This window comes from Grammomys surdaster, unplaced genomic scaffold (genome assembly GCF_004785775.1).
Source record: "Grammomys surdaster isolate TR1022 unplaced genomic scaffold, NIH_TR_1.0 126051, whole genome shotgun sequence".
In the NCBI taxonomy this organism is placed as follows: Eukaryota; Metazoa; Chordata; class Mammalia; order Rodentia; family Muridae; genus Grammomys; species Grammomys surdaster.
In genome coordinates, this window is record NW_021620862.1 from 57,333 (window position 1) to 129,421 (window position 72,089).

General features: G+C 37.4%; 4 protein-coding genes and 1 pseudogene across 4 annotated transcripts; 4 read left to right on the forward strand and 1 right to left on the reverse strand.

The window, feature by feature from the left end:
- Positions 1-5,958: 5,958 nt before the first annotated feature.
- On the reverse strand, positions 5,959-6,924 carry LOC114610666 (olfactory receptor 6K6). The gene has a single exon (XM_028755277.1). It carries the CDS (start codon positions 6,913-6,915, stop codon positions 5,959-5,961), a length of 957 nt encoding a protein of 318 aa, XP_028611110.1. The 5' UTR covers positions 6,916-6,924.
- Positions 6,925-22,710: 15,786 nt separating this feature from the next.
- On the forward strand, positions 22,711-26,614 carry LOC114610668 (olfactory receptor 6K3). The gene is made up of 2 exons (XM_028755279.1): positions 22,711-22,735; positions 25,692-26,614. Exons 1-2 carry the CDS (start codon positions 22,711-22,713, stop codon positions 26,612-26,614), a joined length of 948 nt encoding a protein of 315 aa, XP_028611112.1.
- Positions 26,615-38,124: 11,510 nt separating this feature from the next.
- On the forward strand, positions 38,125-39,062 carry LOC114610688 (annotated as a pseudogene).
- A 7,901-nt stretch (positions 39,063-46,963) lies between these two features.
- Positions 46,964-47,997, forward strand: LOC114610665 (olfactory receptor 6K3-like). Its single transcript, XM_028755276.1, has one exon. The coding sequence runs from the start codon at positions 46,991-46,993 to the stop codon at positions 47,936-47,938; it is 948 nt and encodes a 315-aa protein (XP_028611109.1). The 5' UTR covers positions 46,964-46,990; the 3' UTR covers positions 47,939-47,997.
- Positions 47,998-57,088: 9,091 nt separating this feature from the next.
- Positions 57,089-58,124, forward strand: LOC114610670 (olfactory receptor 6K2). Its single transcript, XM_028755280.1, has one exon. The coding sequence runs from the start codon at positions 57,134-57,136 to the stop codon at positions 58,097-58,099; it is 966 nt and encodes a 321-aa protein (XP_028611113.1). The 5' UTR covers positions 57,089-57,133; the 3' UTR covers positions 58,100-58,124.
- Positions 58,125-72,089: the final 13,965 nt, after the last annotated feature.

The following is a 72,089-nucleotide window of genomic DNA, read 5'->3' on the forward strand; positions in this document are numbered from 1 at the left end:
ATACTCAAAGAACAAGCAAGGCAATCAACAAAGTTACATGAACACTGCTGTGATAACTGTTTCTAAGGGCTTATTAGGATGATCAAAATATCTGAGCCTACTTCTCTGTCCTAGCCCAAAGTCATTTCATCTTTTCTTCTCATTCTATCTAACAGGAGGTATTTTTAAGTTTTTTGAATACTGGATATCAAATCCTTAGATGTGCAAGAAAACTGCTCTGTAATCAAACAATGTCCCAAGTCTCAAAACCCATCGTTAAGTTAATTTTACCATTAAGTAATTCATCTTTACCCTGAATTTGTAAACAAAATTAAATTTGGTTTCTAATTCTGATTATTTTTGCCCTAAAATGTGTTTCTATTTTTTTTAGATTTACTTATTTATTTATTTTATGTTTGTGAGTACACTGTCACTGTTCAGACATACCAGAAGAGAGTATCAGACCCCATAACAGGTGGTTGTGAACCACCATATGCTTGCTGGGAATTGAACCCAGGACCTCTGGGAGGATAGTCAGTGCTCTTAACTGCTGAGCCTTCTCTCCAACCCATGTGTTTCGAATTTTAAATTTTGAAAAATCTATGGTTTTCAACCTTTTATCTTAAAGTATTTCCATTTTATTCTGTAGGGTAATTTAAACGCAATGAAGGTGACACTGCTTGACAATGCTACTATGATTCTCACATGGTACACTCATTTCTGGAACATTTTTATAATAAGATTCACAACAATTAACAGAGGTATGAGAAAATGAAGAGTTGTCTGATGAAATGGAGTGAAAACTGAAGACTTAGGAGGAATGAGCCAGGAAAATGTAGTAAGAGGCATCATTCTTCGTTTGTTCTTTTTTTTTTTTATTAGAACATAACTTTTATTATTTTGTATTTTCTTTTTCTTTTTTTTTATTGGATGATTTATTTACATTTCCTATGTTGTCCCCTTACCCCATCCCCCCCCACCCCCTCGGAACCCCCAATCCCCTCGCCCCTCCTCCTTCTTCTCTGTGGATGTAACCTCTATCTACCCCCCCCACTCCCACCTCCCCACCCTCAAAATTCCCACCCCCTGGGGCATCCAGCCTTCATGAGGTCAAGGTTCTCTTCTTCCACTATGCCCAGCAGGGCCCTCCACTTTTACATATTCAGCTGAAGCCCTGGATCCCCCCCTAAGTGCTTCCAGGCTGGTGGTTTAGACCCTGGGAGCTGTGGTTGGTTGGTATTGTTGCTCTCCTCATGGTGCCATAAATCCTTTCAGCTCCTTCAGTCTTCACTCTAACTCCTCTATTGAGAACCCCATGATCAGTTCAATGGCTAGTTGTGAGCATCTGCCTCTGAATATGTCTGACTCTTGAAGGCCTCTGAGGAGATATCCATATCAGGCTCTTATCAGCATGCACTTCCTGTCTTCCACATCAGCATCTACCTTTGGCGATTGCACATGGGATAGATACTCAGGTGGAGTGGTCTTGAGACGGCCCCTCCTTCAGTTTCTGTCCCTCACTTTGTCTCCATATTTGCTCCCTTGAGTATTTTGTTGCTCCTTCTAAGAAGGACCGAATCACCCTCACTTGGTCTTCCTTCTTTATGGGCTTCATGTGGCCTGTGAGTTGCATCTTGGGCATTTCAAGGTTCTAGGCTAATATCCAATAATCAGTGAGTGAATACCATGTGTCTTCTTTTGTGATTGGCTTACCTCACTCAGGATGATAATTTCTAGTTCCATCCATTTACCTAGGAACCTCTCGAATTCATTGTTTTTAATAGCTGAGTAATACTCCATTGTGTAAATATACCACATTTTTTGAATCCATTCCTCAGTTGAAGGACATCTGGGTTCTTTCCAGCTCCTGGCTATTATAAATAAGGCTGCTATGAACATAGTTGAGCATATGTCCTTGTTATATGTTCGAGCATCTTCTGGGTATATGCCTAGGAGTGGTATAGCTGGATCCTCGGGTAATGCTATGTCCAATTTTCTGAGGAACCGCCAGACTGATTTCCAAAGTGGTTGCACCATCTTGCAATCCCACCAACAATGGAGGAGTGTTCCTCTTTCTCCACACCCTCGCCAGCATCTACTATCACCTGAGTTTTTAATCTTCGCCATTCTGACTGGTGTGAGATGGAATCTCAGGGTTGTTTTGATTTGCATTTCCCTGACGACTAAGGATGCTGAACATTTCTTTAGATGCTTCTCGGCCATTCGAGTTTCTTCCGTTGAAAATTCTTTGTTAAGCTCTATACCCCATTTTTTAATAGGGTAATTTGGTTGTCTGGAGTCTAATTTCTTGAGTTCTTTGTATATATTGGATATTAGCCCTCTATCAGATGAAGGATTGGTAAAGATCTTTTCCCAATTTGTTGGTTGTCGTTTTGTCCTATTGACAGTGTCCTTTGCCTTACAGAAACTTTGCAATTTTATGAAGTCCCATTTGTCAATTCTCGATCTTAGAGCATATGCCATTGGAGTTCTGTTCAGGAACTTTTCCCCTGTGCCCAAGTATTCGAGGCTTTTCCCCACCTTCTCTTCTATTAGTTTCAGTGTATCTGGTTTTATGTGGAGGTCCTTTATCCACTAATGAGCCACATGAACCAGGTATAGGCAAGTGCAAAAGGGACAAAGGAAGAGTCATGAGGTAGAAGGCAGGTAGAAACTATGGAACTTCTTATGTTAGGCTACAAAATACTGAATTCAACCCAATATGCACATGAAAGCATTGAATAGATTGAAGCATGTAAATAAATTCTCAGAATATTGCTTATGATGGACAGGTGATTTCTAAACACACCCCTTACAAAGAAATATTGCCAGTTGGTACCTGCTGATATGGGATGTCCTTCTTTTTGAGAGTGTGGCCACTGGTAGGCTTTCCATACTCCAGAGGATGACTCCACACCCATCAACGTATACACAGCACTAACTGGATTTACTTATTGTACTGGCTGGTTTTGTGTCAACTTGACACAAGCTGGAGTTATCACAGAGAAAGGAGTTTTAGTTGAGAAAATGCCTCCATGAGATCCAGCTGTTTTGGGTGGTAGCATCACTGGGCTGGTAGTCTTGGGTTCTATAAGAAAGCAAGCTGAGCAAGCAAGGGGAAGCAAGCCAGTAAGTAATATCCCTCCATGGCCTCTGCATCAGCTCATGCTTCCTGACCTGCTTGAGTTCCAGTCCTGACTTCCTTTGGTGATGAACAGCAATGTGGAAGTGTAAGCTGAATAAACCCTTTCCTCCCCAACTTGTTTCTTGGTCATGATGTTTGTACAGGAATAGAAACCCTGATTAAGACACTTATCAAGAATAAAAGGAGAAGATACAAAGTCATGGGGAGATATGTAAGGAGAAGAAGGTTCAGGATAGATATGTTATTTGTCAGTACACACATATATAAAATTCTGAAAGAATAAAAATACTAAAATAAAAAATACATAAAATTAAAAATCACATGTCACATGTGATGTGGAAATAAAAAGGATGTTTTAATACACGTAATCAGACATATTTGCATATGAGCAAATTACTCTGAAATACGTGACTGAAAATAGAAAATTTCTCATAATTTCATACATTAGACATTCAGTATAGAATGGAATATATAATTTTTCCAGTCTTTTATTATTGTCCCTATGTGTTTTTTTATTAACCAGTTTTTTGCTTGCAATTGGATAAACTACAATCCAACTTATAACTTTGATGTATAAATGTACAAGGTCATCTGGGATTCAGTGAAGAAAGTCAGCATATAGAGGTTCTTATGAAGATGCTTCAGATACATGAGCTTGATTACTAGTTTTCAGAAGATGGTAGAAGAGAACTGAGTCCCTAGAGTTGTTTTCTGAACTCCACAGGTAGTATGCTCATATCTCAAACAATACTTGAACATGCACATGTGCACACATAGATGAGAGATGCATAAAAATAAATAACTTGATACAGCTCTTACTAGCTACTTAGATAATATTCAGAAAGTCATGAAACATGGTCAAACTTTACTTCCAAGTTTTATTTATTCATATTTAAATAGTGGTGATTTTTGACAAGTTTACTTAAGGGTACTTAAATTACAAGGCAATTTATACATAAGAAGATGTTTAAAAAAAATAACGTGAAATATAGTGGACTATCCACCTTACTCTTTTGAAGCCCTTTGTGTCAGGAACCATAATCATCCTGAAATAGCCTGCCTTGGATTATTATATAATCTGTGACAGGTACGTTCTTTTTCAACAAGGCTGTAAGGAACTCATTTTAGGAAAGATTCCTGCTATTAATATGCTTTTCCTGTTATTATTAAACATATATAACAATCACTAAGTAATAGCACACCTCTTTGGAGCAGATCTCTGCAGATCCACGAAGATGTACTGTCTTATAGTGATGCTATATAGACAAATAGATGACTTCCTAAGTCTTAATGGTGATCCTATAAGAATTCTTAAAATTTTATCTGTGATTATTAAGTTCTTTTATAGTGGGACTGCTATTAGATTTTTTTTCTGATTGTCAAAACTATGATGAGAGCTCTGCCAGTCTCCCAAGTGTCACCAGTTAGTTGCTCTTAGATAGTAACCAGACTTTCTCCTACTCAAAGCCCATTCCAAGGGGTTGTAAAACAATTAACCGAAGATCATAAAAAGGGAACTATTGATTTATTATAGGTTCTAGGACAGAAGACAAAGTACTGACTGGGATTATTTATACAAAGCTTCACTGATAACTTAGTTATTGTTTTAAACCCTCAATGAACCTGTGGAGCTGAGATAGGTGACGGATGTTCACCCATGTAATTACTCCTAATGGATATGCATGTAAACATTCTTTGTTGTAAACTTCTATTTCGATTTATGATTTGATTTTTTGTGTGAACTTGTTATGAACTTTGTGTCATGTGATCATGTCTTCTGAAAGATGTATAAGTACTGAGGACAAAGAGATGAGAGATAGATAAAATAGAGAGATAGAATAGAATTTTTTCCCTTTTCCCAGATAGAATAGAATTTTTCCCTTTCCCCAGATAGAATAGAATTTTTCCCTTTCTCCTGTTTAGGATCCTTCTGCTTTTCCCTTTAGATAGCTTTCATAGGAAACATTTTACGATTTGGGAATAAACCCTATGACCACTTTTTTCTAAATTTTTTTTCCCCTTTGACTTCAGACTAGAAGGTGAAAGTTAGAGCCCAGCAGTTCCTGCTAAGATAGAACAAAGGCTACATCCCTTAATCCTCAACTGTCAGGCTACAGGTGTTAATCACCTAAGAAAGCAGTCTTTTACCCTCAGAGAGAGCAAGAAAGCTTTTAGGACTTTTTAGAAGTTATCATCAGCACTCCAGTACAATTAGAGAACTAGAAAGCCCTGAGACTGTCAGACTTTAAAGCCATCATCAGAGTCCTACTCTGTGTCCCCACCACTACCTTCTCTTGGCAGGGAGGCTCCCTACTTTGAGCCTGAAATTCTATGACAACATAATGCAGTAGCCAGCATATTTTTACTAAACTGAATGTGTAGTTAATTCAATTAAATAAACCAAAAGGAGAGAAAATTTGTCTTCTGTGTCAGGAAACAGTACTTGAGAAATAATGGATGACAGAGGAAACTAGAAAGATAAAAGGGATGTGAACATTAGCAATTTTCAGAACTATTTTATGTGGCATGCATCTTAGGCCTCATCAACACATGGGATCACGAAAGCAAAGGGAAGGAACCATACTAGTATGTTATGAGGCATATGTCAATTTGTGCCTAAAGCATGAAAATCCACACTTACTGCTTCACCTGTCAAGAGTCTGGTAGTTGTTATGTGAACAAGTGGTCACTAGTGACCTAGAGATATAGTTCATCATTCCCTTTAAGAGCAGAAGAAAAAGCATCTGTGGCAATAGAAAAAGAATTATTAGGAGCACAAAAAACATCAGTGAGATTCTAAACTTCAATAATGCTTTAATATCAGGAAGTGAGATCTATTTCTGAGCCCGAGGATCTCTCTTCTGATGAAAAAGCCTCCCAATAGCATCTTTCATTTCCTTGTTTCTTAGACTATAAATAATGGGATTGAGAAATGGAGCAAGGATAACGAAAGTGACGGCAATTACTGTGTCCCAGAAGACTGAATAGGTAGCTGAGAATCTCAAATACATGACAGCCACGCTGCCAAAAAATAGCAAGAAAACAGCAAGGTGGGCTGCACAAGTGGAGAAGGCTTTGTGCCTCCCTTCTGCTGAAGGCATCCCCAAAATTACCATGATGATCCGGATATAGGACAGAGCAATTACAAGGAAGGAGGCCAGGATCTCTACTGCATGGATAGCATCCACAATGACCACCAAAGATGTATCTGTACAGGCCAAACTGAGCACAGGGGTGAAATCACAGAAGATCTGATGGATCTTGTTGGAGCCACAGAATGGCAAAGTGGCAATCCATGCAATCTCAGGGAGTACCAGAAGGAAGCCACAGAAGCAGGAGCCAGCTGTTAGTTGGATACAAAGTTTGGAAGTCATGATGGTTGGGTAACGGAGAGGATAGCAGATAGCTATGTACCTGTCAATGGACATTGCAGTCAGGACACAGCCTTCTGTGATACCCAACGAGTGGAAAAAGTACATCTGCATGAGGCAGCCACCTAGGGAGATGGTCTTCTTCTCACTGACTAGGCTGAAGAGCATCTTGGGAATGGTAGTCGTGGTATACCAGATCTCCAGGAAAGATAGCACACTAATGAAGAAATACATAGGTGTGTGAAGAGCCGTGTCCAGCTGGACAGCAACAAAGATTACTAGGTTCCCTGATATGATGAATGCATAGACAAGAATCAATAGAATAAAAAACAAGAGGCCACCTTCATACAGAGGTGGGAACACAGAGAAGAGGAACTCAACCACCATAGTTTGATTCCGGCTGTCTACCAAATGGGTCATCTGTGAAGGTAAGAAAAGACATAAGGAACTTCCTGAAATTTCAATATTGCTTGTACATGTTTTCCTTTTTATATTCAATTACTTATGATGAAAACTTGATCATAAAGAAGTCAGTTACTATTATTTCCAAACTTCATAATTCCATGCCAGAAGCAGTTGAAACATTTATAATGCAGTCTAATCTCTGAGTGATCTTTTTCTCACTGTCATACATTTATGTCAAGAAAAATAAATGACTCAGAAGTTTAGTCTCAGAATTTGGAAAATGGAAATTCAGCCATTTTCAGAGTTACCTTCAACCCCTATGTGGTTAGCCTCAAACCTTTCACTTTGACTTTTAAATATTTCCATTTCCTGTTCTTCAGGAGGGAAATAAAGGAAAACACAAAGTACCTGTCAATGGACATTGCTGTCAGAACATAGCCTGACAAAGGAAGGACAAAGTAAGCATCAGAGACACCTTTGACAATAATTCTCTTTAAGTTTTTAACTTTTTCGTCCACCAATACAGTGCCTGAGGCTGTCTGGCTGAGTATCAATTTCTAGATTTTTGATTTGTTTCCTTTGCACTGGAACATTTGTTTTTCATCAGGTCATAATTGTGTGAACTTCTTCACCTACTTTCACCTACTTCAGCTACTTTCTCTGTAGCTTTCCCTTTTCCCTGTTCAGGTTTCTATGAAAATTGCTCAAATTAAGAGTCTTTCCATATTTACTTTGTACCTAATTAGTAGCCATCTCTGGACAAACTTATAGCTACTCCTCAACCCTGCTCATACTTTCCCTACAAAGGCTATGTTAAGAGACAAAAAAAAAGAACCCAAAAACAAACAAGCAAACATCATTCTCAGTTTTAACAACCACACAGTTTTTAAGATGGCTATATTAGGGGATAGATAAGCTCCTAAAAATAACCTGCAGCACAGCTACACTAGCATCTACTTGTTGAGATAACAGACAATCCCATTACTTGTAAAGCTAAGTAGAATTAGTGAAGGCTGAATTCACACTCGCTCACCTTGACTATTTTAATATTTCATTCCTTGTTATCTAGACTTCTAAGGGATAATTCTCAAGATGAGTTTCCCTGACTGTGACATTTGCCTCTCCTTTTCTTTTAAAAACATTCAAGGCAAAACTCAGAACTCTCTGTTTCAAAATCACTGTCATCTCTAGTACAGTTCTAAACCAAATTGAAACCAACTATCCTGAAAATCAGTATTTCAGCCAAAGTAAGACCACACTCTCAGTTTAATTATTGACAATTTCATATCTTTTATTTCCTGGATCTACTTTTATTGAAATTTTAGGTGTCAATGTCTCCATGGTCATAGAAATCTCTGTGATTTCCACTGCCAGAGCAAATATTCTCTTTTCTGATGTACTTCCATTGACATTTTTTTGATACCCAATGCATATTTGTTGCATTTCCATATTCACATTTCAGCATTATCTCCCTCAAGTAGGATAAAACATCTTTAAGAGGATAGACAGAGGAAATAAAATGTCACTAATTAAGTTTTATGCAGTGATACCAACTCTAGTTATACATATTTGCTTCGTATGTATTATATGTGTTTCCACACATGATAAATTAATAGTTAATATTACACAAAAAACAAATTGAGAATAAATAAGAAATAACTGTTTCAAATTAAAATTGCAAGTCTATGCTTTCTTTTTACGAATCCTTATATTTTTATTTACATCTATCCCGGTTTTCTGTTGACAAATATGGTGTAGTTACTTCAGATGGTCAAAGTAGATGCAAGAAATACATTGCAGATTAGTAAAACTAGTTCACAGTAGATGTTTCTGATTTTCCATACCCAGTTTTGAGGGAGGAAGAGAGACAGGCTTTGAAATGAAATAAGCTGTGATGCTCAGAGTTGCAGAGAAGAGGGGGAGCATGCGAAGTGGAAACATAAAAGACTGGAGGTGCCCTCTGACTAAATTATTTATTTATCTGTCCTGCTGTGTGTGTAATTTCTCATCTGCAGCATGGTGAACTATCTATGCAGAGCAGGAGAGCACAGAGCTATGAGAATGGATAAAAGCCCAACAATATGATTCATTTGTTGCCATAAGCCTGGACTTTTTCTCATCAGAAATCTGTCCCATGATTAGTCGTTCATCAGTTGTTCAGCTAACACACAAGATTGTCTAATATGTAGCAACTTCTCCCAAAGTTCAAGAACTATATGAATGTAAACAAAAATCATTATTGCTTTTGAAGCAACAAAGAATGTAAAAATAATGTAATAATGTAAAAATAATTCATGGAATGACAGAAAACTAGCAGAATGTAAAAAGGCCAGCCTACAAATATGACTTGGACAGTAAAGAGATCTGATTTAGCATTTAGTGATTAAACAAAAATGTTGCCTTGATTGATGACTCCCTTGAAGGCTAGAATTGTTTGAACCAATAGAATTATAGTGCTCAAAAGAATTTAGATATCAACACCTTCATCAGTTAACTGACCTCTACTCCTCCTAGTGCCCACTTCCCATTTCATGTCTCACAACTGAAATTCTTTACTAATGTAATGAAATTCCAAAAGTAAGTAGCTAGATTCGAAAGTGTAGAGGGCCTGCAGAAAGGAGCAGGTGGAGATCAGAAGTTTCCCTGAGGGTTGAATTTCAGTAGTCTGTACAACTCACCCTGCCTGAGGCCACCAAGCACTCCTCAGTCTCTGCAGTCAGCCTCACTTCTATACATACTGGTGAGTATATAGATTCTCTGAAGACTCCTTTGTGGGATATTTAAAATGGAAATATACCCTTTCTTGGGTGTTTTTCTTTAGATGATTTATGTCTAAAGGAAGTATCCTTTGCTTCGCTGAGGGACAAATTAAGAGAAAAGTGTAATATAGTAATGAGTCATCCCCCAGGGTCATTCTCATGGATTCTCCCATGACTACAAAGCCTGACTATCATGCAGAAGCACTAGTAATCAGAGCAAAGAATTCACAGTAGACTTTAAGGAAGACCTATTAAGAAAACATAGCTTTCCTCTCAAGTTTCACATTCATTTCTATTTCCTTCACTGCCTATACATGTACATGTATTAAATATTTCAAACCATATATATAAGATGAATTGATACCAAGTTATAAGTTTGATTATTTTTGTTTGGTTGGTTGGTTTATTTATTTATTTTTTTAAACAATTTTATGATTTAAAAATATCCTGATAATGATTTTCCTCTTCAAGTTTTTCTAGATTCTCCCCTTCTCCTTACTCACAAAACTTTAAGTTCTTTCTCAAAAACTAAATCAGAAATCCAATACAACAACAAAACATCCAACATCTAAAAAACAAAATATGATGGTACCCCAAAACATCAAACCATTACCAAATAAAAGCACACACAAACAACTGTGAAGTGTGTTATTTATTGGTCAATTGTTCCTGAACATAAGATCCTCCTATAGTGGTGGGTACATCCAGTGTCATTCAACCAGGAAAAGTTGATTGTCCTTCTCACTGAAGGTGTAAATGTCAATTAAATCTGGTTATTCTTAAAGCTCAATTAATATCAACTGAGTGAATATTAACTGGTCACAGCAAGAAAAGTATAGGAAAGTGCAACCAGAGGACCATGAAAATGAGAGATTGTACCTTCTTGCTATGACATGAGGGCCACACCCATGAAATCTCAACATCATGGCTGATTAAACAAAAGATGGGCAATTCCAACAACAGCTGACATTCTAACAGAATTAGAAAAATATCTCAGGGCCCCATCCCTTGCTGAAGAGCAGTGAGCAATTAAAAACTGCAGAGAAAATTTAATCTTCCCCTAGAATGAGGTTTCTGGATGTTTAACCAATACCAAGTAGTCAAATCTAGAAATATAAGCAAAAATTAAGGTACTTAGTGGGTTGTTTTTATTTGTTCTTTCATTCGTATGTAACAGCAATGGTTAAAAAGAGAAAGCTACAAATTTGGGAGGGTGTGGATAGAAAAATAGGAGGAAATGAATGTAATTATATTTTAAGTAAAAGAAATATATGTTTCATATGAAAACAAAGTAATATACTGCATTAAGATACAAAGAGGAAAGAGCATTAAAGGTAATTCCGAACTTGATATAAACACTTACAGAACAAATTTTAAGATAATACTTAGCATGTAAATGCATACAGGCCAATGTATTTTAAAAATATGCTGTTATTTTCCAGTAAAAATTCAATACAAGGTATTATTATAGGGATTTTAAGAATTAATAGAAGTTAAGAGTTTAAAAATATGTGTCCCATATATATGTAGAATTTCATCATGCTGTGTTGGAAAATAACAAATCTCTGCATAAATCTATAGACAAGTAGTTTCAAGAGTAGAATGTTTTAGAGAAATAAATATGTCAATATCCCTCAATTCAATCTATTATTTCAATGTAGTTTTAACCAAAATCCACTTTGGGATATAAAGAGTGACACAGGCCAAGATGAAAACTTTAGAGCTGGACATTCTAAGGGAGAAGATTACAATGGTGAGATTTATTTTACATTTTACAAATATTATTACAAAATAATGAAATGTCAACAGCAACAATAAACCAAATGAAAAAGACTAAGGAAATATGACACATCATGGAGTAGACACAACTGTTATCAACTCAGGCAAATGATGAACAAAGCTGGGGCAATGTGTCTAATCTATACCATTCAAGTGTATGTTCAGTATAAGAGAAAAAAATACAGTAAAATCAAATTACTTACTGATTTCATTTAGTATACATTTTACTAAATGTATAGCTATAGATTGACTACTTACAGATTAATAATTTAAAGTACAATTAAGCTTTGATAGATTAATTTAACAAATTTACTATAAAGCAAAAGGAAAAAATACCCAGTCATGAATCAATTCACATCATACTTAGCTTAAAATAATTTTTATTCAGAATGTAAAGAGTAAATTTAAACTAGTTAGGAAAGTATAATCATTCCAGTTGAAGAAATTAAGAGATATATACAAACACATAAAGTATACATACATGTATAATGAATAGTAGTTTAAAATGTATTAACAAATATGACTTCTTAGAGTGATAGAAGTCACAATCAGATATCCTGCATGGGTAGCCTAGGTCCTCTGTATATATGTAATGGTTGTGTAGCTTGGTCTTCTTGTGGGACTCATAGCAGTGGGAGCAGGGCAGTTTCTGATTTGTTTGCCTGTTTTGGGACCCTTTTCCACCTACTAGGTTACCTGGCCCAGCCTTGAAATGAGGATTTGTACTTGAGCTTATTGTAGCTTGTAATGCTGGGTCCTGTTGATATCCCTGGGAGGCTTGCTCCTTTCTGAAGAGAAAAAAGAAAAAGGAGAAGTGGATCTCAGGAAAAGAAGAGGATGGCGGAAAGGACTGAGCAGAGATTAGGGAAGGGAAACTGGTGAGGATGTGATATATGAGAGAAGAATTAAAAATGGAAAAAATATGATGCACGTACTTTTTATAGCATATATGCCTTAAAACCCAATTTGACAATGTCTTATAAATTTTAATATACAAATATTCTACAACAAAAGTTTATAAGTGATTAAATGGTCACTTATGCAAAACAATGATGTTTTTCTTTCAAAGCTGCAGCTGAGTAAGTTGACATAAATCAATCACAGCAGTAACATTGAGTAAATAAAGAAACCCTAAACTAATGCCTAAATTATGATCTCATATAAAGCTAAACAGGCAAAACCAAACAACCTATTGTTTATAATTGTGCATACACATGCTTAATAGAATAATAAACACATTTCATTAACTCGGGTTAATGACAAAAGTATAACATGTTTTGTGATTTACTGAAATTATACAGGATTGTCTGTGTGACATGAGTTTGGAGCTATCCACTGGAGTCCAGTGAGCACATTTTGTGAATTTGATATAATCAATGATGTAAGAACTGTAGCTATCTGCACTGGGATTAAAGAAGAGGGAATCCAAATTTTTCTAATTTTTAATATGCTTCCAACTTTAATCCTTGTTAATACCCATTGTAGGACCATGAAAGGATGATTTGATCTCCCCAGTAGAGCACTGGTCTTGAGATAGCTGGAGATCAAACAGGTATCCATTGCCTGGGTAGGGACGGCGCATATCTTACTACACTCCCAGATTCCGGACTCCTGACACAGGGTCTAGATCTCCATTTGATCTGCGCCTTGCAGTCACATAGGGCTACAGGCAGAAGGTGTGACTACAGGCTTCAACCTCAAGAGATTTCCATATTAATTAGTTACCTAAAGGCCAGAGGGCATGGTTAATTAAGTTATTCCTTCCAAGTCCCTCCTCTCTTCCCCCTCCCTATTTAAGCCAGGCCCACTTTGGCTTAAGTAAGGGGGAGGGGGAACGGGAGGGAGAGGGGGGAGGGGGAGGGGGAGGGGAGGGGAGGGGGAGGGGTGTTGGGAGCTGTACATCTAGACCATCTAACACACACCATCAACAATAAAGCTTTGGAAACCCACGGACTTCTTCGTGTCATTGGGGCCTGCCATTGTGGAAAGCTTCCCTGGGTTTCTGCTGTGGGACCCACAACCCATGATAAATTTTCTAAGGTTTAACATTTCATTCCCGTTGAAAATATTTTTCTTCCTTGGAGAAGAGAAAACATGATGTGGTGGTCAATTGATTTTCCTCTGGCATTACATTCTTAGAAGTACATATTAGGTTCTAGGGTTTTTTTTTTTTTATTGGAAAGGAATAAATGAAGGAAAACATATTTCTCTCTCTGTATTCTCGACACATCCTATGAATGACTTTTCCAAACTCTCCATATGTGCTTATCAACACAGATTTTATGTAGAAGGAATGATTGTCCTTTAAGTGTTCCCTTCACAAGCTTTATGAAGAGATCTCTGGGGTTACTAAGCTGAAAATTTTCAAAGGAGACTCCCACTTCTTCCATGACTGCTAACAGTTCAGTGGTATTCTGGACCATTCTTACGAAGGTCCAGCTGAATCTATTTCAAGTACTCTCAAATCCTGTTGTATTCACAACTGTTACAATGACTTAAGAGAACTTGTACTTTGAACCACAGGTTGTGAACTTCAATCCTTTTGTTCCTAGTTCATCACCTGACTCAGTCTATCTGACATTGTGTAACAGAAACAATTCTTTCATATATTATACAGAAAAGAAAACAAAGTATCCATTTTCATCTATTATCTAGCCCGATTTAAAAATTCTAGCTTCCCAGTTTCTGACTATTACAAATAAAGCTTCTATGAACATATTTGAGCAAGTGTCCTTGTGGGATGGTGGAATCTGTTTGGGGTATATACCTAGTAGTTGCATAACTGAGTCTTGAGGATGCGCCTAGTGCTTTAGTGAATTGATGTGTGGGGGGGTGGGGGCTATAATACCACAGTGAGGGGGGGGCTCCCTCAAAAGAGGAAAGCAGAATAGCAGAAGGATTTTTGTGGAGCTACTGGAAGGAGATGGGGGCTAATAATATTGGGAAGTAAAGTGAATAAATAAATAAATAAATAAGAAAATACAATCAAATAGACACTTTCTTATAGGAAAAAATTCTAGCTTCCCTTATGTATGGAATCTTTATGCTAGAGAAGTTGTTGACAGGTGTGTAGCCCACATCCCCATTTTCCTGCTATTTATTTGTTTATTTATTTATTTATTTATCTATCTATCTATCTATCTATTTATTTTGGCAGCATGGCTCTCATGTGCCTGGACTTTTCTATTACCTTCCAACTACTGATAGTGAAACTTACTGCACCGATTTTTGCTGTTTTTCCCATTTATCCTGAGGAACAAAGATATAAAAAATGTCATTAAAACTGTGTTCTCAAAAGGATGTTCAGTGTTTCTGGGGGCTGAGATAGGTTGATCCATGTCTATTCAAAGACATCTCATTCTATGTATATTTTTAAAGGTACCAATTCACCTGTGCAATTATTATGTATGCTTTTATTGATATTCTTAGTTGGAATTCTTTCCAGGGTTTTGGGGTTTTTTTGTTACAGTGTTTCAAACAGAGTTTCTCTGTGTAGCCCTGACTCTTTTGGAACTCATTCTGTAGATTAAGAAGGCCTCAAACTCATAAGATCCTCCTCACCTCTGTCTCCCTAGGTGTGTGTTACCACTGCCTGGCTTCTCTGAAATTTTCTAACCTAATGAACAGTCTTGTTCTAACACAGTATCCTAAAACTCCCCTAAAAGAGTGCGGGTCAAAGTTTCTTAAATAACATAATTAAAACACTAAGTGTATTTAATTTTTTGTTATATGAAAATGACATTTATTATATTTAAAATTGTTTTATTTATTTGAATTCCAAATGCTGTCCTTTCTTTCTGGTCCCCTCTCCAAGAGTTCTTTACCTCATCCCCCCTCTCTTTTGCCTCTGAGAGGTTACTTCCACACCCAGTCACTCCACTCACCCCAGCCCCACTCCACCCTTATATAGTCTATTTCTATTAAATTAAAAGTATAAAACATGTTCGTGTTTCCTGTGGTGTATTTCATCTTTTCTCCTGTGTTCCATTCCATTTCACTAGAAATAATAGGTTTTTTGTGATCCTGGGATTCAAACCCTGAGTGTTACACACACAAAACAAGTGCTGTGTCATTGCAGTATCCCTGACCACTAAAATATTTTTAAACGTATGTGACTGTACAGTAATGGAGTTTTATTCTAAATTTGTGAATAATATTAAATTAGTTCTCTAATAAAGATCTGTGGCCTGAAACATAGCAGTTTCCATTTTTAACTTTTGAAAAATCAAAACTTATTGATGATAAAGTATATCCTTTTTACTTAATATAGTAACTTGAATGAAATAAAAATGATACAAACTCTTTGGCCATACCAGCATGATATTCAAATGGTATAATCCTTTCTGGAACAATTACTAATAAATTTAAAAGAATTAATAGATGTAGTCAACAATGACATGTTCTTTGATGAAATTAAATACCTGATGAGAAATGAACCATGAAAATGTGATATGCTCAATCATTTAGACAGTGCTCTTACTTTGGAAACAGCTGGATGAACCATAGAACCAAGGGCCAATGTTTGAAAATGAAGTACAGGAAGAGTCATGAAAGTGGGTAAGTAGAATAAGCACCAGATGTCAGATATTGTATTTAATCTGATATATTTAATCTGTGACAGCAATGAACGTATTTAAGCAATAAATTGCATTCACAGGCTAGCATCCCTGCCTTTTTGTGGAAGAGAAGTGAAAAGGTCAGAGAACAAGAAAGAGTGCTATGACATGTTCTCTTCCAACTATACCACTCATAAACTCAAAGAAGCTATGCTTGTCTGAATAAGACCCATGCAAGAACATGCTAGCCAAAGTCCTGCACAGATAAGGAAGGTGCTATTTGGTTCATGCCTTTCTGAGGAAATATTGAATATTGTTTGCTGATGAAGGAAAAAGAATCACTCTTCTTTATAAGTACAGCTACTGGTAGGCTTTAGTGGATAACCACACATTCATGCCCTGTGGTCAGCAGTAATTTGATTGAGGAAGTTATCAAAGAAGAACAAGAAGAGGGGGAAAATAAATAATTATGAGGAGGAGAAGCATAATAGGAAGAAGAAAAGGAACAAGAGGAGGAGGAAGAAGACAACAGCTGCATGAAGGCAGGGAAGGGATATTGGGTGGATATGGTTATATTATACATGTATGAAAATTTGAAATTAATAAGCAAATAGTAAATAAAAGTAAAAAAATCCCTGATGAGTATTTCAACATATAGATAGGTAATTATGTGTTATAGATGTATGTTTAACACATGTGTATGTACTTAAAATAACACATAAAGTTGTTATTTTAATAGTGCGGGTAGAAAGGATGACTTAAAAGATCTAATCAGATATCTTTTGCTACAGAGCAAATCTTCTTTCAAAATTAGTGACTTTAAAGAGTCTCATAATTTCCTATACTGACAACTTAAGCCAAAAGCAAACAAGTTATTTTCTAGTTCTTAATCACTGTTTCTGTATCAATCAATTGTTTGCTTGCAGCTTGATGACGTAGTCTCCTACCTGTGGACTTTCATTTATAATGGGGTAACTGAGTTTGTTCATCCAGTGACTAGGTAGGGTACAGAGTGTGTAAGTATGCAAGATCTGTGGTGGGCTTGTCTAAGAAGTGGGACACAGACTCCCTGTTACATTGCACTGGCAATGTTAAGTCAAGGGTCTTAGGAGGGGAGGAGAATTTCATCCTTTGATAGGAAGAGATGTCAATTCACCTTTCAAGGATATTGGATATAGGGAGAGGTTATAGTTTGCTATTTTTGAAATGTATAAATTTCTAGCATTCTCAAACTATGCTGAAATCTACATTAGAACCTCCAAAATACTTATCTAGATGTGGGCTAAAATGGGAGGCAGTAATCTCAATTTAGAATAGGTGATTAAAGAAAAATTGGAACAAAGTAAACATTTTCAAAGTATTGTTTTTAGAGTCAACAATTTTATTCTATTAAAAAAATGATATATTCAGGGAAGCTCATATAATTTGAAACATTTAAGTACTTTTGAAACATGTAACTGCTAAAAATTTTAGTCCCCAATTCTACTGATAGCCATTCTTGCTAACAATATATTTCTGTAACATAATTATATATATACATATATACATATCTATATATATACATATATACATATCTATATATATACATATATACATATCTATATATATACATATATACATATCTATATATATACACACATATGTGTGTAAAGTTATAATACACTACATTGAAACTCTTTGGAACACCTTACATTAAGGAAAACTCATGAGAAAATATCAAAGTATCTATATCATTAATTAAAACCATAGGGAAATCAAGTTCATTCCCATAATTACTAGGGGGAAATACTGCTGTAGATAAATCTTGTTGAGAAGGCTTTAGAAATAGGAACAACAGTCTTTCTTCATGAACTAGAGATTTAAGCTGAGTAAGTCCAGGGAAAAGAAGGGAACTCTTTGTTCAGAGTGGAGGTAAGAGAAGAATTTGTATCTGTCTGGGATTTAGGTGGACCATTGTCATGAAGATAAACCTCCAAGCTAGTAGAGGGGGAGAGTCACTTAGCTAGCATTCCTTCCATTAACTGAATAATATTAAAGAATGTTTGTCTTCATGAAGAAAAACATACATAGAACAGAAATCAGTGGTGATATCACATTGTTTATGTGGCATATCAGAATAATTAATTTTTTACTGCTATCTTATTTCCCTCTGTTATGATATTGTCAGAGTTTTCTAAATGAAATTAGAATCCAAGGACAAACTACATAATTTCCCGCTGCGTTGACAACTTCTCATGATTGCAACCCTTATATGTAGATCAGCATGTGGTCAGTCACCGAGTGGCTTGCCCTTCAGCTCAGGCTGATCTTGTCTCCATGTTTAAATGTCACATGCATCCTTCCTTTGTCAGTATTGAGACCTCACTCTCTTCTGAGCATCTGTATGAGTGCAAAGCTTAGTAGGGTGCAGAGCTGATTTCTACCTAATTGTCTTACCCCAATAACAGAATTTAAATATGTCATCCCTGGGCTTGTTAATAGTCTCATGAGTGATCACAATGTCAGTTGAGGCCGGCAACTAACCGGGTTTACAGCTGTTTCATGTGGTTCACTAATATGGCTGAGACTTCAGCAACTCCGAGGGACTGGGTCAGAGAGGTGTATGCAGATGGTGCATTGATACCAGTAATGAGCTTTATAACAGGAATCACCACAGTGGAGGATTACAGAGAACAATGAGAGTCACTCATCAGGCAAGTGCAAGGAACTGGGGTTGACTAGGGAACAAGGGACATTGTGTGTTTTCTCTTCCTTTTGATGTCAGTGATAATAAGGTTCATTTATGAAAACGCCTTAGGAAGTACAATTTCAGGATGCCCATTTGAGTCAGGCCTCAGGTGGCTGAAGCAGGAGTATTACTATGAGTTGTAGACCAGCCTAAGCTACATAGTGAATTCCAGTTCATCCTGGACTGTAGAGCAAGGCCTGTCTTTCTCTGTTTAATATTTCACTTTGACTTAGTATTTCCAGGCCACCTTAGGGACGAAACAATGTTGACTTACCACTCAATGTAATTTGTTTTTGAACACTGAGGTATCTGGATGTATGCCGGTAGGATCCTCTAACCATATTCAAACACGTAAAAAGTGCCAGGGGAAGAGAAACACTTGTGGGTTTTAAGAGCAAAAGGTCAGCATTCACTCAAATATTTTCGTTGGGTAAACACAAGGACTCGTAAACTAGGCAAAGCACGTGGCTAGACTATTTCATCCAGGACGTCTGGAATCTGTCAACTTCCTGATGGAATGATCTGGTTTTTAGCACCTTTGCTTTTTGTTATTTAATCTGTAGGTGAACTCATCAGAGATTTCACTCAGAAAAAAGTATTAATATGAACAATATGCATCCATCCTTCAAGAATGTTGCTTCTGTTACAACTTTCACAGATACAATAGCATGATTAGAGAAGTGTTTTTGCAGAATGTGCTTACACCAAGACCCACTAGGAATTCCAAGAGTGACCCTATGACTCTTCAAAACAATAAGATGGTTACAATTTGCAACATACAATCGTGTGCTTCTTGGTGGTACACTAGAAGAGATGTATGCTTTCAAACACTGTTACTGGCATCATATCTCATTCTTATCATGCTAGCTGCCCCAAATTGCCAGGACCTCAGCTGAGAAGTTGTCAGCTATAACTGACAATATTGACTACAAAGTCCTCAGTCATTCAATGAAGTCATAGAAACAAGAGGGAGAAAATGAAGAAAGCCAACATTCTTTGTTTTTATTTAATGGAAGTTGAGGGACAGGGGGGTCATAGCAGATGTGAAATTTATCCAGTGATATAGGTAAAGTAAGTGCAACATGGAGAATCAAAATGGAGGACAATTCACTGTTGGCAACTTTTCCTCTAATTCCCTAAGTGTTCTTTAAGCCTAAAACCCCATCTTACTGTACCCTGTAAGCTTATTCTTCTGAAATAGTGTTTTCACCTTCTCCAAAATGTCATATAAAACAGAAGTAAGCAACATTCAGCCTTTGATTTCTTTCTCTGAATCTGACCTTCATTCATGCTGGTGTAAGTACCAACTATCCATTCATTTTCTTTGTTGAATAACTCATTATATGTATGTATCAGCTTATATAGTTGCCAATCATCTGCCATTTAAATGATTATTTAAAGTTTCATAAGAACGGTTATTTAAACTATGTTAGGGTAAACTTGGAAGTAAGCATAAATTATCATTTTTCTTGGGTAAATACTGGATCAATAACCAAGATATGTTTAATGTTATAAGAAGCTGCTTTTACAGAGAGGGGCCACCCAGAGCCCCCACTGACTGGAGATCTGAATTCTTGCTTAGGCTGCGAGGCTAAGCACTACAAGGGAATATAAATAAAAGATAAAAATATTTCTCTGGGTTCCCTGAGGGACAAGCCTGACTGCATAGGGGTTGATGTCAAAAGTATCCCCTCTCCAGGAAAAAGACATTGGGATGGGTATGGCCCTCATGCCTCACTGGACAACGACAGGGGGACCGGAGCCATTACAAGGTCCCCTTCAAATACTGGAGGTCAGGCCTCTATCCCTGCCTTCTCAAGATTAGAATTGCCACAGCCCTTCTATACTTAGAGAAGGGAGGAGATGTCAGGGGCAGCCCTGCTTACACACTGAAGGCCTAAAATCAGCCATAGGCCTAAAATCAGCAATAGGCCAGTCATACATGTATGCTAACACCAAGTCTTGGGTCTCAGTGGAAAAACATTGAAACAGTTGGCTATAAGCTACTGTAAACAGGCAGTTTTTGTGGAAATTTACAAGCCTGAGTAGTCACAGACCTTGTAAATAGGTAGCCTTGGCAGACAATACCAACTTAGATAAGGACAAGAGAGTCATAGGCAGAGTCATAGTGACTTGTCCCCTGAACCTTCACCCAGCCGATACCCGGTACTGAAGATATCTGTATTCCCCCTGAACACCCACACTCCAGTGTCATTCCCCTCCCCACATCCTGCCTTTCTGTGTTTATAACCCCTGTGTGAATGAAATACGATTTGAGAAAAAATAAATTATTTTTTTAAAAAAGAAGAAGCTGCTTTTATAGTGTCTGGAGTATTTTACAGTCCCACCAGCAGTGTATTAGATTGGTTATTCCATGCTCCTCTCAGATTTAGTATTATCAAAAATTTGACAAAATTTATATAACAGTCATTGTATAATAATACAATTTTGAGATTTTAATTGACTACTGATGCAATTGTTGATATGTTTTTCCCAATCTTGAGCTTTTATTTTCTACAAAACAGACAAAAGAAAAATAGAACAAAAAATCAAAATAAAGTTTTTAACTATATCCATTTGGAATTATTAGATTAATGTTCTTCCTCTTTGAATATTGATAAACTGTTAATTCTCTTGCAAAATCAACTTGTAATACAGTAAAATCTTTTAACTGAGTCCTCAGCTTCACTTCTCTTTCATGGAAGTAAGTTTGGAATAAGTATAATTCACTAATTCAATTTATGGCATCAGGTTTCAACTCAAAATGTATATTTAAAATAATGATGTTCAAAACTGGTTCATTAAATACGCTCTTGATAAACTTTCTTAAAAACTCTTAAGTATGAACGTAGTGGAGCATGTGTCCTTATTAAATGTTGGAGCATCTTCTGGGTATATGTCCAGGAGTGGTATAGCTCGGTCCTTAGATAATGTTATGTCCAATTTTCTGAGGGACCACCAGACTGATTTCCAGAGTGGTTGTATCAGCTTGCAATCCCACCAACAATAAAGGAGTTTTCCTCTTTCTCCATATCCTCGCCAGCATCTACTATCACCTGAGTTTTTGATCTTAGCCATTCTGACTGGTATGAGGTAGAATCTCAGGGTTGTTTTGATTTGTATTTCCCTGATGACTAAGGATGTTGAACATTTCTTTAGGTGCTTCTCAGTCATTCCAGTTTCTTCAGTTGAGAATTCTTTGTTTAGGTCTGTACACCAAGTTTTAATAGAGTTATTTGATTGTCTGGAGTCTAATTTCTTGAGTTCTTTGAATATATTGGATATTAGCCCAATATCAGATGTAGTATTGGTAAAGATCTTTTCGCAATCTGTTGGTTGCCATTTTGTGCTATTGATAGTGTCCTTTGCTTTACAAAAGCTTTGCAATTTTATGAGGTCCCATTTGTCAATTCTTGATCTTAGAGCATAAGCCACTGGTGTTCTGTTCAGGAACTTTTCCCCTGTGCCCATGTGTTCGAGGTTCTTCCTCAGCTTCTCTTCTATTAGTTTCAGTGTATCTGGTTTTATGTGGAGGTCCTTTATCCACTTGGACTTGAACTTTGTACAAGAAGATAAGAATGAATCAATTTGCATTCTTCTACATGCTGACCTCCAGTTGGACCAGCACCATTTGTTGAAAATGCTGTCCTTTTGTCACTCGACTGTTTTAGCTCCTTTGTCAAATATCAAGTGACAATAGGTGTTCATAGCAGCCTTAATTATAATAGCCAGAAGCTGGAAAGCACCCAGATGTCCTTCAACAGAGGAATGGATACAGAAAGTGTGGTACATTTACACAGTGGAGTATTGCTCAGCTATTAAAAACAATGAATTCATGAACTTCTTAGGCAAATGGAACTAGAAAATATTACCCTGAGTGAGGTAACCCAATCACAAAAGAACACACATGGTATGCACTCACTGATAAGTGGATATAGCCTAAAAGCTTGCAACATCCAAGATATAGCTCACAGATCACATGAAGCTCATGAAAAAGGAAGACCAAAGTATGGGTACTTCGGTCCTTCTTAGAAGGAATAACAAAATACTCATGGGAGCAAATATGGAGACAAGGCGTGGGACAGAAACTGAAGGAGGAACCATCCTGAGACTGCTCTACCAGGGTATTCATCTCAAGTGCAATCACCAAAGACAGACACTGATGTTGATGCCAGAAAGTGCATGCTGACAGGAGCCTGATCTAGCTGTCTCCTTAGAGGTCTGCAGAGCCTGACATATACAGAGGCGGATGCTCACAGCTAACCATTGAAGTGATCATTGGGCTCTCAGTGTAGGAGTTAGAGAGAAGACTGAAGGATCTGAAGGGGTTTGTAGCCCCATGGGGAGAGCAACAATACCAACCAACCAGAGCTCGCAGGGTCTAAACCACCAGCCTGTACGCACATAGGGAGGGACCCACAGCTCCAGCTGTATATGTAAGGGAGGATGGCCTTGTCAGCTATAGTTGGGAGAGGAAATCCTTGGTCCTGTGAAAGCTCGGGTCCCCATGCTTAGTCTGACGGTTGGCTGTGAGCATCCACATATTTATTGATTAGGTGCTGGCAGAGCCTCTCTGGGGGCAGCTATATCAGGCTCCTGTCAGCAAGCTCTCCTTGGCATCAACAATAGTGTCTGGGTTTGATGTCTGCAGATGGATGGATCCCTAGATGGGGCAGTCTCTGAGTGGCCTTTACTTTAACCTCTGCTCCACTCTTTCTCCCTGCATTTCCTTTAGACAGGAGCAATTCTGGATTAATATTTTTGAGATAGCTGCGTAGCCCCATCCCTCAACTTAGGGCAGTACCTAACTACTGGTTATATCTTCTGTTTGTTGGGTATTTCAACTAATGTCATTCCAGATGGGTCCTGAGAACCTCTTGCTTCCCTGGCAACTGGGACAATCTAGTAGCTACTCCCAGTTCTCCATTCCCCAATGCTACACACCTCCGTTGAATTTTCAGACATCTGTACTTATACTCAGTCTCCGAAATCAGTTCTTAATAACATTGTTCACATAAATTCTTTCTCAATAGTGAGATTTCCAGAAAATATCCAATTATGCTAAATGTGTTTTACTGGGTTCATCTAGGCTTTGCCTATTCTTTTCTTGTTTTGATGTTCAAAATTTGTTGTGCAATAGTATATGAAGTTTCAAAAAATTTTGGAATAATTTTTAAAACTGATGATTAAGTAAGACTTACTTGATTTCTTAATGGAAGAAAATGTACATATAGCATAAAGAAGTGTTCCTAGTTGTAAGTTCATTTATTTAGGGAAAGAAGTGTTTAGCTTATAGTTTGAGGGCACAATCTATCATGGTGGAAGTCATGGGTGAAGAAGTGTGGAGTGTCCAGCTACATTGTATCTGCAATCAGGAAGCACAGAGAAACGAAAACTCAGCCCATCTTCTCCTTTTAGTCATTTCATGTACCCCAAACCGTGAGATGATGTCATCCACATTCAAGTCCAGTCTTCCCTCTTCAGTTAAACATTTCTAGAAATGCCCTCATAAACACAACCAGAGGTGTGTTTCAGGATAATTCTAAATCCAATCATATTAACAATGAAAGTTAATAGTCACTATATAGATCACAGAGAACTTCCAGAAGTTCTCATAGAGCATAGTTTGCTTTATGCAGATTGGGTGGAGTAGGGTGGCCTTCTAGCTATGGAAGGACTAGTTTGATGGTCAAGACACTTTCAAGGCAAATGTGTAAGAGACACTGCCTTGGTTCATTTAAAGATTTCCTCCCAGTTCTATCTCTTTGACATTTTCAGGTAGGGCAGCAGATGAACTGTTTAGATAGCATTCCTGATGCACCTTGTGAATTTCTGGCATTGCTTCCTGAAAGCACAGCTGAATGTTATATGATACTCTCAAGATACCTGTCAGGAAAAATCGTACTAGAACCCCACTTTTGGCCTTGAAAATCTTACCCGTGCATGATCTTTTTCAAGATATGAGGTCTACATAAGGAGACTTTGGTAGTCTCCCATAGACTGAAACTTTAGGATCCAGATTGAAATCTGCTCTATTTCTCACCTAAGACTTCTTTCTGGGCTCAGTGGTTTCTGCTGGCTTGATTTTTATCCCTCTAGAAAGAGTTCCTTAACTATACTTCATACTCATATTGTACCTTAAAACCAAATCCATTTCTATGGCAACACATAGAGTAACTTTTATTAGAAGATGTAAGCAAAACTCTGAGAGCCTGAAATATTCAGCATAAACCAAATGCAACTTCACATTGGCTATATAAACAATAAGAGAATCACATACTTTAATCTTTGAAGAGCTTTCAGGAAATGTCCTTTACTTAATTATTCTACTTTATTTTACTTAATGTAGCTTATAAACTTTACGTTTGTTTTTGTTTTCTGGGGGATGTCTTTGCTGTTGTGTTGTTGCTTTTGTTTAAGACAGGTTTTTCTGTGTAGCCCTGACTGTTCTGGAACTTGCTCTGTAGACCAGACTGGCCTTGATCTCAGACATCTGCCTGGTTCTGCCTTCTGAGTGCTGGGATTAAGGTATGCACTGCCATTGCACAACAAAATTGATATTTTTCATGTATTAATTTCATATTTATGAGGTTTTTGGTGCTGTGGATTGAATCCAGAGTTATGTGCATGTTAGAGAAATGCTGTACCAAAGAGCTACACCCACACTCCATTTTTCATTTGTTTTCTTCATTAGGGAATAAGTGTATGAAGATAGTCTCATTTCTTCACTCCTGAAAACAACCAGTGCATAGATATCTTAGGGACATTATTGGTTCTAAATAGATGTCTGTTTATTAATCCAAGGATAAAGAGAAACACATGATTTTCCTAAAACTTGTTTGCCTTTTGATGCTTATATGACCAATATGTCTGAATTTTTACATTTCATCTACGAATTGAGCTGTGTGTTTCCACCCATGAGGATAAACTTGGCTGAGACTATAATGAGAATTAACAAAACCACTTCAGTAACAGAATTCCTGTTCTCTGGATTTCCCCAGTTTGAAGATGCCAGTTTCCTCTTCTTCATTCCTTTGTTATTCATTTACATATTCATTGTTATGGGGAATCTCATTGTGTTTCTTGCAGTTAGGATGGATACCCGTCTTCACAACCCCATGTACAATTTCATCAGTATTTTCTCATTTCTGGAGATCTGGTATACCACTGCAACTATTCCCAAAATGCTCTCTAATCTCATCAGTAAGCAGAGGACCATCTCTATGATTGGCTGCCTGCTACAGATGTATTTCTTCCATTCACTTGGAAATTCAGAGGGTATTTTGCTGACTGCAATGGCTATTGACAGGTATGTTGCTATCTGTAACCCTCTTCGGTACCCAACTATCATGACTCCCCGGCTCTGTGCTCAGCTCTCTGCGGGCTCCTGCATCTTTGGCTTTCTTGTGTTGCTTCCAGAGATAGCATGGATTTCTACCTTGCCCTTCTGTGGCCCCAACCAAATTCATCAGATCTTCTGTGACTTTGAACCTGTGTTGCATTTGGCCTGTACGGACACCTCCATGATTCTGGTTGAGGATGTTGTTCATGCCGTGGCCATCATCTTCTCTGTCTTGGTTATTGCCATCTCTTACATCAGAATCATCACTGTGATACTGAGGATTCCCTCTGGTGAAGGCCGTCGGAAGGCTTTCTCTACTTGTGCTGCCCATCTTGGTGTCTTCCTGATGTTCTATGGCAGTGTCTCTCTCATGTACCTGCGTTTTTCAGCTACTTTTCCACCAATTTTAGACACAGCTATTGCACTAATGTTTGCAGTGCTTGCTCCCTTTTTCAACCCTATCATCTATAGTCTGAGAAATAAGGACATGAAGATGGCAATTAAGAAGCTTCTCTGCTCTCAGATGATGCTAACTACATCTGCAAGCTGACTTGCTCGTAGGTGCCTGTCTCTCAATTTTACTCCAATATATCAAACCATAAAATTAGCATATAGCTCATTCATTGGTATACTGATAATCTTCATGTCTTTATAGCAGATCTAACTGTATTTATTCTGTTTAAACATTTAAATCAGATAGAAAAATATTCATCTAGATTACAATAAGGGGTGAAATATACAAAGCAAGTATGAATGTGTAGGTAGCTCATGCTTTGTAAACACGAATTTTGTATGAAATTGTTAATGTATATGAGCATTAGTAACAAACACAGACTGTAAAATATAATGCATAGAATAATCATATCTACATGTGTCAAAGTTTATTCTTAAATAGTACTGCACACTAATTTTGTGACTTCAAAGAAACAAGTAATTATTTTTTTTGTCCCTTAGTTTCAACATCTGTTGGTTTAAAAGTAATATATTTTAAAATTAAAACCTCATACATTAATTTAAAATTAAGTGACCTATTGAAGGCCCTTTGGAATATTATAAAAGTCTAGTAAAAGCCAATTGTAAGCTGTATTTATTTGTCATTGACAATGGTTTGGATGCATTGAGGAATGCTATAATATAAATATATTAAAATCAAATATCTAGGAATCTTGTATGTGGTTCTTATTTATACTATTTTTGTTTCTATTACTTATCTGAGGTAAGAAAAAAATCCACCTTCATTGCTTTTAAATATTTTGGTTGAATTTATCCAACTTAATTTAATGGGACTTTTTTTAAAAGTGATCTTCACATGTTCACAAAAATAGAGATAGATGATAGATAAGTAGAAAATAGGTAAATAGATAATAGATAGATGGTGACAGGTAGATAGAGGACAGATAGATGACATAATAAATATACAAATAGATAGATTATAGATAGGTTATAGGGACCTACTGTGAACTGCAATATTATCTGTGTCCTTTGAAGTGTGTTTCATGCAATGTCACCAAAAACTGCAATTTAAGGATACATGTCGGTATTAATAAAATAATTCAAATCCATATATTTCAACTTTATTTCTCCCCAAATCCAATGGTCATAAAGGTAAGACTACTGTAAGTATTGAAAATTATTAAAACTAAAAAAGAGTGAAATACATATAAAATTTGATTAGGGTACTTGTGGTGGATTTTTAATAGTCTGAAATATCAAATATCACAGTTTTTCAAGGAAAGGAAACAAAAGTATTAGTTTTTTGGACAATGCAAACAAACCATTATTTGATTCTGTCTATTATATGGGACACTAATAACCAAAAACATACACTTTAAAAATATCCACAACATTACAACAAAACAGTAAAGTAAAACAAGAACAAAACATTATCAGCCCTGGGGAAGACATCAGTTCCCTCAAGTGGTTTCTATCATTTCCTCGGGTACAAGTCAAGTGAAACGTAAATAAGGAAAGAGAATCTGCTGGATGTTACAGCAGAAGATAGAAGAGAATCCTAGACGGGAAGCTGTACTTGCATCATGAAAGGAATAACCAAAGTTCGGAGAAGTAATAATCGATTGAGGAATCATGGATTGTGAAAATGAAGTCAACATTCATGTGGGATTTCCCATCTCATGCTTGGATTTATTGAGAGAAAAGTCTGAGGAGAAACCAAAACACATGATTTAGAGAATTGGTCCCTAGGATACTAAGACATTGGAAAGTATAGCATCGCAACAGTCATCTCTTTGCTACACTTTGGGACATGGTTTTATTATGCAATGACCATGTGGATCATTGACATTCATTCCTATTTGTAATCATAAATGTATATACTGACCCCCATCTCTCTATCTTTCTTTGACTTCTTCTCCCCTTTCTTTCTAGGGCATACACACAGAGACCTTAATCTCTCACTATAACACATCATGATCTTTTGTTGTTGTTTGGTTGGTTGGTTTGGCTTGGTTTGTTTTTATTGGATATTTTATTTATTTACAATACAGATGCCATCCTCTTTCCCCATTTCCCCTCCCTAGAACCCCTATCCTATCCTCCCTCCTCCTTTTGCTTTTATACCATCTTAATTACATGTATGTATTAAGGTCAGTTCTAGGGTGAGGATCAAGAAATACAATAGATCCAAATAGCCAAGGAACAGCAAGACAATAAACACAAATATTCAAAGAAAAAGTAAGCCATTAAACCCAATTATTCCTATGATCACTGATTCTAAGGACTTATCAGGATGACCAAAGTGTCTGAGCCTACTTCCTTGTCCTAGCCAAAGGTCATTTTCATGTCTGAAGCCTAGTTTCTTGTTCTAGACTAAAATTTAGATTTCTGTCTGAAATTATTTCTTTGTTCTAGCCTGAGATTTAGATTCTTTCCTGAGATTACTTTTGTTCTAGACTAAGATTTAGATTCCTGCCTGAAATTACTTTTTTGTTCTAGCCTAATGTCAGATTCCTGCCTGAAGCCTACTTCCTTGTCCTTGGCCAATGTCATATTCCTGCCAAGAAGCCCATTTCCTTGTCCTTGACCCATGTCAGTTTCTTGACAAGCAGCCCCAAAGGCTCTCTGCCTCTCCCTCTTTTTATTTAATAAACAAGACTGACCCTGTCTTGGGTTGTTCTGACAAGAATGCCTTTATTACCCTCCATGGAGTATGCATTATCAAAAGGAATGCATTTCTGTCTTAGATTGATAAAGCTCTGTGCAAAATCTTGGCTTGCCAGCCTGTTAATTTAATAACTCTTTCTGAGGGTCCATTTTCAGGTTCAAGCCATGTACTTTGGCGGCCAACATGTTAATATTGTTAAAGAAAAGTTTTATCACAATAGTCAGTAATAAAAGTATCCCCAGGACAAAAAGGGCTAGCATGATCAAGCTATATACGCCATTTTTGAAGCTTGACGAAAATAGAAATACTGACCTCAGGCCATGGTTAATTTTATCTGCAGTATCTGAGAAGAGCAGCATTTTTGAAATTTACAAGCTCACTATGTATCATTAGAACATCCAGAGAGGTGTAAGAATTATGCCAAATACACTGCAAGTGTCTTTAAACTCTTTTCTAATTATACTGATTACCACTGTAAATTTTAGAACTAACAGGGATCCAATGGTATTTGGCATGACACTCAAGATGGCTCCTTACCCTTAAATTCTGAACCTCCTTCCAGGAATTTGAATAGGATGAACAGAATCAATTTATTACTCAAAATGCTTATCTAAATCATTTTGTATATTCAACACATTAGTAACATTTTTTGCTAAATGATTAACAAAAATAGCTGTCTTCTTATTTTACAGTAATTGAAGAAGCAGTGGTGCTAGCAATTAATGTAATTAAAGCTGTTATACCAGCAACAATCAAGCCCACTACTCTCTTGCTTCTGCTTAAAGACTGACTCATTTCTTCCATTACTTACAAGCTATTTTTAGAATACCAAGATTCTGTGATACTCAGAGCACTAAAACAAAAGCTGGTTGATACACCTCCAAAACTGACATGCCAGATTTCAAAACAAAAACAAAACTAGAAGGTATACAATCAGTGCAACTTACATTAAATACTGTAGAAGAAACAAAAGTATTTTTAACTTGACAATTAAAAGAGCCTTAACACAGATGCTAACATGTCCTTGACAATTATAAGGAATCTCCATAATTTGGGTACTGTTACATTGCTGCTAAAAAGTCTCAAATGTTCGACTGCCATAGCCACCAGTTCCATTATCTGTTTTTGCTTTTTGTTTTGGTTTGTTTGGTTGGTTTTCTTTTCATTTTTTTATTATTAGTAGTTTATTTATCAACATTTTAGATGTTATCCTCTTTCCCCATTCCCCACACACAGAAATCACTTAACCCATCCTTCCTCATCCTATTTCTATGAGGGTGTGCCCCCACTCATCTACTCACTCCCACCTCCCCTCCCTCAAATTCTCTCTCACTGGGGGATCCAGCCTTCAAGGGATCAAGGCCCTTCTCTTCCACTGATGCCCAACAAATCCATCCTCCTCTACAAATACAGCTAGAGACATGGGTCATTCCATGTGTGTCCCCAGACTAGCTGTTTAGACCCAGGGAGCTCTGGTTGGTTGGTATTGTCCCTCACCCCATGGGGCTGCAAGTCCGTTCAACTCCTTCAGTCTTCTCTCTAACTCTTCCACTGGGAACCCTGTGATCAGCTTGATGGTTAGCTGTGAGCATCTAACTCTGTATATATCAGGCTCCTGTCAGCATGCACTTCTGGACATCCACAACAATGTTTGCATATGGTGATTGCTTCTGGGAGGAATATCCAGGTGGGACAGTCTGTGGATGGCCTCTCCTCCAGTTTCTGCCCCACATATTGTCTCATATTTGCACCTGTGAATATTTTGTTACTCCTTTTAAGAAGGACCGAAGCACCCATACTTTGGTCTTTCTTTTTCTTTGCCTCACTCAGGATGATATTTTATAATTCTATCCATTGGCCTAAAATTTTCATAAATTCATTGTTTTTAATAGATGAATAATACACCATTGTGTAAAGGTACCACACTTTCTGTAACCATTCATCTATTGAAGGACATCTGGGTTTTTTCCCAGCTTCTGGCTATTATAAATAAGGCTGCTATGAACATAGTGTAGCATGTGTCCTTGTAATATGTTGGATCATCTGCTGAGTACATGCCCAGGAGTGGTATCGCTGGTTCCGCAGGTAATATTATGTTCAATTTTCTGAGGAACCACCATACTGATTTCTAGAGTGGTTGTACAAGGTTACAATCCCACCACAATGGAGGAGTGTTCCTCTTTCTCCGCATCCTCCCCAGCATCTGCTGTCATCTGAGATTTTAACCTTAGCCATTCTGACTAGTGTGTGGTGGAATTTCAAGGTTGTTTTGATTTGCGTTTCCCTGATGACTAAAGATGTTAAACATTTCTTTACGTGCTTCGTGGCCATTCAATATTCCTTAGTTGAAAATTCGCTGTTGAGCTCTGTACCCCATTTTTAATAGGGTTATTTGATTGTCTGGAGTCTAATTTCTTGAGTTCTTTGTAAATTTTGGATATTAGCCTTCTATCAGATGTAGGATTGGTAAAGATCTTTTCCCAATCTGCTGGTGGCTATTTTGTCCAATTGACAGTGCCTTACAGAAGCTTTGCAATCTTATGAGGTCCCAAATTTCAATTCTTGATCTTAGAGCATAAGCCACTGTTGTTCTGTTCAGGAACTTTCCCCTGTGCCTATGTGTTTGAGGCTCTTCCCCCACTTTCTCTTCTATCAGTTTCAGTGTGTCCAGTTTTATATAGAAGTCTTTGATCCACATGGACTTGAGTTTTGCACAAGGACATAAGAATGGATAGATTTGCATTTTCCTACATGCTGACCTCCAATTCAGCCAGCACCACCTGTTTTAAAATGCTGTCTTTTTTCCACTGTATGGTTTTAGCTCCTTTGTCAAAGATCAAGTGACTATAGATATGTGGGTTCATTTCTGGTTCTTTAATTCTATTGCATTGATCTTCTTGCCTATCTATGTACCAATTCCATGCAGTTTTTATCACTACTGCTCTGTAGTAGAGCTTGAGGTCAGGGATGGTGATTCCCCCAGATGTTCTTTTATGGTTGAGAATAGTTTTTGCTATCTTGGGTTTCTGTTAATCCAAATGAATTTGAGAATTGCTGTTTCTATCTCTGTGAAGAATTGATTTGGATTGGATGGGATTGCATTAAATCTGTAGATTGCTCTCAGCAAGATGGCCATTTTTACTATATTAATCCTGCCAATCCATGAGCATGGGAGATCTTTCCATCTTCTGAGAACTTTTTCAATTTCTTTCTTCAACTACTTGAAGTTCTTGTCATACAGTTCTGTTGCTTGCTTGGTTAGACTCACATCAAGGCATTTTATATTATTTGTGACTGTTGTGAAGGGTGTCATTTCTCTAATTTCTGTTTCGGCCAGCTTATCCTTTAAGTAGAGAAATGCTATTGATTTGTTTGAGTTAATTTTGTAACCAGACACTTTGCTGAAATTGTTTATCAGTGATAGGAGTTCTCTTGTGGAAGTTTTGGGATCACTTAAGTATTCTATCATATGATCTGCAAATAATGATATTTTGACTTCTTCCTTTCTGATTTGTATCCCTTTGATTTCCTTTGGTTGTCTAATTGTTCTAGCTAGGACTTCAAGTACTATAATGAATTGATAGGGAGAGAGTGGGCAGTGTTTTCTAGTTTCTGATTTTAGTGGGATTGCTTCAAGTTTCTCTCCATTTAGTTTGATGTTGGCTATTGGTTTGGCATATATTGCTTTTACTATGTTTAGGTATGGGCTTTGATTCCTGTTCTTTCCAAAACTTTTATCATGAAGGGATGTTGAATTTTGTCAAATGTTTTCTGAGCATCTAGTGAGATGATCATGTGGTTTTTTCTTTGAGGTTGTTTATACAGTGGATTACATTGATGGATTTCCATATATTGAACGATCCATGCATTCCTGGGATAAAGCCTACTTGATCATGGTAGATGATTGTTTTGATGTGTTCTTGGATTCAATTTGCAAGAATTTTATTGAGTACTTTTGCATCGGTATTCATAAGGCATATTGGTCTGAAGTTCTTTTTCATTGTTGGATCTTCATGTGGTTTAGGTATGAGCTTAATTGTGACTTCATAGAACGAATTATTTGGGTAGTGAATTACTTGAATTTGGGTAGTGTTCCTTCTGTTTCTCTTTTGTGGAATAGTTTATAAAGAATTGGTATTAGATCTTCTTGGAATGCTGATAGAATTCTGCACTAAAATCATCTGGTCCTGGTCTTTTTTGGTGGGGAGATTTTAATGACTGCTGCTATTTCTTTAGTGGTTATGGGACTGTTTAGATGGTTTATCTGATCCTGATTTAACTTTAGTACCTGGTATCTTTCTAGGAAAATGTCAATTTCATCCAAATTTTGCAGTTTTGTTGAGTATAGGCTTTTGTAGTAAGGTCTGATGATGTTTCGAATTTCCTCAGTTTTTGTTATTATGTCTCCCTTTTCAGTTCTGATTTTATTAATTTGGATACTCTCTCTGTGCCCACTGGTTAGTCTGGCTAAAGGTTTATCTATCTTGTTGATTTTCTCAAAGAACCAGCTCCTGGTTTGGCTGATACTTTGTATAGTTGTTTTTGTTTCTACGTGGTTGATTTCAGCTCTGAGTTTGATTATTTCCTGCAGTCTAGTCTTCTTGGGTGCATTTGCTTCTTTTTGTTCAAGAGATTTTAGGTGTTCTGTCAAGCTGCTAATGTGTGCTCTCTCCAGTGTCTTTTTGTAGGCACTTAGAGCTATGAGTTTTCCTCTTAGCACTGCTTTCATTGTGCCCCACTAGTTTTGGTATCATGTGTCCTCATTTTCATTAAATTCTAAAAAGTCTTTAATTTCTTGCCTTATTGCTTCCCTGGCCAAGTTACCACTGAGTATAACATTGTTTAGTTTCTATGTATATGTGGGCTTTCCATTGATTTTATCATTATTAAAGACCATCCTTATTCTGTGGTGATCTGATAGAATGCATGGGATTATTTCAGTTTTCTTGTATCTGCTGAGACCTGTTTTGTGACCAATTATATAGACAATTTTGTAGAGGTACCATGAGGTACTGAGAAGAAATTATACTTTTTGTTTTTGGATAAAATGTTCTATAAACATCTGCTAAATCCATTTGGTTTATAACTTCTCTTAGTTTCCTTGTGTCCCTGTTAATTTCTGTTTCCATGATCTGTCTATTAATGAGAGTGGGGTGTTGAAGTCTCTCACTATTATTGTGTGAGGTGCAATGTGTACTCTGAGCTTTAGTAAATTTTCTTTTATAAATGTGGGTGCCCTTGTATTTGGGGCATAGATGGTTACAAGTGAGATATCATCTTGATTGATTCTTCCTTTGATGAGTATGAGGTGTCCATTCTTATCTTTCTTTTTAACTTGTGCTTGAAAATCAATTCTATTTGATATTAGAATGGCTACTCCAGCTTCTTTCTTGGAATCATTTGCTTGGAAAATTGTTTTCCAGACTTTTATTCTGAGGTAGTATCTGTCTTTGTCACTGAGGTGTGTTTCCTGTATGCAGCAAAATGTTAGGTCTTGTTTACATATCCAGTTCATTAGTCTATGTCTTTTTGTTGGGAAATTTAGTCCATCGATGCTAAGAGATATTAAGGAAGAATGATTGCTCACTCCTGTTATTTTTGGTATTAGAGGTGGAGTTATGTTTGTGTGGCTATCTTCTTTTGTGTTTGTTAGAAGAAGATTACTTTCTTGCTCTTTCTAGGGTATTATTTCCCTCCTTCTGTTGGTGGTTCCCCTCTATTATCCTTTGTAGGGCTGGATTTTTGGAAAGATATTGTGTAAATTTGGTTTTGGCATGAAATATTTTTGTTTTTCCATCTATGGTAATTGAGAGTTTTGCTGTGTATAGTAGCCTGGGCTGGCATTTGTGTTCTCTTGGGGGTCTGTATGACATTTGTCCAGGATCTTATGGCTTTTATAATCTCTGGTGAGAAGACTGGTGTAATTCTGATAGGTCTGCCTTTATATGTTACTTAACCTTTTTCCCTTACTGCTTTTAATATTCTTTCTTTGTTTTGTGCATTTGGCATTTCGATTATTATGTGACAGTGCAATCTCTTTTCTGATCTAGTCTATTTGTAGTGCTGTAGGATTCTTGTATGTTTATGAGTTAGGGATTTTTTTCCTATAATTTTGTTGAGGATATTTACTGGCCCTTTAAGTTGTGAATCTTCACTTTCTTCTATACCTATTATCTTTAGGTTTGGTCTTCTCATTGCGTCCTGGATTTTCTGGATGTTTTAGGTTAGGAGTTTTTTGCATTTTGTATTTTCTTTGACAGTTGTGTCAATGTTTTCTATGGTGTTTTCTGCACCTGAGATTCCCTCTTCTATCTCTTGTATTCTGTTGGTGATGCCTGCATCCATGACTCCTGATCTCTTTCATAGGTTTTCTATCTTCAGGGTTGTCTCCCTTTGTGATTTCTTTATTGTTTCTACTTCCATTTTTATGTCCTGCATCATTTTGTTCAATTCCTTCACCTGTTTTGTTGTGTTTTCTTGCAATTCCTTAAGGGATTTTTGTGTTTCCTCTTTAAGGGCTTCTATCTGTTTACATGTGTTCTCCTGTATTTCTTTGAGGGAGTTATTTATGTCCATCTTAAAGTCTTCTATCATCATCATGAGAAGTCATTTTAAATCTAAGTCTTGCTTTTCTGGTGTGACGGGGTGTCCAGGACTTGCTATGGTGGGAGAACTAGGTTTTGATGATGCCAAGTAACCTTGGTTTCTGTTGTTTATGTACTTGTGCTTGCCTTTTGCCATCTGGTTATCTCCAGTGCTGCCTTCACTCACTGTCTCTGACTGCAGCCTGCATTTTGCCATCTGGTTATTTCTAGTGCTACTACCTTTACTCACTATCTGTGACTGCAGCTTGTCTGTCCTGTTATCTTGGCTGTGTCAGAACTCCTCCAAGCACAGCTGTCTCTGTGATCCTCTGATTCTGAGACTCTGGTTGTGATGGCTCCTTGGAGTCAGGCTGCTTCTGAGCCCCTGAAATACTGGCATGCCCAAGTTCCAGAGATCCTGTGATCCTATTATCCTATGTTTCTATGTGTTAGAGCTCCTGGGAGTCCCGCCTATTCTGGGTTTTGGGGGGTTGAATACAGAGCTGAAGCCTTAGGGCTGCTCCAGGTGGAGGCACAGACAGGAAGGTTTCTGTGCCCCTGGCCTTGAGGGAGTTCCTTCAAGACACTTCATGAGAATCAAGTTACAAGTATATACAGTGTGTTGGTGCAGTTTCCGTTGCATCCAATAATTATACTATACTATACTGTACTGTACTGCACTGTATTATACTATACTATGCTATACTATACATTAATTAATTAATGCTATTGTTATTTACATATTCCCTCATTGTCAGAGCATTGTGAGAATATATGAACTCTCCTCTCTTACAAATTTGCATAGCTTTAAAACACAATGAAGCAGAATAATTTGAAATGTCAGAAGTATGTAAATGATAGAAAGAATTTAAGTGCTAGCATTTGATTTATAATGTCCAAAACGTATCCACTGCTATGGATTGATTTTATGTTATGAGACAAAGCAGAGGATAGAGCAGTGTTATATATAAGTCTGAGGCTCCAGCACAAAAAGGAAGTTATTGTAATTATAGAAAACAACATGAAAAATGGAATTAGAAAGAATTCTTGAGTAGATGAATGCAAGTAGGTAAAATGAGAGAGTGTTAAAGGTCATATATGTTGGCTTGGAGCTCATGAAAAAAGTGTAGTAAAAAATATTTGAAGACTTTATAGGAATTTCTAGTTGAAATCCTTTAAGTTAATAAGATTACCAAGCAGTATATAAAACAAGAAATTAGAGAGGGAACTTAGAAAATGGATTCTTGAAGAAGAGTTTAAGATGATTTTTAATAATGTGAGAAAGAAACCGCAGAGTAAGAATGGGAGTCACATTTAAAAATAAATGAAACAAGGCAGATCTGCCTCTAAGAGGCATATGGAGCTGGGGGTAGGTATTGAAATAGAAGAATTGTACCTAAGGAATAGAAATGGAGTGTGTCACATGCCAGACAGAACTGGGTAATATCCACGAGTGACTGGCACAGTAGCATTAGCAGGATACTGAGGGATGAAGTACGTAGCAAAGGGTTAAGGTACATAAGAAATCAAGTGATCTGGATTTTATGGTTTCATTAGGAGTCTACCTATCTAACAAACCACAATGCCAACAGTGATGGCATGACATGGCCCACATGTCTAGGTCAAAAGAAAACTACCCATTTTTTTTTTGAAGCAGAAATCCCCTTGTTTTCTGCTGGTATGTTATATAAGCCAAATTCCTGCTCATTCTCATTACTATACCTCCCATATCAACACACGAGTGCTGGAAATACGGAGCTGTAGCACTGCACCTGGAATTTTAATGCTTGTTGGAATTGAACTCAAGTTACCCAGTTTGCATAGCAAATACTTATATCCAATAAACAGTCTCACTAGCCCCCAAGTTTACACTTGAATCTGCTTAAATCAATACATCAAATTAATATGTATAAAAATACAGTTTGATGTGGAAAACGTATAACTGAACCTTCATCTTATTACCTTATTTTTATGCCTCATATCATTAATATTGATATATAAGTCTGTTATCATAGTACAGAACAATACAATAATATGATACAAAACAACATACATAAATTGTTAATAGGAATGAGTAAAGGATATACTAAAATACCTTTAAATAGTTTTTGTACCCTTAAAATGTTAAAAAAATAAATGCTTTAACCTGAAGTTCTACTTCTTTGAGGAGTGAGATGGGAAATGCCAGATAGCAGTCATTATGCAGAATAGCAAGAAGGTAGAGAAAGCATGCACAAACACAATTGCTCCCTATGATAGCTTCAAGCCATTTAGCTGTGCATCTTGTTTATTTTCTTCTCTGCCTCTCATGAGTGAAGTGTATTCTCTTCTTCTGCAGATAGCTCTCCTGGGGACATGGAGAATGGAAGTCTTTCAGCCGTGACAGTTTATCTTCACCACCTTTCCCAGGCTCCAGGATGACAATCTACTGTACTTCTTCCCTTTGCTTTCCATTTATACTTTCATTGTTATTTAGAATATGTTGATTTTCTTTGCTATAATTCTGGACAGTAATCTTCATAATCTCATGTATAATTTTATAAGTATCTTTTCCTTTCTGGAGATATGGTATACAACAGCAACCATTCCCAAGATGCTGTCCAATGTCAGCAATGAAAAGAAGTCCATCACCATCACTGGCTGCTTCTTGCAAATGTATTTCTTTCATTTATTGGGAAATTCAGAGGATATTTTTCCTGATCACCATGGCTGTTGACAGATACATTGCCATCTGCAACCCTCTTCGTTATCAGATGATCACGACACCCAGGTTCTGTGTTCAGCTCTCTGCAGGCTCTTGCATCTTTGGTTTCCTCATCTTGCTTTCTGATTTCCACTCTGCCTTTCTGAGGACCCAACCAGATCCATCAAATCTTCTGTGACTTGGTCCATGTGCTGAACCTAGCCTGCACACAGACACTTCTATGATTGTCATTGAGGACGTGATCAACGCAGTAGCCATTATCATCACTGTTCTTATCATTGTTCTGTCTTATGTAAGAATTGTCATCGTGATCCTGAGAATTCCTTCTGCTGAGGGTAGGAGAAAAGCCTTTTCTACCTGTGCTGGTCACCTCATGGTCTTTCTGATATTCTTTGGCACTGTGTTACTCATATAATTATGTTTCAATGTTACATATCCCCTGGTTTTAGAGACAGAAATTGCACCGATGTTTACTGTACTTGCCCCCTTCTTCAATCCCACCATTTATAGTCTTAGAAACAAAGACATGACGAATGCAATTAAAAGGCTCTTCTGCCTTCACAAAGTTTTGAACACATCTCAAAGTTAAATTTCAGCTACAGGTTCTTTGTTATTGTTTAAAATATATATTTAATATATTAGAACATGATATTCCTTTATTTATACCTATCTCTTTATAACATTGAAATCTGTCAGCTGAATTTTTTTACTAATATAAAAGCAGACTAGTATTCTCTGTGTCATCATTATAAAATTTGTTCTGAATATGATTAGGAATCATAAGTGGTTCAGTAACTCTGATTTCTGTTTATAGGATGTTTCCTAAAAAACCTTGTCCACCGCTTTTGAGATTAGAATGATATAGCTTAACTAGAGGTACACTGTACTAGGAAGTATGATGCCTCCATTCTTGCAATATATCTTAGACGTAAAAATACTGTTTATAAATCATGAATTACCTGATTCGGTAATAAAGTAATATAGAATCCTATTTCCCATGATAGATGATAGATAGATAGATAGATAGATAATAGATAGATGATAGATAAATAGGTGATAGATGGATAAATGATAGATAAAGATAGGTGAGAGATTGATAGAGGATAGATGATAGATAAATACATAACAGATGATAGATAGATTGATAGATAAATAGTAGGTATATAGTTGAAAGATAGTAGATAGGTAGATAGATAGATAGATAGATAGATAGATAGATAGATAGATACATAGATACATAGATACATTTAGGTTTTGGGAAACCTCTACTACTTTTATAGTGACTATATTAACTTACTTTCCCATGGCCAGTACAATGCTAGTTTTTTTTTCCCCTAGATCTTCATCATGAATTTTAGGATCTAATTTACTTAATTGTTTTAATTTTTTATAATCACCATTTTAACTGGGATGGCATGGTACCCAACTGAAATTTTATTTGCACTTCTTGCTCATAATTGAGAATTTTCATGTACATTTATGCTACTATTATTCTTTTTGTAGCTTTCTATATATTTTCTTGTTCTTATTAGATTGTTTAGTTTTTGTTATGTTCTTTTTTATTCAAATTCCCCATGTAGTATACACATTAAGCCTTTGGCAGATATTTGGGAAGTATCTTCTCCCATTCTACAGGTTACTTCTTCACTCCACTGATAGTTCTTTAGATTTATATATCATGTGTAACACATTTTTATTACATATATATCTTAATATAACATCATTTCTAAATAATGTTACTTGTTAACCAATTGATAGCTTGTCCCTGAGGGATACCATTTCTCTTTGCATTCATTAGTTGCCTGTATTTCTTTGTGTAAAGTTGAGGTCTTGTGGGCTTCTCCTGGTCCCCACTGGCATGTCTATTACTGCCTTCATTCTGTTCATGCTTAGGCAGTCATGATGGTGAAACTCTATGGATATATCTTCTTACTTTAATAGGAGAATCAGTCTCACAACTCTCCTGATCACCTGGCTCTTGCAACTTTTCTGGCCCTCTTTCTGCAATGTTCCCTGAGCCTTAGTTGTACGAACTTGTTTTGTAGATATATCTATGGGAACCAGACCTTACAACTCCTTACTTTGTAGGACTGCAGGTTTCTGTGTGCTATAAAGAGAAATTTCCTTGATTATGGGTGAGCACTATACTTATCTGTGGGTATAAGGACATATATTTAGAATACAGTTAGTTTATGCTAGATTATGCTATTTATACTAATTTAGTAATGAAGTCATTTCTTCTCAAGGATCCATGACTTCAGTAGTCCTGAGTAATTGGCTAGATTTCCAGTAACAGGAATGATTTCTTTTTGATTGAGTAAGTCTTACGTCCAATTAAAGAGTGTTCATTTCCAAAAAGGTATGGTTGTCACCCTTAGAGTTATTGTAGTTATTAGACATCATTCAAGGCTAGGACTTTGGTTGCTTTTCTCCTTTGCAAGCTTGCATGATGCCTTCTTCTACCATGAACACTAGTCTTCAAGGAGGAGGCATTCAGTAAATCCCAGTTTAGGGGCTTCTAGACCTTATGTCTGAAGTGTATGTGCCTTCAGCCGTAAGGACTCACTCTAGGGAAACAAAGAACAGTATCATTGCTCTGTAATGTTTTGGGAGTCTCTTGGACTAGTCTGAGCAATAACTCAAATGACAGTTTCTTATACCTGGTGTTGAGGCTTTGATAGGTGGTCTTTGGCTCTTGGTGAGATCCTGTAAGCCCAAATGAGAAAATTTCATTTAAACTATAATTGTATATTAATATACAAACTTCTGTGTATTCTAGATGTTTTTTAAGGGAGATAGTTTATAGTGAGTTTGCTTGTGACTTTTTGTATATATCCTTTCTTTTATTTTGCCCCTCTTTTCCTCCCATATTTACTTTCCTCTAACATCTCTACTTAGAGCTTCCTTTCTTCCCATTTTCCTCACCAGATTATGTGTATCCTGTTATTCTGTTTGCTATTGCATCCAGTCATTTCTTAATCTGGAATTCTTAAATTGTGGTCATTGACAAGAAATTATGAAAGGATTGGCAGGCATAATGGAGTATAATCAATGATAAAGCTCTTGATTAGTATCTTCACGACCATGGATTCAATTCTCAAAACCAAAACAAAAATATAAATTAGTGAAAGGCAATAGGGTTCTAAGCAACTAAAAAGATTTAAATACAAGAAACAAATTTAACCAAGAAAGTAAAAGCTTCCGTTCAAAAAGTGTACAAAATATTATTGATGCCTTCCTGTAGCTGCCTGGCAGAGCCTCAGTGGGAGAGGATGTGGTTAGTCCTGCTGTGTCTTGATGTACCAGAGCAGGGTGGTACAAAAGGAGGGCTTCCCCTGCTCTGAGAGACAGGAAAGGATCATGGGGGAAGGACTTGTGAGGGTGAGACTGGGAGGAGATATGAGAGGGGAGCTGCAATCAGATTGTAAAGTGAATAATAAATAAATAAATAAATAAATAAATAAATAAATAAATAGATAGATAGGACAAAAGAAAAGTTAAGAGGACATACACAAACATAGGGAAAAATCTTATATTCATGTGTTAGAAAAAAAGATCTATAATTAAAACTCTCGTAACACACAGAAGCCTCCTCCATGCTGTGCATATTCACAGTGACAAACAGTGTTGAATATGCTGCTGGGACAAAGTAAGCTTCAACAACTTTTCTCAACTGTTATCCCTAGAAATTATAATAGCAACCTGGCACACCACAAATGTCCACTGATTTAACAGTGGAATGACTGTTATGAGTAACCAGCTACTGCTTGATTTGATTTAAGGACATAAAATAGAATCCATGCGTAGTACTGTAAACCTAGTTTTTTAAAAAAAGAAAAACATGACTGAAAAAGTATTTGTTCACTCAGAGTAAATTCACTACTTTTAATCTAAATTGGCTTAGTGCCAAATTGCTTTACAAGTATTTATATTTATGCCCATAGACAAATGCTCTTCAAACCCTTAATGAGAGAAACAGTGTGTATTTGTATAGACTGTTGGTAACACAGATATTCCTGGCATCTGATGGTGGTGAGAATGAGAGACAACTGAACTTTCATCCCTATACACGACATTTGTACTGCCCTCTCTAAGTCTCAGGAAATCATCATAGGAAAAAAAAAAGTAAGATCAAAGAGATAAGTAAAAGAACTATGCAGTGCTATCCTGTGGGTAAAGCTTAGACAGTGCTCTCATGATCTCTCAGGATCTGTGGCTACTTTCAATGGACCTACACAAGACTAGACATATCCACAATCAAATATAGATTGGAAAGAGTTTCCTAAATCTTGAAATATCCTTGCTGAACTGCTGCCAACTGGATTCTGAGGGAGGGGTCATCATTGTCCTCAGTTGTATATCCACTGAGGAGCCCAGCAGACTTTAGTGGGTAGTTTCAAACATGTGATCACACAGATGGTCTCAAAACAAACAAACAAACAAGTAAACTAATGTCCACAAGCCATTAATATGATAAAGAGATTTGTAGGGAGAAGTAGGGGTAAAGTGTTTGGGGAAAATAAGAAAAGAATTAGGAGTTACATACAGATCAGAAGGATCTATATACATGTATAAAATTAACACAGAACAAATTTCACAAAAACTATAAAAATGGTCATTCATCGCACAAATAAAGTTAAACTTTTAAAATTCATATGGAACCACAAAATAAGCCTGAACAAAACAATTCCTAAGTGAAATGATAAATGCATGATAGAGTTCATGACAAACTTCAGAACTGCAGTGAACTGAGTAGGATGGAGTTGGCTTAAAAAGAATACAAGGACTAAATGAGAAACAACAGAGGATCAAAATATAGATCTATACCTCTGTAGTCAAATGATTCTCAACAGAACTGCCAAACATACGCAGTCAAGGAAGTAGATCCTCTTCAATAAATGAGACTGGAAAACTGGGTATCCACATATTGAAGATTAAATTCTGGTCCCTATTTTACCTCATACAAAAGTCAAACAAAATGACTCAAATCAAAATCTTTGCTGTGATGAAAAAAACAAAAGAAAACAAAACAACAACAAAACAAAAACAAACAGACCACCCAACCAGAACATACGTGAGTAGAAAGAAGGCTCAGCTCAGCAGTTAAGAGCACTAGCTGCCCCTTTAGAAGCTGGAAGTTCAGGTCTCAGTACCTACATGCAAGCTCACAAATGTCTGTAATTGCAGTCACAGGAAATTCAAGACCCTCCATGGGCCTTAGACATGCACACATGGTATACAGACAGATATACAGGCCAACAGCCAAATTATTTCCACAATCATGTTAATGTTTACTACTAATTTTTCATTAATTGTGATTTTGTTTTGTCTATTTGTTCCTTAATTTTGAAGGTAGTAGGTATACTGAAAAACAAATATGTCCTATTACTTTGTTTCTAGTGCTACATATTTATGTCTGTCTCAAGTATGAAATGAATCCTCTTCTCCTACGATAGAGTGATACTATTTTATTATAAAATAATCCTATTTTCCATTTTTATCTCAGGGTCGTCTACATGATTTTTAATTCTTCTCTGTCTTCTAATTAATTTATATTTCACTCATCTCAACACACACACACAAACACACACACACACACACGCACACGCACACGCACACGCACACACACACACACCGTTAATGGAATTTGCTTCTGAATGGCAAAATAGTCATTATATTAGAACAAATAATGTTTTATGATAATTATTCTTCCCACGGAGAAAAATCAATTCCATTCTGATGATAATTTAATGCAGCTATCATTTGTTGGTACTGCCTTCTCTTGAGAAATAGTGGAGTGGGGAATATAAAAGTAAAAGAAGAAAATGAGTAGGAAGACACAATATAGATTAGGGGAAACAGAGATCAATCATTGACACATTTTCTGGTGAAAAATAAGAAATGGGAAGTGTTAGCAGATCAATAGGACAAATTTAGACAAACTTTGTGCAGTCTTTGAGGAAATAAAAAGTGACTTTTTAATTTTCATCTTTGAAATATGCATGGATTTCTAATGAGTAAATATTTTAATAGCAATTTTACTCTATTCTACACATTAATTTATTCATCACCCTTGCGTCAGAAAATCACCTTCAATATGGCCCTCCTTCCTCTTTGTTTCTACAACACAGAATAATGACAGCATCCTTACATGGCTGTTTTGGCACAGCAGTTCCTGGTATCCTATGTAGTTGGAGATTGGCTTTTTCAATCATAACATTGATAAAGGGTGTGACAATGTTCAGCAGGATCTGTAAGACTCCTGCTCAACACTGACTTTCCCTGACTCAAGGATCTAATTAACAGAAAGCACAGAGCATGTTTATCTCTCCAGTGACCCAGGAGGGAAGTGTTTTCTCTGTATTATTGAGGGAATAAAACCTCAGTGGAACTCATTTTCCCTTCGGTATGTTCCCAAGGATGCTTATAAGAACGTTTTAGAGGTGCTGAAAGAACAGGTACAGAGACACCTAGGACAGAGTAAAAAGCCTGACTATTAGACACAGGTGAGTTTGGCATTCCTGAGATCAAAGGTGAGTGTTTATTTCATTTACTTGTCACAAGCCACTCAGTAACTGATTGCTGATGGTTCAAACTGTGAAATTTTTGGGAAGTGTGGAATTTGAAACTTCTTTTGGCCATATAGAAATTGTATATTTTGAGCTCTAGGCTCTGTAGTATAACATATGAAACAGTAGTCAGTTATTCATCCTGTGCTCAGCTTCATGGGTGTAAGTGATGACGCTTTCCCTTCCCATCTGTCTGTTTTTCAGAGTTCTTCTGTTTTAATTCTGCTTTTACATTCAATTCAATTTTTCCCCACTGGAAAAGAAACTATTTCTGAGTGCCTAACATCTATCAAGGGTAAACTATACACTAAAAAAACAAACAAATAAAAAAACAAAAACAAACAAACATACAAAACAACCCCCCCTGCAGCTATAGTGTCAGGATTCTGGTGAGACCATCTAGAGAATGCTTGTGAAACGAAAAACTAAGGAGTATACATGTGGTTGCATGTGCATGTGTGTGTATGCATGCTTGCAAGTGTGTGTGTGTGTGTGTGTGTGTGTGTGTGTGTGTGTTTAAATATGTGGAGGAGATGACAGTAGTAACAGTCTATAGCCATTTCATGAGAGATAACAGCTGAATTGAGACTGGAGGACAGATCGGAGTTAGGTAAAAAAAAAAAAAAGAGGAAAGGGGGCATCCTAGGGAGAAAGCTAAAAGTCACAGTTCTGCAGAGTATATCATGGTGAGCTTTGAATCTGCCTCTGTGAAATATGAGAACATGAATATTGAGAATGTTATAGAGATGTGTAACAAGCTTAAGATTTGAGACAATGAGAAATGATGGGAGAGTATTTTCTTCAGCTGGAAGTGTGTATTGACCAGATTTTAAGGTCTTCAGTGTTCATGCAGACATACAAAATAAGGAATGAATATGACTGTCAACACATAAAAGTATAAAATAGTGATTTAAATAATGAATAATCTTTAAAAGGTTGCTATAGGAAGATGGAAAACACAGGAATGATGGTTTATTGGAAATCAATAACAAAAAGTTTCTAAGAGTACTATGTGTCTGTGCCTGGTTCAAAAGTATAATCATAATATAACTACTGTAGTTTCCACTGGTTTGATATCAGTATGACAGGGATACATAAGGCAGAATGCTTTCCGAATGACAAAAAAAATGGAAAAAACTACCTATTAAATGATTGAAGAAGTAATACAATCTAAAGGAGATACAGTTAGCATTATTCTCTCACAAGCCAGTTTATAAAGAAAATAAATATCGTAAACATCAATAATGAGTTCTTTTATAAATTAACTCATTTGATTAAAACTTCAAAACACAAATACTTTTCATGCACAGTGGAAGACATAAGACTCAGAGAGATCATGCAATTTCCCACTCTTTCGTTAATAGTGGACAGAATGAAAATTCAGGCTCAGTATGTTTAACATGAATCCACTCTATTAACCATTATAATATGCTCACCCAAAAGCCAAAGTAGATATACAGGCAACTTATTCTGTTTTGAATATTAGAAATTGCAAATAACAAATCCAATTTAAAGGGATATATTTGTAAAGTAACATATAATAATTCACATATATGTGTTTACATGCTTGCATGTATATGCAAAAATTAGGTATGTGTATGCATGCACATGCAAGTGAAAACGAGATCAACCTCAGCGATTGTCATCCAACATTTCCCACCTTATTTTTTTCAGACAGGTACTCTTACTGAAACTGACTGTCACCCATGTGGCTATCTGGCTGGCTGTCAAGCTTCTGGGGTCCTCTTGCCTCCATGTCCCAGCACTGGGGTTATAAGTGTGGGTCCCAACACCCAGCATTTCCACATAGATACCGTGGACCTAAATTCAGGTCCTCAGCCATCTGTCCTTATATCCCCAATATTTGCCTGAGTTTTACTGCTTTGAATATCTTCCATGTGAGTTGAGTGTGATGTTTCCCTCATTCACAGGTCACTTAGATGGCGATATGGAGAATGGAAACCTATCTACCGTGACTGTGTTTGTCTTCACTGGGTTCCCCCAGCTTAAAAATGGTGCCATCCTGTACTTTTGTCCTCTACTTTTTATTTACATCTTTATTGTGACAGGAAACCTGATGATCTTTTTTGCTGTAAGGTTGGATACTCGTCTTCATAATCCCATGTACAATTTCATTAGTATCTTCTCGTTTCTTGAGATGTGGTATACAACAGCTACCATTCCTAAGATGCTTTCAAATCTTATCAGTGAACAAAAGACTATTTCTTTCATTGGTTGCCTCTTACAGATGTACTTCTTCCATTCACTTGGAAATACTGAAGGGACCCTTCTGACTGTCATGGCTATTGACAGGTATGTTGCCATCTGTAATCCACTCCGCTACCCTAACATCATGACATCCCGGCTATGTACTCAGCTCACTACTGGTTCTTGCATATTTGGTTTCCTCATCCTTTTACCTGAGATTGTGTGGATTTCTACTCTACCTTTTTGTGGCCCCAATCAAATCACTCAGATATTCTGTGATTTTACTCCTTTGTTGAAGTTAGCCTGTACTGATGCCTCAGTGATCTTGGTTCAAGATGTGATACATGCTCTCGCTATTCTCATCACAAGTTTGATTATTTCTCTTTCTTACATAAGAATTATTGTTGTTATCCTGAGCATCTCCTCAACAGAAGGTCGCAAAAAAGCTTTTTCCACTTGTGCTGCCCACATTGCTGTCTTCCTGTTGTTTTTTGGGAGTGTGGCCCTTATGTATCTTCGATTCTCTTCCACCTATACACCATTCTGGGACAACGCCATTGCTCTTACATTTTCTGTGTTTGCCCCCCTTTTCAATCCTATTATATACAGTCTGAGAAATAAGGACATGAAAGATGCAATTAAAAAACTCTTTTGTTCCCAAAGGGTGTCCAGTGAATCAGGTAGGTAATTTATACTGCTGCCTTTTAACGCTAAATAAGATCCTTTTCCAGAATACCAATCCTAAGGATGACTATAATTTCAAAGAATATGCAGTTGATCAACCACTTTCTCCAATGAGCTGTGGATAGATATATAAATAGTCTGCTGAAAATTCTCCAAGATTATAAATTTAAAAAGTTTTGTCTTAACTTCGTCAACCACTGAGTGTAAGTATATACTTATTTCAGAATAGTTAAGTGAACAGCTATGAAGAACATTTATGAGTATTACTTTTCTGACTCAGATTCTTGGCCACTGTAACCTTCACTAAGATCTTCACAATAACAGCACTTTTACTGGTTCATGTTGCAATGACTCTCTCTGCTGTTGAGTGATTAATAATCCAAAGCCTTATAACAAGCTCTGGAGAAAGAGAAAACCTTCCTTGCATCCAAGCTATAGGTATTCACTTTCATCTTTGTCTCCTTTCTAGTTAGTGTTCTAATTGTTTAAGACACATGTATCCATGTGCTGTAACTGTAAAATTTCATCAGCAGGACATCATAGCGTCTATTTGGTATTGTGTCAAACACTATTAAAGGAAATTGATTTTTACAGAAAGTCAATATGAGTACATTGAGATGATATAAATACATATATTTCATTCATTTCTGCAAAATATTTTCTATGTTTTTACTTTTGACTGAGGTGCAGAATATATGATTTTGTAGTAGCATATTTAATATTAAATATATGTCACTCCATAGACCATATTTGTAAAATTTGAAATTTTATACTAAGGTTTATGTATGCACCTAATGTTTACTATAGCTTAATTGTAAGATATTACGGTGATGTGCTATAAACTATAACTTAAAATTTTATATATATTTCTCTGTATTATTGTCCTTATAAATGCAGTTAAGTTATATTCTTGCACAAAATTCCTTTTCTAAAATGTTGTCTCTAGATAAATGTCAAGAAGTTAATATATTACATAAAAATTTGCATATGTTTACCATAACTGATAAAACACTGGCTACATAAAGTTGCACAACTAACCCATGAATGCAAGACTGTAAATATGATTTGTGGCATAATATCTGCTCTACAGTTTCAAGCTGACCTCTGTATTTTGTAGCGCCTACTGACTTGATCATTTGCAAGATGAAGTTGTAGTGTAATTTAAAGAGGATTCTGATATGTTAAATTCCACATTCCTCTAAAAAGCATAATGTGAGTTACACATTCCTATGACAAGTATAAATGTATAACCTTGCAACAAATGGACTCTCAGTGGGTTGTAGGCAACTTCCTGTCTCATAAGTCTAAGTTGATAATTTTCTTACTTGGCTATTGAGGAGTTAATGAACAGTTCTAGGACATATTGTTTCGTAGTTAGGCTTGCCCATGGTAGCTGCCTTTTCTATGTCCTATATCCTACTTACGTTATTCTTTATCTTTAGTTTCCCCTTCTTCTCCCTCCTCCTAATATTTCTATTGTAATGTCCTCTAAACGTTATCATGTATAAGAAAACATTTCATCAAGGGGAAAAAGTGGTTTCAGTTCTGTGAGTGGACAGCTGGATCCTCTTTCAAGCCTTTAAAATTGGATGGAAATGGCCTATGGGATATTGAGAAGAAGCTGACACAGATAAAACACAGTGGGTTGTGAACTAGAAAGCTTGGGGAGAAGGAGAATTGAAGAAAGACAGAGCAAACAATCAAGAGTGAGGAACAGGAAATCACAAGTGGTGAAGAACCTCAGGTCTATGTGGTAAGGTGATAGCATCCTGAAGATAGAGTCTGGGGCAGGTCAGAGTGGGGTTTAGTAGAGGGTGATAGTGAAGACTAGGGTAATGACCACTTGCGTTTAATTAAGGATGATGAAGTGTGTCTGAGAAAGGAGAGAATGACAGAGACAGTGCCAATGCTGAAGAGGCACTGCAGTACATAGTGGCTTTAGAAATTTCAGTGTTTCTTTACCTAGACACTTGTCCAAAATGAGAACTATACCAGATCTTCCCTATTAGCTTCTGTACATTCTCACTATTCATCCACATGTCTTTCCTCTGTTTATTAATTCATATGGCTCTAGACCTGGTTTTACTCTAGTATTCCTTGATGTTTAATTTTTATTTGGTTATTTATATATTAATATTTGTAATTGTATTTATAATTAATATTTATCTGTTTATTGGTTTGTTAACTTTTATTCTGCAATTTGTTCATTTTAGTTTTGACTTTTTGGGTTTTATTTTGATGCATCTTTATGACAATAATATATGCTTTTTTAGTTAACTGTCTCCAAAGTAATCTATTACTATGCAGGAAATAGATGTTTCCATTTATACATAATTTTAGTAGTGGCTTCCCTGCATGCAAAGGAAATCTCGTTTAGTTGTAGCACACAAGAGCAACTTTTAGTTAGAGCAATGTATGCGATCCCAATGAGTACCCTGAGATTCAACACAATGTAGCAATATAATTTTGTGAATGGGACATGGCTTATGAAATGCATCCTTTAGAAGAGTGCTGTCATAATGTTTATATTTGTTTACTATAGAGAATATTGTATATTTTATGAGGAGCCTGATTATTTGAACCTTTTTTTTTTTCAAAATAAAAAATTTCTTACTAAAGTAGTAATCTGGAGAGGAAAAAGTGTGTATACATTTCATTGATCTTACAATGTTTGAAAAGCTAAAAAATAGTAAACCATGGTATATTATAATTTATAAATGATAAATATCATAATTTATGAATTTTTCAGTAAATTTAACATGCAACTAATATATTTTCAACATTTGTCATTACATATGAATGGGATGCCACCAATATTTAAGTATATAATTATTCCTCATAAGAGACAATGTTATATTCTTTAAATTTTATTTTAATTTTTACCTATTCATTTTACATCCTGCTCACTGCCTCCTCCCAGTCATCTTCTCCCATAATCCTTCCCCCATCCCCCATTTAACGTCCCCCATCTACCATCCACTATCCTCTTCTTCTCTGAGCAGGTGCCTCCCCAGTTATCCCCCTATCCTGGCACTTCAAGTCTGTGAAAAGTTAGGCTCTGCCTCTCCCACTGAGGACTGACAAGGCAGTCCAGCTAGAGGAACATATCCCACCCACAGGCATGGGATGACCCCAGCTCCAGTTGTTTCGGACCAACATGAAGACCAAGACACACATCTGTTACATATGTTCAGGGAAGCCTAGGTCCAGTCCATGTAATGTTCTTTGAATTGTTAGTTCATATTCTGAGATCACCAAAGTTCCATGGTTTTTTTTATTCTGTTGGTCTTCCTGTGGCATTCCTATCCCCTTTGGGGCCTACAATTCTTCCTCCTATTCTTCCATAAGAGTTCCCAAGTTCCATCTGAGTCAGCTGCTAGGTGGATCATCTCAGAAGATAGCCATGCTAGGCTCCTGTCTGCAAGCCTAACAAAATATTATTAATAGTGTCAGAGATTAGTGTTTGCCAATGGGATGTGTCTCAATTTGGGCTGGTTATTGGTTGACCATTCCCTCAGTTTCTGCTCCTTCCACAGTGCCTGCATTTCTTGTAGACAGGACAAATTTGGGGTTGAAAGTTTTGTGTGTAGAATGATGACTCTGTTGCTCTACTGGGGTTCCTATCTGGCTACAGGAGTTGGCCTATTCAGATTACATATCTCCAATGTTATGAGTCACAGCTAAGGTCATCCTCATTGAATCTTGGGCATCTCCCTTATCCCAGCTCTCTGTCTAGTCCTAGAAATATACCCCTCCTCTCCACCCCTGTCAGTTGCAGATTTCTATTCATTTTCATGACCATCTTGCCATCTCTCCTGTTACTCCCCACACCTGATCCTGACCCTCTCCCATTCCCCTCCCCATTTTTCTACCTCCCAGTTCCTCCCTTCATCTCCCTCTTATGACTATTTTATTCCCTATTCTAAGTGAGATTCAAGCATCCTTGCTTGTGCCTTCCTTCTTGTTTAGCTTCCTTGAATCTGTAGAGTATGGCATTGTACATGTATTTTATGACTAATATCTACTTATAAGTGAATACACACCATGCATGTCATTTTGAGACTGGGTTACCTCATTCAGGATGATATTGACCAATCCTACATCTGACAGATGCCTAATATCCAAACTCTATAAAGAACTCAAGAAGTAAGACACCAACAACCGGAGTAACCCAATTTAAAAAATGGGGTACAGAATTAAACAGAGAATTCTCAACAGAGGAATTGAAAATGGCCAAGAAGCACTTAAAGAAAGGCTCAAAGTCCTTAGTCATCACTGAAATGCAAATCAAAACAACTCTATGGTTCTGTTTTAGAGAAATCAAAGTGGGTGGGATCAAAAACTCAAGCGATAGTACATGCTGGCAAGGATGTGGAACAAGGGGGACACTCCTTCATTGCTGGTGGGAGTGGATACTTGTTATAGGTTTTTTAACAATGTGTCTTAAAGTAAATAGATTATTTGTTTTAGGAAGTCTCAGAAAACATATGCAACACCAAAAATATTCTGGTCTTAAATTTAAATTTAAATTTGAAAATAACATTTTAAGATGGGAAGTGTTGTAGCATATATGTTGACTTACCTTCTTAATCAAACACTAGTAATGGAATTTGATGCTTTCAGTTGCTGTATTCTTTGCCCGTTGTTCTTAAGGAGATTCATCACTGCGAGGTAATCAGGAATATCTTAGAGTTTTAGGGGTAATTATTTCTATCTTCTAATCATATTTTCTTTGAATGTGTGAACATTTAAAAACATTTTGTTCAAATAAGCCTAAGAGAATCATTAATCAGTTAATAGTCAAACTAAGAAAACCACTAATATAAGACAGGTTACATTATGGACTTATAATTAATAAACAGTTCCAACACAATATTAGCATTGATTTGAAGTTATCAGTGTGAATACACAAATTTTAGGAAAAATCTTTCTGGCCCTTCTCATAATACAAATTACTCAAAGAAAAAAATGTAATTTATTTTAGGAAAATATAATTTTCTTTCTTAAAACAAATTACATGGGTTTCATACATAGGTTTCAATTTTTGTTTTCCATACAGGAACAAGGGATTTTTTGAAGAAGGGCTTCTACCACATCACAGGGCAGGCAATACTCAAGGGAGAACAAACACAATTGGTTGTATGAAAGTTGAGATTATAATTGAAGTAGTCTTATGAGTTTACCACATGACACTACTAACTTCAATTAGTATTTGTGAAGCTTCCCTGCTTGTCACTTGTCTCCACTGAGAAATCCTGAACTCAGTGCACAAAGCATATACAGAAAAAAAAAAAAAAGAAAGCTCTTTCCCTAAATTTTTATTAGGAGTAAATAGGTGGACCATTCAAATGGCCAATTGGTTTTCCTAACCTTAACTGTATGCCCCAGGACCAAGTGAAAAGGAAGGCCAGCCTCTTCTTTTCATTGTTCCATGCATCTCCCTGATTGTACCAACACCACTCAAATCTGAGTTTTAGACCTTCTTCATTTTGATTCACTAAAACATCAATACCATTAAGAGAGTCACAGAAAGGGGAGGAGTAAATAAAAGAAGAACAGTAAAGTGATTCTTGTGTCTGGAGCTCCCAAGCCCATTTGAAAATGAACTGGGGATCCTTGGGCCTGAGAGTCTCCTAATTACTAGCCTGAGTTGTTTTCCCAATTAAAGCTTTTATGTGGATGATTGTTTTCTCCCAATCTTGAATCATTTACGTACAATCCCCAAGAGAGCCAATCATTTTACTCATATTTAAGGAACAAAAGAAGGGAAGAAGAGGGGTAAATATCCACAAAGTAGACTCAGATCTGTATATCACTGACTTATGAAAGAAATTGAGTTTAGATAGAAGACTCAGGTGGAAGCACCGTGAAAGAAGTTGGTTCTCCCATGGCAGTTAGCTCTCTCATGAACATCAATGTAGCAAAGGTAGTCTTCATTCTGTTTATTCTGACTTTGGACTCTATCAGCAGCAAGGTCAGTGGATTAACTATTTGTAGGGTTGATGGGAGACACATAGGAAAAACAACGACACATGCACTCCAGCAAAGGACAGTGCCGAGGGGTCTGTTGATACTGTGAGTAGCCTTTGGGATGGCTTTTAAGAGATATGAATGAATGTTATAGGATGAGCCAGTATAACATATAGAGATTTGAATTAGCAGGTTTCTCTATACAAAGGGCTGCTTTAAATTTTACACAGATAGGAACCGGGTTTGGATTTCTGAAATGTTTTAGAAATGTTAAGGAAGGTTTAGGAAGATGATGTCACTGACAACAGTACTAGACTCATCAGTACTGAAAACTGTATAAAGCTAGAAAAAATTGCTGCTTTTGGTCAGATTTTCCTCATGCTTTCTGTGGCATAATAGCATGAATTCAGAGATTACAGAAAAGTGTTGGTCTACTTAGAAACTACATTCTTGAGCAAGTGTCTAATTCAAATTTTAGAACCATGCTCTGAAGGCCATACTTAGACGACATGCTAGCTACTGTTGAGGACATCAAGATTTATATTAAAATTACAGTGATGTGTATTTTTTAAAAAAAAAATCAAAAAACTTGAAAAACACTCTAAATAATTAATGTGTATGTATAGGCAAATAGGTAGATAGATATAGATAGAGAGATGACAGATAAACAGATGACACATAGATGATAGATATAAACACAGATAAGAGAATATTACATATTCCCCTACCATATACAAACACATATATCACAAGAAATAGAGTAAGCAGAGATGCAAAAGCTCCAAGAAACATATGAACTTGGTTAGGAAAAAAAGAAGTAGATATTGACAGGAAATAAGAAATAGGATATTTCTGGAAAGAAAGTCTCCCCTTAAAGATGTATAGAAAGTAGAAATTATAAGTTTTACAAGTGGACTATTGATCCCTTTTCTAAACTGAATCAGTAAATAGCACATTGCCACAGCAATAGTTGATAAGGCAAATCTTATTTCTACAGAATAACAACTAATCTCACTATGGAGTTAAAGGAAAATGATAGATTTATTGTATGCAAACAAGAGGAGTTTGATAGAAATTAGTCACATAATTGAGATGATGGAAATACAAGAGATTTTTAATAAATAAGAAAAATTAAATTAAACATAACTGGGCAATTGATGTGTTTGGGAAACTAATAGAAAGATAGTCACAGAATGAGTATGCCTACAATATATGAGAACACGAAGAAAGTGAGGGAGGAAACTGGCTAAATGCTAGTACCAAGGCCATGTGCCAGCTTGTTAGATACTAAGGCCATAAGCCAGCTTGTTAGGATGTGTCTTTAAAGGGGAAATTTAACATTTCCACTATTCTGAGAACTAGAAGGCTGCACCTAAGGTTTCTCTTCTGGGGCTTGTCTGCTTAGGTAATAAATGCTCACCTTTCCTGGAGTCTTCCTCGAACTTTCCACAGAAAAATGTCCAAATATTTTCTCACAGACACACCAGTCAATGCAGAGTAGCATCAACTCTAGTGGCCTTATTTTAACTCGAATCCTTTTTTAGATGTTGTGTGTAAAAAATGCAGTTACACTCTGAGGTCCTGAGGTTTAGAAACTCAGTAAGATTTTTAGGAGGATATTCCTGTGAGACAATAGGTGATGTTTAAACACTGGGAAACAATAAAACTTCTTGGGGTAGGGGGAGTCAATGTAGGGCCAAGAGAGAGACTCAGACTAGAGATTTATACATTACTGTTAATATAAAAGATCAAAGACCAAGGGGAACTGGGAATCTTGAAGAAATGAAATGTTGAAATAAAATGACTCTTCTGAGTGTAAAGGATAGAGATGAGAAGAATAAAATGAGACCAGAATTTTGAGTTATCCATATACTTAGAGGATGAAAAAAAAATGAAATATCAGGCGGGAACCTGATGTAGGATGGTCACAGCAGACAGAGACTCCTGAGCACTGAGTGCCTGGCCTTCAGAGGTGAGCGAAGTTAACATGGAAAGATAAAGGTAGGTAATTTTTCTGAAGAGATTGGGACAATAGAGAGAATTATTATCCATGACATTAGGAAAAACTTTATGTAGAGAAAAAAATAGTCTAAGTAGAGATTCAGTGTCCTCCAAATGAATATATTTGATAGTAACAGAAAATAAACCGTAGAAGTAAAATAAATTATTGTGAGAAGAGAGACAATTACCAGGACAATGCCTTGTACTATGCTGTATTCTAATTAAAGTCAGTCTACAGCTTTCCCTTCCCACTCCACAGCCCCACAAAATTACAAGGGCAAGCCTACACTGATAGATTAACATATTCAGTTTTCACAAACTGTCATTTGTTTGAAGACTTCTGGCTTAAAGCACCTTCAAGTCTCTCTTCCATAAGACATGAAATCCTAATAAGAACAGAAAGAATGGTACATCCTTTAAATAACACAAAGCCACCAGTGTAGTGTATCCTCTGCATTGTTTTAAGCATTATACGTGTAAATAGGTGAGATAATTAGAAGAAAGGGAAGAAGATGGGTAGAAATCCCCAGTGATGGCTTATTCCTGTCCCTTAGATACCTGTTGGTTTTCTAACAAGAAACAAAAAGATCGAGGTGGTTGTCCGCAAGGAGTAACTGAGAGGATTAGGAGAGGAAAAACCTTAATCAGAATATACTGTATGAAAAACATCTACTTTCGATGAAAAGAAAAAAAATATTTCAGATCACGTGCCAAGAGTCAGATGCACTGATCTGAAAGCAAGAATTTTGTTGGGGAATCAGTAAGATTGGTACTCAGGAATGAGTATCCGTTTTATTACCATTTTCTTCAGGTTTTCCTCCAGGTGTCTAAGCATAATGGTTTTAAAATATGATTTTCTGAGCATCAGGATTTCTGACCATGGCGTGCAAATTTTCAGGTTCTACTCAAACCTCTTAAATAAAACTTTTAGTAACAGCACTAAGAATCTGAGTTTTGACAGACCATTAATTCTGATTCATGCTAATATTTGAGAATTACTGTCTAAACACAAGTTGTATTGTCTATTTTTCTCCCTTACGACATATTTGATTGAAAGCCAGTATGAAATACATGAGATCATTATTAATTTCTCTTCATCTACATCCATAGTGCAAGTGTCTTCTGAAAGCCTGGCTTTGTTGAGTGTTTTCCCCCCAAAACCACAATGGACACTTTCTGAAAAACTTGAGTGCTCAAGGAGTTGTAGACTTACACTTCTCACTTGGAGATGGAGTTCTCCAATTGGACCACTGCTCAGGAGTTCATTTTTTCTGCTTTCCCTTGCTCCTGGGGAGAGTCTGTCACCTGCTTCATCCCATTGCTCTTCATCTATGCTTTCATCATTGTTGGAAACCTGGTTATCATCACAGTGGTCCAACTCAATGTGCACCTCCACACTCCCATGTACTTTTTTATTAGTGCCCTTTCCTTTCTGGAGATATGGTACACCACAGCCACCATCCCAAAGATGCTCTCTAGCCTTCTTAGTGAACGAAGGAGTATTACCTTGAATGGTTGCGTCCTGCAGATGTATTTTTTCCATTCCACAGGTATCAGTGAGGTTTGTCTCTTGACAGCTATGGCCTTTGATCGATACCTGGCTATCTGCAGTCCTCTTCACTATCCTACCATCATGACTTCCAGACTGTGTGCCCAGCTGACCCTCGGTTGCTGTGTCTGTGGCTTTCTTACACCCCTCCCTGAGATTGCCTGGATCTCTACACTGCCTTTCTGTGGCTCTAATAACCTTGAGCATATCTTTTGTGACTTCCTCCCCGTGCTGCGCCTGGCCTGCACAGATACCCACACCATCGTCATGATTCAGGTGGTGGATATTATCCATGCTGTGGAGATAATTACGGCAGTGATGCTCATTTTCATGTCCTATGTTGGCATTGTGGCTGTGATTCTACGCATCCGTTCAGCTGAAGGCCGCCGCAAAGCATTTTCCACGTGTGTCTCGCACCTTACCGTCTTCTTGCTCTTCTTTGGTAGCGTGGCTCTCATGTATCTTCGCTTCTCTGCTACCTACTCCTTGTTCTGGGACACTGCCATTGCTCTGGCCTTTGCAGTTCTATCCCCCTTCTTCAATCCCATCATCTATAGCCTTAGGAACAAAGAAATAAAAGAAGCCATAAAAAAGCACATAGGTCAAGCTAGCATCTTAATTGGTAAGAGCGGGAACCAACCATAACATACATCTCTTCTTTGGGAGGACATGTTGGTTCTGATTTTTTTTTTTTTCTTCTCAGAAATCTTTTTTTTATCAGCCTTTTACTTAAACTTGTTTCATAGATGTCCCTGATACACAAAATAAGTATTCATGTGTGATGAGTTCATAAGTAAACATTAGATGTCTTCTTCACCTTAACTTTTGAGCGAGGGTCTCTCACTGAGTCAGGAGCTTTTCCTTAAGCTGGATTGACTGGGCTGGAAGTCTAAGGATGCTTTTGCCTCCACACCCCAGGGCCCAGCTTTCGTTTAACGGAAAACATTTTAATTAACTGACCCATCTCCCGGGTTTCTAAACTTAATAGCTTCCTTTTAGTCTTTATCCAACCCAACATATTTTTTAGTATAACTTAAATTGAACATTATGCCACTCAAGTTATGTGCAGTAACTACATTATACTGAAGTTACCCTGATAAACACTTTAATTTTCTTTTCCAAAAGGGAGGGGGTTTATTCAGGGCAGAGGGCAAAGGTAGGGAGAGAAACGGGAGAAGATGGTGGAGAAAGAGGAGAAAGGAGAGAAGTGGAGGTCGGCCATGAACAAGTGGAGAGAGGGGGAAGGGAAGGGCGAGAAGTTAGAGGCAAGAGAGGAAGAGAGTAAGAGCAACACTTTACTTTTAACATAACCTAAACAGTTATTTCAAGACTTGGATTGAAATTCAGTTGTTAGAGTGCTCATCTAGAATGCATGAGACTATGGGTTATTTCTCAGTGCAAATAAACAACAAACAGGGAAGCCAACAAAGCTGCTGCGGAGTCTCATGTCTTGAATCCTAGAACTTGTGAGGCAAAGGCAGGCACATCTCTTTGAGTTCAATGCCAACCAGATCTATGAAGAGAGTTCCAGGATAGTCAGGGCTTTATAGAGAAATCCTGTCTCAAAAAAACAAAAAGCAAAAAAACAAAAAAACAAAACAAAAACCATTTCTTCTTGAGAATATATTAAGTGTAAAATCTTTATAAGACAAAATTCTCTTTATTGTGCCACTATGTATAGAATTAAAGAACAACTCTAACCTATAAATTAATTATTTGAATTTTGATAAATAACCACTGAAGTTAACTTATACAACAAATAATCAGTTTTTCATAATGAATTAAAATTTAATCTTTGTTTTTAGTGTACTCTTGTATGCCTTGCATATTGAGCAATGCATATAATAGATATCTATTGAACTAATAAACTTGCATCATCACACTAAGTTTTGATTGTTGTAGCTAACAGGCCAACATAATGAACAGAAATATTCAAGCCCCTTCTCTCATTGGCTTTAAAGATTCCATATTCTTTATAGTAAAGTGTGGTGGACTTCCTTTGCTGATATATCTTGCCATACATGTTTCATAAGGAATAATTTTGTCTAGGACAAGCACTTCAATTTGGGTGGGATAAAGCTTATTATTCTGCATATACCAACAAAGTCCTAAACATCTTCCTTCCACCAATGGAAACCCTGTAGTTTTCAGCCTACTTTCCTTGCTTCTGTACTTCAATCTTTCGTCTTTATTCTTCAATTTTATAAAAAGGCAAAAGTAAAAAGGAAGGTCTTACATTTCAATTAAATGCTGAAGAAAAGGAGGAAAAATGAGAAAAGTTTTATGTTGAGGGTAGAATAGGTCATCCTCTATTATTGGAATGAGAGAAAAACAGCACAGGGATTCAGCAATAGTCTTGGACTACACATGTCATTATTTGTTTCTGAAAATATGTGATTTTACTTAATATTACACATTCTAAGACTGTGTATTTGCTTGAAATTTCTCACTTCACAAAATTTGCGGGAAAACAGCGTGTCTTTAATACTCCTTAAGTACTTAACAAACACCATGCCCTCTTTTGTTGCAGTATTGTTATAAAAGTGATACTTATGACTCACAGCTGTATAAAAAGGTTATTCCATTTCCTTTTATGACCATACTTTCAACTTTTATATTGCATAGTTATATCCTAGAAACAATAACTTCAGAGGTTGATTCAGCTAATTCTTTCCTATACTTTCCCACATTGAACCCATGTTTCCCACTCTCTGCAGAATGACTTATTTCTTAAAGCTTAGACCTTACCAGTTTGCTACTGTACATAAGAACCTTCCACAGTCAAACATAATGACTACAGATAGTTTTAGTACTTTAACTAACTAACTAACGTGAATGTGTTTGTATTTGTGTGTGTGTGTGTGTGTGTGAGTGTGTTTGTATTTGTGTGTGTGTGTGAGTGTGTACTGAATACAAGCTCAGGGAAAAAATAGAAAGTGAAGGAGTTAAAACTTGTGTGGTGACATAAATGGTGCATTGTAAACCTAACCTTCATAGACACACAAATTCAGGACACACTGTTTCTAACTTGGGGATAGTGAGAGCTACTAACACATTCTCTGTTGACTTTAAACATATTTGTTTAACAAAAGTTTTCACTGAATTTATTAACACAAAAATAACAATATAAATTCATACTTGTATTTGTATTTTGTGATACTAACAGTGCAATTTTCCTCTTATTACACATTCATATTTTAAGACACTGCACTACTTGTCTCATATCAAAAGTAATAAAGGATGAATGTTTCCTTAACTTTCTCCATCTTTATGCCTGTGCATCCTATAGGCAGAACAAATTTTGGGCTAAATATTTTTGGGTAGGTGGATGTCCTCCTCCCTCTACTGGATATCCCATCTGACTACAGGAGGTGGCCACTCAGTCTCTATATTCCTCACTGGAAGGAATAGAAGCTTGGATCACACCTGTGGGCTCCTTGGAGACTCTCCCATTCCAGGTGAAAGCCAATGCCTGACACCATTAATGATACTCAGCTATGTTTGCAGATAGAAGCCTAGCATATGTTTCCTGAGATGCTTTATCCAGCAGTGGATGGAAATAGATGCAGCCAAACATAAGACAGACCTCTGTGAGTTTTATGCAAGAGTGGGGTATAGAAGTGAGTGAGCTGGAAAGATCAAAGACACCACAAGAACACCTACAAATTCTACTAACCTGGGCCTATGCGGGGGGGGGGGGGGTGGGGGTGGGGTCACAGGGATTGAGTCAACCAAGGAACATGCTGGAGTTGGACCTAGACACCATACACATCAGTAGTAAATGTGCAGTTTGGTGTTCATGTGGTACCCCTAAGAAGTAGGGCAGGGACTGTTTGGGTCTCTGTTCTCTGCTACTGGATTTCCTTCCCTGTCGGACACTGCTCACGCCTAGGGATTGCAGGCGGGCGTGCTGGCATGAGCAGAAACGCAACAAGACTCGGGAGAGCAGCTGGAGGAACCACTGCAGAGCACCGAGGGAGGTGGTGGCTGGCGGGGCGGAAGGCGCGGGAGGCAGTCACAGGCCGCCTGAGCAGGAGGAGGCGCTGCGGCAGTGGGCGTCCATTCCAGGCCGGGCCCATGGGGGCGGGCAGAGGGACTCGGGTTGGGGTGTGGAAGGCGCTGGCCGGCCGGCGCCTTCGGCAGCCCAGAGGCAGGGGTGGCGGCAGGGGCGATGAGGGAGAGTGCAGCTGTGAACTAGGGCACACCACGCTTTCCAGTCGCATGGAGCAGGACCTCTGCCCCAGCCTCCAAATGCAGGGGAGTGTTACTGGCTCTTTCAGTTCCCTCTTTCCGGGGGTAGCTCGGGAGAGCCCACGGAAGAAAAGTGTTACAGCTCTCTTAGTTCGCTCTTCCAACTGAGAGGAGAGAGGAGAGTTGTCCTTTGAAATGCACTCACCAAAGGACTCGGAGCGGGAGATCTTACACCACACAGCAGCACTTTACTTTTAGCTCTGGGGTATATATACAATTTTGGGGGGAGAACAGGTAACCTCTATTGATTTGGCTTGAGGGCTTGGGGATGCCTTATTTGCATGGAGGTGTTATTCCTACGTGGTAAAGGCCACGGACCTCTTTGTGGGAAGCGGACCTAAGAGGGCCATATATGGCCTGGGAAATCTGAAGCAACCTCCCGTCCTGCTGACCCTCTTCAGGCCAAGGTCTCTGGGGCTTCAAAGATTTCTACCAAGATTTCTGGCTTTCTCATAGCCTACTGCCCCACACTTCCCCTGTGAATCTGAAGAGTGGTACTGGAAGAAGAGGAGAAAGATTGGGATGTAAACTGAATAAAAATAAATTATAGAAAAAAAGAGTAATTTGTAACATTCATTGTTATTATTCCTGTTACAAAAGAAAGAAAATTTGCTTGTAGTATTAAGTGACTTGTCTAAGTATAGATGTTTTACAAAATGTTAAGTTATAATTCAAACTCAGATCTAACCGTCTCCAAAAGCTTTGCTTTAACCATCATGAAATATTTCCTAGTACTGTTGCTTTGAGAAAGCAGAAGGTATATTATACTTGGGATATTCGTCAGATAGCTGAGGTTGTACTTGCTCTACACAAATTCACAAATATCTAAGATATGATTTCCAGAGGCTTTATCCAGGGACCCAAGATCAAGACTACCAGCACCCAACACTTACGGTTCTGGATCTTAAGAACGAGAAACTTGTAGATCAGATCCAAGCTTCAGTGTTCAGTAATTTACAGCTTGTGCTGTTCAAGTCAGAGGCTATCTATACTGGCACTCAACTGGCTGTGAACTGCATTCACTAAACAGTGACCCATAGCTCATTAGCAGTTGGTGATGGCCAGTGAAATAGATTTCAAATTCTGCATGTCAAAACCCTCAATTCTTGGGTTAGCATTACAGTTTTCAGGTCTTGGGTATCAAGACCTGAGTTGATATATTTCTGGGCATTCTGGAACTCTTCCAGGTACCAACAACACCTTTAATCTCTCATTTTCAGCACTATAGGGCTTTCTATTTCTCACACTCTTTTCTTTCTGCCTTCTCTTGTCTTCTGCCAATTTTTTCTCCATGGTCTCTGCTTCCTAATATTTCTGTTCTCAGTAGCTTGCTGGAGCTCTTCCAATGCCTTCTCACTGTTGCTGTAGCTACTTCTCAGTTGTTATTGCTCTTCTTTGTCTTACCAGCTTAGCATGCTCTACCAATTATACAGCTCACACCAACCAGGGAAAATGCCTTCTATTATGTTGAATGTCACAACACCAACGCAAGGGGGTGCACTCTGACTGACTCAACAAAGGAACTAGAAGGCTTGGTTGGATAGAAAATTTTATTTGTATCGACTAACAAAGCTTCTATTTTCACTAGTCATAGCTTCTGCATAGAGACCAATCATAGCCTTTAAAACAGTCTTACATGTTTCTCCAGTCATGTTTCTCAGTCCTACTGAGTTGCTGGGGAGGTATTTTCCTTGAGTGAGGATTGCTTCAGAGTCACCTGGGTTTTCAGAGGTTTCTCTTTATTTCAGTGCTTCTTTCTAAGATCTATGCATTAATTATAATTTATAGAGGGAGACCACGACTTGAGCAAAGTCTTTTTAAACAGATTGTAGCTGTCATACTCATTGCGCCTGGAGCATAGCTCCTCGCACTAGCTGTCCATAAAATATTCAAAGCAGTCAGATTATTATAATGACATGACATCTGTACAGGCAACAATCAAACATCTCAGTTCTCTCAGTTCTCTGCTTGCTTAAAGTAGTCAGGTATATAAAAATTCTAACAATTGTCAATCAAAAGTTCAAATCAGTCCAGCGCCCAGTATTTAGTTTTAGTTGAAGGAAAAAAATGTCTGGCATTAAATTCCTATCATTAATGTTAGCATTCTCACTGTTATATACAACAGTATGTAAGTGCGAAGAAAATGCATGCAAGAATGGTTGTGCTCTCTCTAAGGGTGTACTGGAGAAGCAGTTACACTAGCCTGGGATGTCTGGGGCTCACAACAAAATAGTATTAATTGCTTTTATATTGCTGTGACAAAACACCATCACTAAGACAACTGACAAATGAGAGAGTTTATGGTTTATAGCTCCAGAAGGTTAGAGTCTATGATAGAGGAGTAGAGGCAGTAGGTGCCAGGCGTGGCAGCTGGAGCATTAGCTGAGAATTCACATTTTAAACCACACACATGAAGCAGAAAAGAGAAAACAAAACGGCATAAGTCTTTAAATTCTCAAGACCTGCTTCCAATGACATACTTCCTCCAGTGAGACCACATCTCCTAAACCTCCCATATAGCACTACCAACTAGTGACCAAAGACTATGGAAGACATTTCATTTAAAGTACCACAAACACCAAAAGAGGAAACCCATTCTGTAGGACTGTGAAGGCGTCTTGGGTTTTGGTAGAGCATTGGATTGGAAATAACCAGAGACCCTGCAAGGGACAGAATACATTTCCCCACGCTCCCAGAATCCAGGCTCCTAACATGTGGGCTACATCTCCATTAACCTGCACCTTGCAGACATTTTGGCTAGCAGGCCCTCCCAGGGAGGTTTGCATCACCATACACACACACACACACACACACACACACACACACACACACACACACACGTAGAGGGCATGACTACAGGCTTCAGCTTCAAGAGATTTCCATATTCATGAGTTACCTAAAGGCCAGGGGGCATAGCTAAATTCAGTTATTCCTTTTCCCAGCCCCTCTTCCCCCTTCCCTTATTTAAATGAGCTCTCCCCTGGCTTAACTAGGGGAGGGTGCACATCCAGATCCAACTAGCACACCATGAACAATAAAACTCTTGGAACCCACAGACTTCTTGTATCATTGGGGCCTGCCATCCCCAAAACTTTCAGCCTTTGGAACTCCGGACTTACTGGAGTTATTGGGACCCACCTCATGGAAACCCTTCCCCCAGCCCCTGGTTCTCCACCGTGGTTTTATCCCACACCATTCCTGGAACTAGATTTTTTTTTTTTTAATTTGTTGGCCTGTGGTATCTTGCAGGACCTTTGTTACCAAAACTCCATAATGGATTACCTTTATTTAAAGTATATGTGTATGTATGTGTTTTATGAAGCTTCTATAGTAGTATATTTCCATATGACTCTTTCAGACAACTTCATTGTTGTTTTTCCTTCTTACCCCTCTTTTACTTTGCCATTTCCTACCCCAATTTAAGCCTTCCTGCTTCTCTAATCTCTGTTAACTCTTTATACCACAGCATTCTTTCTTCCTTCACTTGAAAAGGCCTCATTCCTATGGCCCTGTACTAGTTTCCTGACTTCAGCAGGTATTCTGTATGGGACTTGGATGTCTATTTTTTTTTGAAAATTTTATTTATTTATATTTCAAGTGTTATCTCCTTTCCCAGTTTCACCTCTGGAAACTCCTTTTTCTTCCCCCTCCCCCTGCTTCTATGAGGTTGCTCTCCTACCCATCCACTCCTGCCTCCCTACCCTGGCATTCCCTTACATTGGGGCATTGAATCTTCACAGAACCAAGGGCCTCTCCTTTCATTGATGCCCAACAAGGCCATACTCTCCTAAATATGCAGCTGGGGCCAGGGGTAATCTGCATATGTACTCTTTGGTGGGTGGTTTAGTCCCTAGGAGCTCTGGCAGGGATACATCTAATACACAGCATCAAACCCAGACTCTAGTGTGGATGCCAAGATGTGCTTGCTAACAGGAGCCTGATACAGCTGTCTTCTGAGAGACTTTGCCAAAGCCCGACTAATATAGAGGTGTATGCTCAACTCCAACCATCAGACTGCATAGAGTACACAAAGGAGGAGTTAGAGAAAGGACTGAAGAAGCTAAAGGAGTTTACAGCCCCATAAGAAGAACAACAATATCAATCAACCAGAACATGGATGTCTTAAGATTCAAAGCTAATGCCTACAAATGAAGGAAACCATCTTCATGATGTTTCTTATTGTGGGTCTGGGTTAGCTCACTCAGAATGATTGTTTCTAACTATTTACTCCTAGCTTTCATAATTTTACTTTTCTTAACAGATAACTTTACATTGTGCAAAAACACTGCATTTTCATTATCCATTCACCAGTTGACAAAAACTTAAGCTGTGTCTATTGCCTGATTCTTGTGAATAGTCATCATTGAACATAGATGGGGAGGTATCTCTAGAGTGGGACAGAGCCTGCTTGGGGATATAGTTAACATTGCTCAGATAAGTTTCTGCTCACTGACAGCAGGTAGTGGAGAGATAGTGAAGTGTTCAAAGTGCTAAGCATAAAAAAGTGAGCACTCACACCTAAATGAACCATTTATATTAGTTCCTACCCCTCCAAGGCTCAAGAAACATTGAATACAAGGAGGCAGAAAGAATGTAAGAGCCAGAAAATGATGATGGGCACTAAGAAAATGTTCCTTCTGGATATGATATGGAATCTATTGCACTCATGGATTCACAGTAGCTGTGCTGGCTTGCCTAAGAGCTGCACAAGACCAAGCCAGCCAACATGGCTGCATAGATTGGTAGAAATATCCAAACCCCATCCATACTAAAAAAAGTGTTTATGGTCAATTGTTTCTGAGGCATGGGAAATCATTCTTCTTTGAGGATGAGGATAGGTTAAACCATTTATTTCTTATAGTTCAAGAGGTTAGAGAGTCTAAGATCCAGATAATAGTTAACTTACTTCTTGGTGAAGGTTCTCTTTCAGGATTACAGATTTCCACCTTTGTGTGTTTTCTCACATAGGAGGGAATTAGAGGCAGATAGAAAAGAGAGAGGAAGGGAGAGAGGACCACTGTCTTTTTCTAAGGAAAACTATTCTTTTCAATTTTAAAAATGTTTTTGTATGTGTATTCCGTGTATGTGTGTGTGAGTGTGTGTTTGTGTGTGTGAGTGTGTGTGTATCTGTGTCTGTGTCTATGTGTGCCCCTATGTGTGTTTCACGATTGCCAGTTCCGATAAATGCTAGAAGAGTGTGTAAGATTACACAGGACTCTAGTTACAAACAGTTTTAAAGTGCATGATGCTGGTGCAGTAAACCTAACCTAGGTCCTTCACAGTGCTGAGGCCATCTCTCCAGGACCCAGATTTTTTTATGGGTTGTAATAGACTGTATATTTTTTATATAAATATAATAGTGATTAGTGTAATTTCAGCTTACATTTTTTGTTAAAGGAGAGGCACAGAATTTGTTTCATAACATGAGGAGTCAATTCATAGCTTTGATTTCTCTTATTTATTTTCTGAACCAGTGCACTGTGATAGAAGAAAGAAGGTGAGAATATGCATGATTTCTCAACAAAAAAGAGATGTCAGGGATGTGCCCTGTTAATTATAGAAGTGTGGCTTTTAACAGGGTTAATTAATTATTCAAAGTGAATGTCATAGAATGTATGGCTAGGAGAATCTAGTAATTAATGCATTTTGGAGCTTTATGCTTTCCTTGATGAACATTTTCATTTTGACATGATACACAGTACATGGCATGAGTAAGTACTGAACAACTTTTGAATGAAAACAATAAGTATATGGAATTAATAAATTGAACCATTAACTACTGGTCAAAGCTAGATGTCCAAGAATATAATCGTTTTTGCCCACAGCTGAGAGGACAAGTAAAGACTAGATAGTAATGTTTGAGTTTGTAGTCACTGTGTGTTTTCTTTGGTAGGACAATGGCTTTTTCTATTACCCTGGTCTTTGTCTAATGGTCATCAGCACAGGGAGCATTGTGATCTTCTTTGCATCAAATTAAGTCTATACTTAGACAGTCCTATACATTTCTTCATTAATGGCTTTCCCTTCAGGGACATCTGGTTTACAACAACTACCATGCCCAGGATGACCTAGTCAATAAGCAAGAAAGCATCTTTTCTTGACATAAGTATTTCCTGCTCATCAATATGGCTATGAACAGATTTCTGACTGTATGTAACTCCTTCTAATACTCAGCAAGCATATCTCAGCTCTAGACTCACCTGAATACTCATTATGATTGCTCATTATTCTTTACGATTATACTATCATTTTACAGTTCAGATCAAGTTTAGAATATCTACTGTGACATTGATCTCATTGAGAATCTGAAATGTATGGACATGAGTATAATGACATTGATCCAAGTCTGGAACTTGTACATACTGTGGAGATCACTGCAACTGCAAAGTTTGTGACTTTGGGTTTTGTTTGTTTACTAGGCACACTTCTCTACAAGAACAGAACTGACAATTAATATGTACTATAAAGGGGATATGTAAGATTTGCTTCCATGCTATGAGCTGGGTAGACAACAATAGTTGTCTGCATACTGAAGAGACTAAGACCTGGTAGCTATTTGGTCAACAATGTTAAATGTCTCAGCAGTCTCTATCTGATACTGAAGACATAAAGAGTTCCCAAAGAGCATCTCCTTTTCAGTCCGTACTAGAAAGCTGACAAGCCTTAGTTTCTATGTCAACAAAGGCAGCTGTAGATAAGATGCACCCACCAGCAAGGATGGAAGACAAGCAGGCAAAATCAGCTTTATTGTATCTTGGCTACCACCAGGAGGCACTACTATTCTGCAAGAGCAACACATACTCTTAACAACTAAACCATCTACTCTGGGGAGAGACTTCCCCTATCCCTCACTTCAGGTAATCTTCCTAGTAAAGATTCACAGAGTCACCCAGAGATGTATTATCTGTTAGTCAAATTGAGATTGAATCAATGTGACAGTAAGATTTACCTATCACAGTATGGTTCCCTGCATTAATCATAAGTGTCCACTCTGTTGACAGATACAAAAAAAGAGGCCCCTTTAAACCTCAGCCTCCCACTTGACTCTTTTCGGAATATTGTATGAGAATATGATCCTGTGTGGGACTGTGAAAAAGATAGCTTGGTTTCTGGTAGAACACTGGCTAGAAATGGCCGGAGACCCTGCAAGGGACTGCAAGGGACACCACACTCCCAGACTCCAGGATCCTGACACATGGTTTAAGACCTCCATTGATCAGTGCCTTCAGTCACATAGGACAATACCCCTACCAGCCCCTCCACAGGTAGAGGGTGTGAATACAGGCCTCAGCCTGAAGAGATTTCCATACTAATGAGATACCTAAAGGCCAGAGGGCATAGCAAATTAAGTATTCCTTCCCAGATCTTACAAATGGCATTTAATCAAAGGCCTGCCCTGGGGGTGCAGGGGATACAGCCAGATTCATCTACTTTCAGCCATAACAATAAGCCCTTTAAAACCTTGGATGTCCTCATGTCTTTTTTTTTGTCCCCTCCCCCCCCCATTCATCTACTTTCAGCCATAACAATAAGCCCTTTAAAACCTTGGATGTCCTCATGTTTTTTTTTTTGTCCCCCCCCCCCCCCCGCCGCTGTGGGGAACTGTGGAGAAGGCCTTTAACTAATGAGCTGCTGTCACTTAATCTCTGCCAGAGGACTTTTCTACCATGGAGACCACCAATTCAAGCAAGCTAGCCGGCCCAGCCAAGTGAGTCCCGGTAACAAAGAATCTCAACCTGTGGGGTGCTGTTGGGGTTTCCCTCCCCTTCGTTCTCCTCGGCTGTGGGCTGATCCAGCCCATATGCCTTTGAGTCTCTGTTCTTCTGCAACTCCCAGCGGTATCTGGGGGCCCAAAAATAGAGGCCACCAATCTCCTGGGTCAGCCACATCAGCCTGGAGATCCCCACTCGAAAGCCCTGCCCCTGTGGGACTTCAGACTGAGGTCTCCCCACACTGGAAGGAACCCCACAGTATCTTCTCGGAGCCCTGTGAAGTAAACTCATTCAAATTCCTGGAACTGTGGGTTCCACAACTTTACCCAACAGAACCCACATGCAAGCTAATAGCTCCACAGTTCTGGGGCACTTATACTGCTGGATTATCCTTTCTCTGAGACACAGTTATCAGCTCGATGTTTGCAGTGTTCGCTGCATTAACTAAATTATCTACACTCCAAAAGGGGAAAAAAAGAAAGCTATGCAAAAAAAATCCCAACCTTGTAAAAAAATGCATGCCAATTTAATATATATCATATATCATATATCAAATATATCATATATGACAAATATCAAATAGGACAAAATGCACATTAGTGCATCTGTAAAATATATACAATCATAATTTCAGTGTTTGTTGTAGCTGACTTGTTTCTGTACATAGAAAGCCAGTGAAGTGTTTAGCAGTTAGTACTCTGGGTGTTAATACTAAATGTTCTCAGAGGTTGACTGGCTCAAGATGTATGGGAGGTGGGATAAGACCTAACACTATCCAAGTGGTTAATTTTGAACCCAAAGGAAGTCCTGCAAGATGCTATCTCTGCTCTGACATCTACTCTTCTAATACACTGAAACAGTAGTAACCGTACCATTCTCTTTCTACAATGTACATTGCATAAACCACTATGTAACATAACTTTATTCTCTTATGTTACAGTTAATCTGGTCTTATGTGCCCTCTAAGTAACAATGTTATTTTAAAGTAGATACCCATTTCAATTATCTCCATATCCACAATGTCTGAGAGAGATTTTAATCTACTAAAACATTAATGAGAGACTAGAAGACTCTTATTTCTTGAAGTTAAAGGAGAGCAAAAATCAGAGTATTCTCAATTCTAAAACAGAATAGGGAGAAAAGTAAATGGAAAAAAAACCCTATTAGTAGGTAGAAACTTTAGAAGTAATGTGAAGCCACAAGCCAATAACCCAATTTGATTCTACTTTGGACATATGTTTAAATGTACGGCTAGGACTTTCATTTGCATCCCTTAAACACAGTCATCAAACTAAGTTGAGTATCTGAAGGAGGTAGTCTGTAGTTCCAGCACTTGACTGGTTCCTACTCATGTCTGCTCTTAGGAAAACTATATTTTTCACTTGAGTTCTTTTTACTTCCCTGAGCGGGACCATGTCACAAACATGCTGCCCTTACAAGGCTTCTGAAGATTGACCTGTATACAGTTGTCATCTACATCACTATATTGAGAAATCTTAACTGACAGATAAGATTAGAAGGGAATTTGACATAAAATTCCAATGATTCCTGTGATAGAATGAGAATCATTCTCTTTGGAAACTCTGGAGAGTTTCCTTTTACATTCCAAGTTTTTTAAAAAAAAATTATGACTCAGAATAAAGTGTATGATTTGGCACAGTCAAAATATACTACTGATATCGTTCACATCCAACTAAAACTGACAATCCATCCAACCCAAAGTAACTCTCCATTTTTAAATTGGGCCATATGCCAATGTTCAAGTAAGTCAATTAGTCATAGCTACCCCATAGCATGCTTAAGAAAATTTAAGTCAATTTACAGTAGCCCTTTTATCTTTAAGTAGTAGATTTGAGCATTTCTGTGAAAGGATTGAACTTCCAATCCAGTGCAACATTCCACTGTTCTAAGTTGTCTTCTAATGACAAATATATAGCATACTGTGGGAAGATAATATGATTTTTAGGTTTTATTACTTCAATAAAACAATATGAATAAGGAGGAAAGAAAAAAAACAGAAAGAAGCTATGAATATTCAACTAGAGTTAAGGTGTAAGTTACTTCACAGATCTTCAGTTGGTAACAGTTGAAGCAGATATTAACTACAGAAGGACTTTCTTTGTTTGTGAAGTGATACCTGCCTATAATTCCAGCAGTTAGAAAGCTAATGCAGGACAGACAAGAGTTCTAGACCAGCTTGAGTCATATATGGAAACCCTATATCCCCCAACAAAATACCTTTTTCATTTTCTGAACAATATGTTCTACTATCTTGACCCATTTAGTAGTCAAAAAACAAAGAAAAATTTAAATAGAAGTAGCTCCAGAAAAACAAGGGAAAAATTGTTAGAGAATATATTAATGATAAATTCTATTCCATGGAAAATGCTAATTTTTCATTAAATTCAGTGCATCTGTCTATATTGACTCCAAAATAAGTTTATTGTATAAAACTGTAAATTTTTGACTCTGGAGCTCTTAGATGCCCTGAGCCCAAGAGGAGGACATCAAACGCCTTACTTTATCCTGACCTGTGAGCCAGGTTGAAGCAAGCTGCTCAGGGCTGATTACCGTTATATGAATACAGATCTGCCCAGAGCTGATAACCAAAGCCCAGAAGGACAGCCCGCCAAATCATCCCACCCACACACAAAAGACTCCTCTTTTAAAAG

What these genes read in the sequence shown, in the direction of transcription:
- LOC114610670 (XM_028755280.1), top strand. Translation starts at nt 57,134, where the DNA reads ATGGAGTTCTCCAATTGGACCACTGCTCAGGAGTTCATTTTTTCTGCT.
- LOC114610668 (XM_028755279.1), top strand. Translation starts at nt 22,711, where the DNA reads ATGAAAAAGGAAGACCAAAGTATGG. An exon ending in AAAGGAAGACCAAAGTATGG is followed by an intron (nt 22,736 to 25,691) that starts GTACTTCGGTCC and finishes AAACCACTTCAG; the next exon opens with TAACAGAATTCCTGTTCTCT.
- LOC114610666 (XM_028755277.1), bottom strand. Translation starts at nt 6,915, where the DNA reads ATGACCCATTTGGTAGACAGCCGGAATCAAACTATGGTGGTTGAGTTC.
- LOC114610665 (XM_028755276.1), top strand. Translation starts at nt 46,991, where the DNA reads ATGGAGAATGGAAACCTATCTACCGTGACTGTGTTTGTCTTCACTGGG.